The 72,089-nt window shown below is 44.3% G+C and overlaps 2 protein-coding genes and 1 long non-coding RNA gene across 4 annotated transcripts; 1 reads left to right on the top strand and 2 right to left on the bottom strand.

Annotated features, from left to right (window-relative positions):
* The first annotated feature begins 15,195 nt into the window (after positions 1-15,195).
* On the top strand, positions 15,196-18,499 carry dct (dopachrome tautomerase). Its single transcript, XM_003961883.3, has 8 exons — positions 15,196-15,716; positions 15,774-16,073; positions 16,179-16,279; positions 16,704-16,870; positions 16,946-17,125; positions 17,202-17,337; positions 17,439-17,640; positions 18,252-18,499. The coding sequence occupies exons 1-8, from the start codon at positions 15,428-15,430 to the stop codon at positions 18,425-18,427; spliced, it is 1,551 nt and encodes a 516-aa protein (XP_003961932.1). The 5' UTR covers positions 15,196-15,427; the 3' UTR covers positions 18,428-18,499.
* Positions 18,500-18,646: 147 nt separating this feature from the next.
* Positions 18,647-70,404, bottom strand: LOC101077158 (glypican-6-like). Of its 2 annotated transcripts, XM_003961882.3 has the most exons (10): positions 69,909-70,404; positions 57,487-57,645; positions 51,233-51,624; positions 49,911-50,076; positions 36,499-36,629; positions 35,821-35,964; positions 34,896-34,925; positions 21,989-22,125; positions 20,928-21,103; positions 18,647-20,784 (listed from the first exon to the last, which is right to left on the bottom strand). In XM_003961882.3, the coding sequence occupies exons 1-10, from the start codon at positions 70,057-70,059 to the stop codon at positions 20,573-20,575; spliced, it is 1,698 nt and encodes a 565-aa protein (XP_003961931.2). In that variant the 5' UTR covers positions 70,060-70,404; the 3' UTR covers positions 18,647-20,572. The 2 variants fall into 2 exon arrangements, with proteins under 2 accessions (XP_003961931.2, XP_029702770.1); XM_029846910.1 differs by lacking the exon at positions 34,896-34,925.
* Positions 59,942-60,883, bottom strand: LOC115252298 (uncharacterized). Its single transcript, XR_003890700.1, has 3 exons — positions 60,791-60,883; positions 60,338-60,440; positions 59,942-60,251 (listed from the first exon to the last, which is right to left on the bottom strand). It is a non-coding gene; the product is annotated as an uncharacterized lncRNA (long non-coding RNA).
* Positions 70,405-72,089: the final 1,685 nt, after the last annotated feature.

The raw sequence follows: 72,089 nt of genomic DNA, 5'->3' as shown, positions 1-72,089 counted from the left end.
ATTAGATCTGTGACGTGTGCTGCCTGCCGTTTCTGCCCCCTTTCTTGGGTTACACTGAAAAATTAATTCATAAGGGTCTGAGCGATTATGCAAAACTAATTTGGACAGTCCAGGGATAATTATCTCCGTCACGGTTAATTAAATCCTTTCACCGCGATGTTCCCCATTGTTACACTCTTCTTCTCGGCAGAACGTCTTTCATGGCTCGAAAATAACGCGCAAGTGACCTTGTGTTTCTGAAGGCGAAGAAAAAACGCGCAGATCTGTCAGGATATTTCAGTAAAAGGCTTAATCCTATATTTGAGAAGAAATGGCTCTGAGCTCTCGAGTTTGAGCATTTTATGCTTTCTTTTAGCTAATCATGTTTAAAGCTGCAAATCTGATTTCTTTTAAAAATACCAACTTTTTATTGTTTTTTTTTTATGATTTACATTTTAAAAAGCATTCATTATGAGTCCAGTTTTCACGTTTTTTCCCTTTCTTTGGGCTTTATTTTTAAAATTATATTTTCCTTTCTTGGGGTAAAAAAGTGGGAAGAAAGCTGAAGGAACTTTTTTTTCCCCCCTCCAAACTCTGGGAGCGTTTAGGCGGTCGAGGGGGTTTTGTCTGGGAACAAAACGTGGGTTGGGAGGTTTTGTGAGAGTGTTGTTTGTTGAAGTGGAGCTCAGCAAAAGCGGCTGCTTTCCTTCATTGTGATGAAAGCAATCAGTGGTATTTGGAAAACTGTTAGCATTGTGCACTTCTTCTGTGTCCGTTGTGGAGGATTTCTTTTCACAAGGTTTTTTCAGGCGATCCAGCTGGCCGGAGTGAATAGCACTGCAATGTGTACACGCTTTGTCCCTCCAAGCCCTTCAAGTAGCCCACACTGAATAGAGTGAGTTGACACTGCATGACAGTGAAACAACATAATAAAAAATACATGAGCGCATGAATAGAAGCAGGCGCATAAATAAATAAAATGGGTGGCCAAAACTGGATAAACTGAATGACAAAACGGTGAAAGGGGAACAAAAAGATATTTAACACGCTAGATTAGCATTAGAATGCAATCTACAAGCCAGAACAATTGATGAATGGGTTTACCGGCCAAGAAAGAAATGGACTAAATGCCTTTTGAATAGATCTGCCTGTGTTTTTTCTGTCTGAGATGGGGAGTGAATGCAAAAGGTGGAGATGCAACCATGGAGAAAAAGAAAACTTTTTCTTATGAATTCTCTTTTCCTTTTTCTTTTCTTTTCTTTTTTTTTTTTTTTTTAAAAAGATTCCAGCGTCATCAGGTAATCTGGGGAGGGGGGGCATTTGGTTCCCAGGATCAGACTGAATGTCTTCTTTTCATTGAATCATAAATCTGACGCAGCTATTTGAAATAAGTGAAAATAATTATAATCAAATACGACTTTATGTCCAATAAAGCATATCATTTAGATTGGTGCGTTTTAATAGGTCATAATTACATCATGCTGAATGTGACAATTAAAAAAATAAACACAGAATGAAATAAGATCCAAAGTCCAGGTTTCTTTCATTTTGACATATTTTTAAAATTAAAGAAATGTGTTAACAGTTTTTGATCACAGTGATTTCTGGTTTTAGGTGAACGTGCGGATGCTTTGAATCAAATTATTAAACAGTTAGACCAAGAGTGTTAGGTGCACATTTTATTTAAAAAATCTGACATAATGTTGCTTCTCAATGAACCAAATTCACATCTGATGATAAAAATATCTGAGAAATTCTATGAATTGAAACCCTCAAAGATACTATTATTTAGTTCATTTTAGTTTAAAAGACAACAATGCTGACAACAAATCTATTGTTTAACTTAACTGACAGCTGATCCAAAGGTTTCTAAAGATTTGGAGCTGCTGCCTCATATCTTCATACCCCCCCGATGCCCTGATATCATTATGTCTTAGTGTTAAACCCTTTATGTGCCTGTAAGACATTTGTAGAAGTGAGATTAGGCAAATGAACATACATATGTATCACCAGTTCACTCATGTTGACCTCAGAGGGATGTACAATGGCTTCCTCATCCCTCTCTGGCCCAGGGCCGCCCTGCGAGCATGTGGATTATCAGCTGGCTTCAATGGCTTTAGATGGATCATTTTAGTAGGTTTATTTCCCCCTCTGACATGAATAAAACATCAACATCATCTCTTTGAGGATATTTTCCCCCATTTGTTTGCAGGAGTCTGCTTCTTGCTCACCTGGTTGTCACAGTGTGTGTATGTGTGCACGTGCAAGTGTGTGTGCATGTATGTGTCTGAGAGATATACAGCCACCGCTGGCTCCTCTGTGAAGAACCTCAAAGAGTCTGATCACTGACTTCTCCATCTCATTTTAGGCAAATCAAAGTGTGAAAAGTCTCACCTGAAGCAATATCTCCATCATCAGGTTGGGTCAAGAATGTTTATGAAGGCTGTGTGTCATATTACCTGTAATCTCTGCAAGATGAACTGCTATTTCTTATTTCTGTATGCTCCCAGGAGGGGAAAAAATGCCAAAATTATCTTGCATTGCACCTTTGCTGCAACACCCCGACGTGGTGAATCAGAGCCTGAACGTGGTCCATGTCGCTGTGCCCAAGGTCACTGGGAGAAATGAGAAATCTGTGTGTGGTGTACAGTCCATCCATAAACACCCCACACACCCTCTGAAGTCTGACTCCGCTTTAAAGGAGTCCAACTTTGTTAAACAGCACATAATGCGTGGAGCGGGGGGTGGGGGGGTGCTGGGATCGAGAGGCCGTGGAGCTGCTCGGCATCCCCCTCCAACACCTGAGAACGCCATCTTTTGCTAAAGATCAGGCTGATGTTTCATACAAAACACACCATTAGTACCCTCTCGTAATACACATAAGCAGAGCTTTGGGTCCAGGTGCTGGACTCTTTACATCAAGGATCTAAATCACAAACACCTATAATAAACATACAAAGATCGGTACTGTCATAATGCACAAACTACCACTCAAAAGGAAAGCTAGTGGCTTTGAATGTGCACACTTTGTTGTGTACATGTATTCTCTTGTGTGAAGTATCTCTGAGAATGCCACACACACATTATGATCAATGGCTACAATAGGAGGAATAATAGAATGGATTTGAATTGTCCTCATTAAATAATCTGTATTGTTACTGAACACAGAAGAGCAATACAGTGAGCAATAAAGAGTATCCTGAGTGTGTGTGTGTGTGTGTGTGTGTGCGTGTGTGTGACACTAAAGCTCCCACTGCTGTCTAAATGAACTCACTGCACTTCTTCTCCAGTCCGGGTGAATAATTCAAACAGCAGCAAATGTTTGCAGCGTCGATTGTGTTGACTTGATCAGAGTTTCTCCAAAGATCCAGTAGCTTCCAGGTAAAGTCTCTACGTTAATAACCCCCCAGAACACGAGGCGTCGGATTACTCCATGAATCCATCAATAAATTAGGATAATGCCAGCGAGCAGCCTTCCAAAAGTGTTCTTTAAACCGACGTGACATTTTTTGTTCCATTTCCAAATGACCGCTGGCAAAGATTGTTGGCTCTCCTATTAATTCCCAGGTTTCCAAGGGAGGGGAAAAATATATCTATCATAAGTAGAAATAATGAAGTTGAAGAGCTGATGCCCTGGGGAGCAGTGGCAGAGAATTCTATCTTTCTCCAACACGGGACACAGGCGGAAGATAAGTACCTGTCGGCTGGCACACTTCCTGCCACGTGTCCATCAATAAAAGAGATTATTTCCTCCAGTTATTACAACAAAGATCTCAAAAAATTGAACCTTTAATGAGAAGCAATGATTTCCTCCTGCGCGCTCACAATCACACTTGAGGTGAGTGAGCTGTAATGTCACCCCCACACACCAGCACCAGCACCCCCGCCCCTTGCCTCTCCATTCTGCACCAACTTATTAAAATGACACATTTGCCAACATTAATTTACAGGCGTTATTTATTACATTTTAATGGGATTACTATGCGCAGGAAGGTTGATTTGGGACTCGCACCCAACACAAAAATCCACACTCCTGTTGTCACTTCCAGTAGCCCATGTTACTCTGGATGGAGAGCGCGTTGTCATTCTACGCGCATGTTTATATGTTTATTTATTTATTTCGCTAAAGAGATTGAAATTGCAAAAGGCATTTTCCACAGCAGCGTGCGCGTTGCTGGATTCTATAGCATCAGGTGCTGCGGTGTTTAATAGAGCTGACAATGCTGCCATGCCTGCAGCTGTCAGATTTGTTTCCCCTTCGCATCGGCTTCCTGCAGCCGCGCTGGAACGCGCTGCAACAGCCATACAGATGCCTCCGCGGTGACAATGTGAAGAATGCGCGTCCGCGCACCTCGATGACAGCAAAGCGGTAATTTGCGCAGAGACCTTATCGTGTTCAGCAGAAAATCCAGCACTTGAACAAGCCGTCTTTAATCTCGGGTCGTGACTGCTGCTGAAACGTGCCATTAGTTATACTGATGAAGGAGCATAACTTCATACCTTAATTGTGAAGCAACGCGAAGGTCCTCAGAACAAATCTATTATGAATGGTCCTCATACACAAGACATGCGGGGGTCTCCGCTGCTGTCAGGCCCTGGCCGGTTATATTGTGCACTGGAATTTATCTGTTCTTTTTTGCCACAAAAAAGGGTTACAGTGAATGGAATGGCTTTTCAACATTGTATTTACACTTGCTTTGTTTGCTTGTGTGTAGGATGAAAGGGGATAAAGGACGTGGAACACGGAACGCAATCAAAAGTCTGGCCTTCACTCGCACTGTGCCGCGAACAAAAAACCGTACAAGGCTAGGAGCTGCTGAAGTACCTGCAGACACGCTCGCACGCACGCACACAAACACACACAGGCGCGCGCGCACACACAAACACACACCCATCTCTACCCATCTCTCGAGCGCACAGAGGTCCTCTGCTCTGTGCTTTCCTTCACATTGTGGATGCAGGTTTCGTGGTTTTACTCCAGTCCCTTCTTCAGATCTCTCTGTGTAAGTTACAGTTGCAATTAAACGTGTGCGTGAAGCGTAATTAAAGAAGGAAGCCGACAAAGACTGCAGACTGACTTCGAACTGTCAAATGTGACGGCTCTGCAGCAGATGACGGAACTTTCCCCTTTGAATGGGGGACGCTGGAGTTGTTTGCATACTGGAAATAAAATGGGTCGAGTGGGATATTGCTCCCTGACAGTCCTTTTCAACATATGATGAAACCTTCGAACAGAGGTTTTTTTTTAACCAGCAAAAAGGTGACATCCATACAAACTTCCCCAAGACACACAAATGAACTTGAATATCTTAAAAGTCAACAGCTGCCCTTTGATACCAGCGCAGACAGGTGTATAAATATATATACATACCCAACACTGGCGCAATAATTAGAGATTTATGTATGTAGGGCGCAAAAGACATGCAGAGCCTTTGTCTGGTGCTGTCAGGTTGGCTTTCCTGTTGCGTCATTCACCACACCAGTGCACTATGCAGCCAAATATGGCAGAATACTCTTTCTCATGGCGTGCGCATCACAAGCTCTTGTCAGCCGAGCAGATGTCTGAGCAGCGTGAATGTGCTGTGGATGTTTGTATGTGTAGGCCTTTGGAGGAAATGAGTAAACAGGTTGAAATATTTCCCCTCTTAATTTGATGCACAATGCTTCTTGACAGCCAGTTGAATCCGCGCAGATTCGGGAGCCGGTGTCACATGTCAGGTCCTTTTTGCTCTCATAAATAAACCGGCTTAGGAAGAGCCAGCTGCTGACTCCACACTGTCCCCTAATGGCACAATTCGCAGTCAGGTACCACCCAGTGGGCAGAATCTCAGGTCAAATCAGTCTGGAGGTGGTCATGACCGAGTCCGAGTGCAGGTTAGCATCAAAACCATTAAAATGAGAGTCCTGGTTGAGTCAGAGCCATGACAAGTGTTTATTCATGTGCTCCGAATCATTGCTCATCAAAAACAAAGTATTTTGTTTAGGAGTAGAAAACTGCACTTTGCTAAATATTTTAAAACCTGTCATTTATTTTTGAATGATTTACAATGACAACTTAGACCATCATAGGAAAAGTGAGTAATAGATTGTCTTCAGAATCAGCAATTATTGCAGGCGTCTGTTGACATTAAAGGCTGACACAGTCTATTCTACTATTTTGGAAGTTGGATGTGTCTGACATTCAAATTTGAGTTCATGTGCTCTTGTTTTTATTCACACTTTGAGCCTTGTATGTATATTTCCTCACTGCTCTGACCTGCACCAGTCCGCAGCTTTTACCCAGATCACATGCAAGCACACATTCAGATGTAGCAGTAGCTTCGGCCAGCTTTTGGAGGTCTCAAACGCTCCCCTCCAAGGAAAGGACACTTGTAAAACCAGGACACAGAACCGTTTCCCACGTGTCCTGAAATATCATCGCCTTGTTCTGTACTCATCTAACCTTTGCCCCAATAACCAGTGCACAGGGAGAGGATAAATGCTCGTGAGTGAATGCAGTGTGTGTAATGTTGCAGCCAGCAGCTATTACAGAGGTGAAAGGAATGCCTGGATGTAACACTGAGACGGAGCTTTTTGTGTCTCTCAAATTGGTGGACGGCCCCAGGGCAGACATTTAAAACATAATATCACCAAACAAAAACACATTAAAACAGAATAGCCGAGCAGAGGCTTAAAGCAAAACCTGAAATTCAAGTTTTGGCGACGGCAACTGACCCAAATTTCCTGCCCCCTTTTTGTCCTTAACATGCTTCTGCAAGCCTGGGCCCCGGGGTGACGTATCCCTTACACAGGGATTGCCTGTGCATTTACATAGCACGGTTAATGAAAGATCAACACCAGCAAAGCGCCTTGAATATAAAGCTTTCTTGTAAAAATAATGAGCGAGCGATTGATCCATACTCAAACAAGCCGGTTTGCTGAGTTAATACCACAGGCAGATTATTGCCAGTGCCAAAAGTGCCCTGGCGTGCGACGCCTTTTGCTTAGAGGGTCCCCAAACTTGTCATCACATTAGCACATGGTCAAGGAGTACATCCTGCCTCTCTCATAATCTGCTTTCCTGCACAATTAGCCTTCTATAATAAGGCAGCTGCCTGACAGCCGGCAGGGAGAAAAGAGGGAAATCACTGAGTTTCTCACAGGATGAACGGATCATTTAGTGCCAGTGAAATTCAGACGCCGAGGTGGCTTTCTCTCCAAGTCATCGCGTACTGCTGGTCCTCACTTTAGCCCTGAACATTGAGACTCGATCTGCTTTATTGTGCCAAGCATCTTTTGCACTTTGATGAAGATGGACAAAGGGGGAGAGAGAGAGACAGAGACATAGAGACCGGGAGGACCCACGGCCAGTGTGGTTGCATTTTTAACTCAGAGACTCTTAGAGAATCGCATGTTGGAGAAGGCAGAATGGCAGGAGAAGGCACATTTTCAGAGTAAAATAATAGATAATTGTACTCCAACAAAAAGGAGGAAAGTATGGGCAAGAGAACTGAAGAGCAGGAGGAGATGGGGAAGGAAAGGGCTCTGAAAAGAATAAGAAGAATTCGGTGCTGCTTCTTGCAAGGCAACAGAAAAAAAAACATTGATGACACCCGGTTCCATTCTTCCGCTCTCCCCTTTCTCTGCTCCTCGCCTCGCAGCACGGCGGGCTAAGCTGGGAGCTGTAATGTCATTAAATTGCAAATGCTTTTTTTTCATTTCCGACACACACTGTTTACTTATCTGGCAAAAACATATGTTGGAAGGAATCCGTTAAATTCTGCCCATTGCCTTGGGTGAAAGTGCAATAGAAACGGGCCCACTGAGCTCCTTCTGTCGTCTCCTTTTAGCACTTTGCCTTATCTACAAGGCTGCTTAGCAGCAAACTGGCGAGTTCAATGAAAAATGAAGATACAGTGCAAGATTAGGGAAGAACAGTGAGGGGAGAAATGCTTGGAGAGAGGGTCATCCCATTGCAAATGATTTCACTCCTCTCCATCTGCATAAATGACTATTTTTAAGGCATCTCCAGCGTCTGTATATTTTTCTCACTCTGCCACACATTTAATTTCACGCCCCGTGTTCTGAATATGCTTAAATGCATATCTCTGATGCACCTTTAAGCCAGAGGAAAGAGGATGGGGGGGAGAGACTGGGGAGGGTACGAAAGCAAAATTAAAGATAAAACGGTGTGATTTGCACTACAAGTCTATTACTTTATGGCATTTACATATAGTTTACCTCTGCAATTCCAAGATTTTTTTTTCTAGCACCTTCCTATCAGTGTTTGGGCATGTATAAATATGTATAAATCTTTGTTGAGAAAAATAGAATTCCTAGCACCGCTCTGGAAAGTTTGACGGCTGCACTTTCTTGCTCCAACTTATTCTTCTGCCCACATGAGACTGTCAGCCTGTCTGCTGGGGGTGTTCTCTCCCAACACGGCCCAACAAAGGTGCACCCTGCCCCCCCCCCCCCGCCCCGATCCGCTCCCCGTGGTGGAGGAGGGCTGAGGGAGGGAGCCTGGGTCACAGCTCGGCCATGGCTGCAGAGGACGGGGCCACTGGAGGTGACGAGTGGCGTGCTTGTCAAACAAGTGGGTGAACACCTCTGAGTCAGGGGAAATGTCAGGAAGATTGTCAGGAGTCTCTGGACGCCCACGCAGATCTCCCACAGTGACGCCATGAATGGCGACCGCGTGCGTGCCACCGCCGCGCGATCAGGTGGATATGTTGTTCTACAGTGGTGAAGAAGTTTGAGTCGTGAGGAGAAAGCCCGTCCCTCACAGAAGAAAGAGAATTGGCCGGGGAATGAAAGAAGAGAGAGAGGGAGGGAGAGAGAGGCTATTCAGAGCATGATTCCTTTCCTTCATTGTCTGCCTGCTTAGATTTGAATACGCTCTCTCACAGCAGATGAGAAAAATGCCTCAGACCCTCACATTGTTGGCCTCCTCTCTCTTCTTTTCTATTTGCAATTAAATGCATTTCAAATGGAACAACTGTACAGGGAGCATTTCTGATAAGACAGAATTCCATTGCCTTTAACCTGCTTTTGTTATGGCTTTGCAATTTTTGAGGGCTCCTATTATGAGGAAGGCACAGTCAAAACATATCTCTGAATAGGAAATGCCGTGCACTTAAGCATTGCTTCATTGAAAATTAAATTGCATTTAAAATAACAGTTTTAGTTCCTCTGTGTTCCTCGGCTCTGGGGGCCAATTTCGGGCTCCCTGTTTTGTGTGCAACAGTGGGTCTTGACAGGACCCTTGTGTCCTGAGCAGTATCACACACGCTGGTCCTAAAGCATGGGATGGGATCAGTCAATTAGAATTAATGTCATCTGGTCATTTACAGCTAAACACCCTCCAAACCTATTGTGTTTGCTTTGTGTGCAGAGCATCGGCTGAAAAACCAATCTCATCCGCCAGACATGAATTTTTGAAGGATTTGAAAGCTGTAAATAACTCCAAGCCCTCTCTTACGAGGTTTACCCCTGGAGCACTTTGTAACTTATCAGGGCTGCCTTGTGCCTCCTCTAATGCCGGCATTATGCTTGAATGTAAATCGCTGAGAGCTGCCAGAGAGGTGGGCGGGAATCGCTGAAGAAAGAATCAGGCAGGGGCTAGCCAATATTCTGATTGGGGCATGGTGAAATAAACAGTATAGTTTGTTTTTGAAAAGAAGACTGTATCACACTCACTGCTCCTCATGAACCACATGTCTTATAGATTACACACATCCAGGTATAAAGTGATTTCAGGTAATTAACAGTGAGACCTCTTGTCCTTTCACTTTCCTTTCACCCCCCATCCAAAATGCCAAAAACTAGTTTTAACACAAACTCTAATAAATTCTTGGTGAATGACGCCCAGGGCTCAGTCTTGTAGTTTTAATTTCCATCTCTAATGGTACAAGAGACTGATTAGTAATTAGGACAGACTAATTTCAACGCATGTAATGAGCATTATAGGTTTCCCATATAATGTGCACTTCATACTGATGAAACTGGATCAATTTGAATGCATGTTGACCTTTAATGGTAATTAATCTACAACAGAGTTCTTCATGCAGCTTGTCCTTGAATTGGCTTTATACTGTAATGAGTATATCACTGGAATCTTCCAAATAATTGACCTGGAGCATGTTTCCCAGCATCACTATTAATCTGATTTTCCAGTGAATAATTTAATCCATGTGGCAGAGAAGTGGGTTAAACTGAAGGGAAAAAACTAGTGCACGTGCACACGTGGCCTCTAAATATAAATTTGGAGATGGAAAGAAGCCTTAAAGAGGATTAAAATCTATACAGGAGTCATTTCATTCGACTGCATACCGGCCATCCCACTGTACCGACAGCCTGGCATGGTTGAGATGTGAAATGGTGACACTTAAAGTACAAAGATGGCCAATCCCAGACTATTTCATGGCATATTTCTTGCAGCATCCTGAAGGAAATGCAAACATTTATAGTCGCACTGGTTCAAGTCCACCGAGGCCAACAGGAACAGCAACACTGCCCCCTATCAATGTTCGCCGGCACTGCACCTGCCTCCCTACCGTCAGCCTTTCTTTCAAAACCCCGAAAGGAACTAAAAAAAAACCCCAGCAGTCTTATTACTGTTAATGTCTTGCACACTCGCTTTATATGTTTTAGTGGAGGACTTTCTTTCTTTCTTTGCTCAAGCTTAAATGCAAAAATCCTCTTCCGGAGCATTTTTGAAATCAAACAGGTCCCCTCCCCCCACCCCCACGCGCGAATCATTAATTTTAATATGTGCTGTTTTAAAGCATCAAACGTCAGCGAATGAAAATCCATGATTATTCTGTTGTTTTAAAACACTTTCCACCTAAGAAAAGACTCAACCAGCATTCATTCATCGGACCATCTTTCCCCACTCAACATCCTTTAAAACTATTGTTTAGGGTCGAGGGACACAAATATGTATAGTCTGCGTAATGTGTGCTCAATAAACAGACACGAAGATGGAGGAGGAACCCAGAAAGCCCACCAGTGGCTGTAGAGTGGCCCTTCTTATTACCCGTCATTACTGACATAATAGCAGGCTACTTAATACAGGCATAATAAGCATATGGCCTGTTTGCAGCAGTTTCTATGACACTCGGCTTCCTTCTCTGAAAATGTCTCTAGAGTGTCTTTAATTCACATCTTAAAAGGTCTTGCATTGTTGTGACAACACTTATTTCTGCAGAACATATGCGGAGCCGGTTGTGCCTCTGAATGCGCACACAAAGCGTCATTTCTGCATCCACTGGGTAATAAACAGATAGTAAAGCATGAATAATCACCTCCATCTTTGAATGAAGCACCATTAACAGAATGGGCTAATTTGTCCCCCTCCAGAGATGCTCTTTACACGCGCACCTGAGTAAAGACTAAAGATGACGCAGTTCAGTGGTCAGTGTGAAACGCACAGGAAAATCCTGCCACTCTGCCAACTTCTTAGATTTGTTAAAAAAAAAGAATAAAAATCAAAATATATGAAATCGCTAAATATTTGACTGAACTCTGCAAACAGAACAGAGTTCTCCTCGCCCCTTCATCCTGCGGTCCGTGCAGATGCGTGTGGTGGTGGCGTTGAGCTGCAGCTCTCTGGCACCATCCTGTGTTTCAGCATCGATTCAGTGTGTTTTAACACACGATGGAGCAGAGGAGCCTCCCTGTCACAACTAATGCAAAGAAAAGAAACGTCTGCCTCCAAACCGAGAGGTCAGTTTCACGCCAGAATATCAGCAGAGTCTTTACAGTCCCCATTCAGTTTAAATATAATAATATATAATTTATTTGGAGGCTGATTATGATATTATATCCTATGATCATGTGCTGCCCAGTTACTTTTGTCAGTACCGTACTACAAATTACAGAATAGATGTGTGTGTGTGTGTGTGTGTGTTCGTTCACATGTACATTAAAGAGTATAAAAAATACAAATAAAAATCTCTAGATTCAGTGCAGCAAATTGAATAAGTGAAAGGTCATGATAAAATCTACAATCATTAGTGTTGGAAGTATGTTATGTTCTTCATAAAGACGTCACGTCTCCTTATGTCACCATGGCGTCGGCTACTGAGGACGTCTTGGGTTCTGTGTCTGTATCTGTGCTGGATGACAGCCGGGTAGTGGACATTGTCAACATTCTGTTTTCTATATTATAAAGCAGTGTAGAAATCTTAAAAATAAACATTAAAATAATAAAAAGTAGGTGCAAAGGTTGTAACTTTAAAAAAAAAAAAGCCAGATTTTCACTGATGAAAGAGAGTCAGCAGTGGTGTCAGTGCTTTGTACAGAGCGTCCACACACGTCCGGTTTATTCACATGACGAGCCACCTCTGTGATCAATAATAAAGAGGTTTTGGTCATTCAGAGAATCACCAGAGTCACATTTTTCAGTCATTCCAAAGACATTTACAGATTTAGTTTTCCCTGAGATAAGTGTTAAATATTTCCCTCTGAAATGTTTCCAGTGGAATATTTCCAGGAATTCTTCTCCTTTAATCCTGCTGAGTGCACTGAACCTCACAGTGAGTGTGTGTATGTGTGTGTGTGTGTTAAAGACTTTTCTCATGTTTGTGTCCGGCCTATATTTTGATACATCCTATGTTTTGATTACAGCCCCCTGTGTGTTCTTAACAGCCAAACCTGTATTTCTTTGATCAGCTACATATTTTTTCTATCTATTTTGAACTTTTTCACTTTTAAATCATCATGATTAAAATTAAATAATAAAGCTATGACTGAAGTGTGGAAATAAAGCTTTAAAGTGAGTGATTATTCTTGTACAACATTTGGATGAGCTTACAGTGATGAAAACACGGCCGTGATCCTCTCTGGAGATGTGTGATCCCATCACTGCTGGAGTTTTCTTTAGTTTCTGCTGGTTTGTGAGTCTTTCTCTCTTCAGCTTTGTCTTTTTTATGTATTACTTTAGGTTGAGAGTCAGCGGCTGACCTGAAGAATCTACCGTTCCTTTACTTAGAGTCAAATTCTTTAGAACTGTCGACTGCGTCTGCGATCACGATCTCAGCATTAAACACCAGTAGGCTCGTTACGTTCACGGTCATACGGTCTCAAAGTATGAATGTTTGAGACTGACTATAAAACCAGAACACAAACAGGGCTGCTTGTTGATAAAGACTGTATATGCATAGCATTGTTAGTGGGAATATAAGGGGTGACCGCGATGACCCTCAGAGTCACATGGCAGCCCAGAGGAATGCTTCAAGGCCCCACATGGCCATCAGGAGTTTCTCCCATCTGAAAGCCTCTTTGATGAATGCCGGGATCCCGCTGGGGAGCAGATCTGGGTCATTTACAGAGAGCAGCGTCAGTGAAATCAAATGAATCAAATGCGTCTTCATGAATGAAAAACAAAACATTCCAATTGGTTTCGAGGAAAACGTTGATTGCATTTCCAGTCTCTCGTCTTGCCTGCTGTGGAAATCTAAACAAATCCGAAATGTGCAAGAGGCGGATGTGATGAAACATCGGCTGTTGAAAACGTAGTTAGGACAAGGATACTTACAGAAATGCAATTAACTATCTCACTGAGAAACATTTTAACAGCATCAGCAACTGTTTTCTAACCTCACGTTATTTATTTCATTTCTTTTTAATATGACATTGACATATATTTTAAATACTGGTTTTAATAACAGCAACATTAATAACAGCAGCAACAACAACAACAACAATATGAATAATAAAAGTAATAATAATAATTTTATTATTTAAAAGATAACAATACAAACACTGAGAGAAACAATAATAATAATCCTCCAGGAAAAAAAGTCTTGTTAAAAGATTTACACATGGAAATAGAACAATTAATGAGCTAGATGTCAACTAAGGCAATGAGGAGCAGACGGGGCCTTTCTTCTGTATGATGAAGGATCCTACAGCTGTTCACATGCACAGCTTCGTGCGTCAGCTGAGATCACCACCACCCCATCTTCTGAAGATGACCGCACCACAATAGAGTGCCTCTTTCAGCTACACACCCTCTTAAACATGGTGCTTCCCCTTTTACATAGTTATTTTGTTGTGCTGGAACATGCACCACTGAGTTTGCGGTGATATCCCCTCTAAAGACTTTCTTGTGTCTCAGAACCTTTGGTGGGTTGCTGTGTCCTCCATCACTAATGCAAAGGGCTGAGGGTGGGAGAACCACGGCTCCAGTTCTTCTGTGCAGAGATTCTAGAACCTCAGCTGTTGAAGGGTCACAGGTGACTTGGTGGCCTTCCCCAATAGACTCCCTGGAAACCAGAGACTTTGGAGATGCAGAGTTATAGATGAGCCATGTGAGGGTGAAGTTTTGATCACCCGCGCTGTTCGTTCACTAGACTGAGATCAACCACGCAAACAACTGGAGTTCCTTGCAAGGGAGAGTCGAGCAGCAGTTCAAGCTTCCTCTGTCAACTCTGCTCGTCTGCTGCTCGCTCGCCTCTTTTATTGGTGCAAACAGAATGTGTGTCCAAACAGGATCTCCTAACTCATTGTCTTCTGACATCTTCTCCCATCTTAACGAACTTCTCTAATCTTGACCAACAGGATACATCTGGGTGCTGGGCTTGGTTAGAAGCAGCTTCAGCACTTTTACGAAACACTCTCATGTTCTTCTTTTCTTGTCAACATTCCTCAAACACTCAAAATCTACATACAATAGCATTTAATGATAATACTAATAACAACAATAACAATAATTCTTCTCACAGCCACGAGATCTTTATACTTCTGAAGAGCAGGTGGATGCTGGCACATTTCTTTGCTTTTTTTTCCCACTTTCCTACAACCTCTTGTTGCCTTCAGTGTCCTTTCTTCTTTATGTTCTATAAATGTCAGTAGAAGGAAAAATGAAACCTTCATCAAATCGAGAGTTATAATTTCTGAGGACCTTAGAGAAAGTTTTTTTTTGTCCTACTTTAAAAGTGAATGCCTTTATATTCTTTAATATCACCCTGATCCTCATTTGAAAGTTGATTAAATCAACAGGTCATTTCATTGACATTTGTCTGACGTGATCAGCATAAACCACCATGATTGTAAAGCTGTATTATTGTCTATCTGGGATAAATCGCAGGCACGAGCAGCCGATCCTGGTAGTTGCTTCTGGCAGTCTCTGCCTGTTTATCCAGACTTTACTTCGGCTCGCTGCTCTGCTGTCAGGTGATCATCACAAGACCAGAAGCTTAATCCTCCTCTTTCCTACAAAAGCAAGAGCAGCATTTAGCCGCCTTCTCAATGTGCATGAAACCAAGTGGAACACAGCATGATTCGGCTGTAAAAGTTGTTTTTCCACGTATGTTTCAACTATCACTGAATCTAATTGGAAGGCACGCGACTGGGAGCCAGAGAAGGCTGAGATTCCACACTCATTCGGGGGAACTAATCAACCATTTTATGACCGATACTTGACGATTTCTTGCTGCTGAAACACCGACTGAAGGAAACAAACATGTGGACTGCGTTGGGCTTGTATTTTCTTTTTCTGCTCGTCTGGCCAAAGGCTACAGAAGCCCAGTTTCCTCGTGTGTGCTGCACTGTGGAGGGAATCCTGTCCAAGCAGTGCTGCCCGGCTCTGGGCTCAGATCCTGCCAACATCTGTGGCTCTCTGACTGGGAGAGGAGGCTGCGTGTCTGTTCGAGTGGACAACAAGCCATGGGGAGGACCCTACAGCCTGAGGAACGTTGACGACAGAGAGAGGTGGCCCACTAAGTTCTTCAATCAGACCTGCAGGTGTACTGGTGAGTGATGATTTTTATAGTTTTTTTTTTTGGTTTAATATTTTGACTGTTTTTCAGGCAACTTTGCGGGTTACAACTGCGGACAATGCAAATTTGGATGGACCGGACCCAACTGCGACCAGAGGAAGGCCCCTGTGGTGCGTAAGAACATCCACTCTCTGACCCCTGTGGAGCTCCAGGAGTTCCTTGATGTTCTGGAACTGGCCAAGAACACCATCCACCCCGACTATGTGATAGCCACGCAGCACTGGCTGGGACTGCTGGGGCCCAATGGAACCGAGCCACAGGTCACCGACATCTCTATCTACGACTTCTTTGTATGGCAGCATTACTACTCAGTTCGAGACACTCTGCTGGGTAAACGTCACACTTCATACACGCTGATCAAACATCAATGAAGTGATTGCAGATCATCTCAGTTTATTGTCAAATGAGGACTGGAAGAATTACCTCTTTGTTTAGGTCCCGGTCGTCCTTTCAGAGCCATCGATTTCTCGCATAAAGGACCAGCTTTCATCACCTGGCACCGTTATCACCTGCTGAGCCTGGAGAGAGAGCTGCAGGTAGATCAAAATATCAGTTCACTGATTAGTTGATGAACAGCCTCAAATTGCATCACTAAACACATTCAGTCAACTTTGATTTGTATCAGTTCACCAACACAACCCAGGTTAGTAGTTAATTCACTGTTGAATTCAAGGATAGTGCTGTTGAATCTGAATATATCTCCTTTGTATGATTGCTTGTTTTTAACATTGAGAGATGATCTAGACTCAGTTATTGACTTTTAAAAGCTTTATTTAATGTCAAAATCAGCAATCAAATGTAACCAAGTGAATCTCTGAACCAGTTAAGTTTACATTTGTATACATTTACACTTTTTACTTGACATTTCTTTCTTTAGAGCCACTTAAGTCAAGTGGCAGTTTGCAGTTATTGTTCTAAGACAGAAGTTTTACTATAATTGTAATATCATTTTCCATGTAGAGACTGACTGGCAACGAGAACTTTGCCATCCCTTACTGGAACTTTGCCACAGGCCAGAGAGAGTGCGACGTCTGTACTGACTCGATGCTCGGAGGCCGAAATCCCGACAACCCCTCCCTCATCAGCAGCCAGTCCAGGTTCTCCAGATGGGGGGTGGTCTGCAACAGGTCAGCGTTATTAATCCATCAATGATTTGCAAAGTGAAGCCACGGTTGTGACGTTGGAACCGTTGCCTGCTCCAGTTTGGATGACTACAACCGTCTGGTGACTCTCTGTAATGGCACCAATGAGGGCGTCATCCAGAGGGGCATCATGGAGGCCGAGAACATCTCTCTGCCCAACATGAGTGATGTCAGGAGCTGCCTTGGAATCAGAGACTTTGACAGCCCTCCGTATTTCACCAACTCCTCCTTTAGTTTCAGGTGCATCTCAGCTTCACCACAAAATGAATCCTAAAGTTTCATTGGGATTTCTGAACTATGTTATTTTAAATGACAGAAATGCGTTGGAAGGCTATGAGAAGCCAGACGGAGAACTGGATGAGTCTGTTACTAACCTCCACAACCTTGTGCACTCCTTCCTGAATGGGACCAGCGCCCTGGCCCATTCTGCGGCCAATGACCCCATCTTTGTGGTGGGACACTGACTTCCTGCATATGGTTTAGTCCACAACATCACATTGGAGGCCGTGTTGAGTTCAAAGACCACCCTGTTTTACTGCTGTTTCTCCTGCAGGTGCTCCACGCCTTCACTGATGCCATTTTTGACGAGTGGATGAGACGGTTTTCTCCGTCCAACGCCACTTTTCCGGATGAAATGGCTCCCATCGGTCACAACAGGGACTACAACATGGTCCCCTTCTTCCCGCCAATCACCAACGAAGAGATTTACGTAACCTCGGAGCAGCTGGGATACGCATATGCTGTTGACCTGGACGGTGAGCCAGTGTGCAAAGAAAATCACCACGTTGGGGAATTTGCTAATATGCCGTTTTCTTCTTCAAGTCTACAGTAAATAGCCCACATTATGGGCTAGAACAAGCCTAGCATAGCTTGTAGCATGAAGAAAGGATATGTGAGAAAGGCTGCCTGAGTCTGAAAGTACTAATCTACACAGTATAAGCCTCTTGAACTAGTTTTGGTTATTTTGTTTGCTATTTTGATGAGTCAAGAATGTAATCTAACTGTATTTAAAGTTTTGTGGTTAGTGCATTTCATGTGACCCTGAATCATTTACGTTTATAGATTTACTAAATTCTGCACTAATCCTTAAGAAAATAAGCAAATTTTATTCCACCGTTATTCCATTGATTCCCAAATGCCCCCGGATAAGAAAACACTTGGGCAAAAAACAAAAATGACGGACAATGACTTGCCTCATTATTTGCTTCTCATGTAAGATTGAATCAGGATTTGTTCTGCTGATCTCGTAGCAGATTAGGAGCAAGTCGGCGAGGAATGCTGGTTCGACCATCTGATTCAGTAATGACCGAGGGTTCTTTCCTTTCAGCCCTTTTCTAATCGCCTCTCCTCTCCTTCATCCCTGCAGACGCAGCCGGCGGGCCCCCGGTGCTGGTGCTGGGCTCCACTCTGGGCGGAGTCTTCATCGGTCTTCTGGTGCTCCTCCTTATCTTTGTGCTCTACATGCGCCAGCGGAGAAACACAGGCTTCGAACCTCTGATAAAAGCTGACTTCTCAAATAGGAAGTACACAGAGGAGGCTTAGATTCCACGAATGCGAAACTGCTCTTCAGCGTTCTGCGGGACGTGAATGAAGAATAAAGTTAATTAGACATGACCATGATGTAAATCACGATTTATTCTTTAAAGACTATTAGTCCTAAATGTCACAAACTGAGTTTCTGGAATGAGTCAGAATACAACGCAGGTACACAGGAAGTGGTTTTCCAACATTATTTTACAAGCGCATTTCTCCCTCGATGGCTTTAAAAGAATAACCCGAAACACAAAACTCTGTTAGAGGTTTTTTTATTTAATAAATATTTATTCTCAAGAACAGTAACAAAAACACAAATGTAATTGTAATTGCACTGGGAAACAATAAGGCATATTCGCTCGCTAAGTGCCTCAGATCACTCAGATGAACTGAAATTAGATGCTCCAAACAGACAGTTTGACGTTCTATACTGAATTAATAATACTGAACTGAAAAAGGACTTGTCCTATTTTTCTGCTCATTCCAATTTTAATTGGCATTTTTTTCCTCCATAATTTTATTGCAAAAATATTATCAGCTCAGTGATACAAAACATAAAAACATCCTTTAAAGGTCAGTATTTATAGAATTAAAAAAAAGTTCCTTTTGAATGAACAAGACCACATTTATGTGGCTGCAGATGCAACGTCAATGTAAAGCTGGACACTGGTGTAGCGCTGAAGGGGTTTATTCCCTGGATCTGTCCTGTAAGCTGAGCTGTCCGGGTGGTAATGGAGCTGAGGGGGCTCTCAGAGAACAGTGGACGCACATCCAGGCTGGTTTTGTCCGCCCCCTCCTGCAGTGGCAGGCCTCTCACATTCTCTGTAAGTACGCTCTACTGAGGAGCGCCGCCGAAGCGTTCAGCCCTGTCCGGTCTCTGCAGATTCTCATTTCACAGGTGACTGTGGTCGGCTTCCAGCCTGTCTGTGCTGCAGACATAACCATTCAGGCTTCACAGATAAATTTGGCCACCCTTTCTTTGCATTTCCTGTAACTGCCGTGTGCCGTTTGGCCCTTCTCTCAACAAATCCTCCATTCTTTACATAACGCCCCAGCTCAGACAATGCAAGTCCCAAACCATTTAACTGCAACATTAAAAAGCAATTAAAGGTGTAAAAACAAGAGACAAACAGTTTTTGAATGGCTGTTTAACAGCGTTCTAAACTGTCTAACAGTGACATTTGGGCCCCGTTAACAGCAGACCACCGATGGCAAAAGGGTTGAGAAGAGGAGGTGAGGACCAGGACCTAGAGCGGTAGCTCTCTACTCTCTCTCTCTCTGTGCTGCAGCATTTATCCACATCCACTAGCTTTTTATTAGTATTAATACAGGGTGGTGGTAGCTTGGTCTGTAGGGTTAGGGTTAGGGTTAGAATTTTGATTAGCTGTTTTACACCCTAACCCCCAAATGCTCACTGAGGCACCTGCTATGAACCAGCACCCTTCCCATGACCCCGAAAGGGAAAAGCAAAAGATATGTAAAAAATAAAAAACATGTATATGAAATGTTTTTTTTTTTTTCATTGAACAAAATCTGAATCCTAGATCAGGGTGGCTGCTGGGGTCACAAAAGCAAAGCAGATGGAGGATGATGAGATGTTCCTGTGCGACATGAAATGAAACTAAATGATTCAGTGGCACATTTGAATGGTTCAAATTTTTTAAGCGGAGCATTATTTACCAATAACAGGAGGATTTGTTGGAGATGTAGGTGGGAACCATGTTGCTGGTCACCGTCATCCCCTCGTGTTCATTCCAGATAACGCATCGCACTCGCTGTGCCTCTCCAGCACACAAACACATTCTCCACAGTTTTCGCAAAAGAAAAAAAAAAAATCAAAAGGCTCAAAGTGCGTGTTTATATTTTCCCACATAGAGACCTACATTAATACCTGTCCTATGTGGAAGAAATCTCTGAAGTAGAGTTTGTTGTGACGCCGCAAATCACGTCAAAGCGCGGCACCGCTCGATCTTTGGGAGATGATAAACACGGCTGCTCTCCTCCCGAGAGCTCCTCCTTGAGGGGAGGGGGGGCTGCACGACTATACCGTTAATCTGCTGCAATACAGAAGAAAAATGCAGAAAAAAAATAAATTGCAAAAACAAACAAACAAAAAAAGGGAAAGCAACTGGTGTCCGTGTTGCGTTTCTGGCATTATCTCCACTGTCGGGAGAGTGCCAGGACTGACAGGGCCAGCGTGAGGAGCAGGGCTGCAGGGGGGGCGCTCGGCAGCTCGGAGCCGTCCACAGGACCCCCCCGGTCAGCTTCCACCACCGGGGCTTCGGTCGTGAGATCCTCGGCGTCCGCGTCCGTGGGGCAGACGTCTGTGCAGCCGCTGCCGCTGCCGGAGCCGCTGCCCTCATCGCCTGCAACGTCAGGACAGAGAGAAGCCCGGCTGATCAGCGGCCCACCCGATCACATGATCAACCCCATCAGCATGACCAGGATGCATTTCTGCGTGTTTTCCTCGCACGCCTGCACGTGCACCGGAATGTGTCGAAGTGCTCACTTGAGTCTTGGAAGTAGATATCGTTGCCGTTGTAGGCGTTCCTCAGCTTGTTGGTCATCACCCTCAGAGCCATGATCTGCTGTCTGATGAGCGTGTCCGGCCGCGTGATGTCCACCCCCACCTCTGGGTTATTCAGCTGGTTGGTCAGGCCGTCCTTCTGAACTTCAGGGAAGTACCTGAGCAGTCAGATGAAATCCAGGAGCAAAGGTCAAAGGTTTGTTCCAATTTGTCATTCCGTGAAACGACGGGTGCCCCTGCAACACTTAAGCACAAACTCTGCTCATGTGGTCCAGTAACAGCAGGTTTAAAAACCGTTTCCGCCACCAGGCTCAGATGAAGCCACCAAAACGGTGACACACTCACGATTAAGTAACGCTGTTGTGTAACAGTCAGCATTTTTAAAAACTTTAAAGCGCCTTTAGAATTTTGATTAGCTGTTTTACACCCAGATAAAAAAAACCACTTAGTTACTTTATTAATATGGATACATTTGACAGTTTTTAGCAGCAGGATTGAAAAACCAGAACAAAGTCCTGCTTTTAATAGCAAAACCCTTTTTTCTGCATTCCTGCTTGATGAATAAGCTGCCGACACCACGTGAGGGCATTCCATACCTCCCCATCACCTCAGCTCACTCAGCTTTAGCAGCACCTCTGACCCGTTTCATCAATTTTCCCAATACCCTTTTCATTTTACACAGCGGCAGCCTGCACTCACACACACACACACACACACACACACACACTGCTAATATACAAAGCTACTTTTTAGGTTTGAAGGATGTATGAAGAATTCAATATGTCAGAGCTGAATATCTTTTGATCCCACAGTTGATGTTATGAATGAAGGCAGCACTAAGGAGACCGTGACCTCGGCCACGGCTGGAGGCGTCTGCAGAGCGCCTGCCAAGATTTGCCTTGAGAAAAAGAAAATTCTGATTAAGTGGTCCAGTTAAAATGAGAGCGTGAACATGACTTAAAATAACAGACTGATACTGTTGGCATCATAATCCTTAATTCCCAGCTCAGCCAGTAAACTAAGGTCACGGCAGGGCCACCTACCTGCCCCTCGTGTGCCCGTTCCAGCAGTCATCATCGCTGGTATTTCCTGCCGTCACTCTTTCCTCCACACATAACACATCTGGCAAGTTCGACCAGAATTTCTTTGACATCTTCAGCTTTTCTTTAATGTCAATCACCTAAAGAAAAGATGGAGGTGTTCAGAAAGACAGAAAGCTAAAGATTGTAAGTCATGAATCCTAGAGCCTTGATCTATCGTTACTTTAACAGGAAAAGGAAAGCGCTTCCAAAGCAAACCGGTCTATCATAGTGCACAATGATTTGTGAAGCACATTTTTACAGTCACAATTACAGCTTATATATATATATATATATATATATATATATAAATATGTCTGCGTCCCTGGGTCTGTGTGTGTGTGTGTGTGTGTGGTCTATAGCCCCTGTAGAACACATAAAAACGCACAAAAATCAGATTTTACAAAAATGAAAAAGACATTAAAGTACAAAAGAGCACTGTGAGTTGACACCAGCCTTCCCACATCTATATTCATGCTGCTGATCCTGGGGCTTCATAAGAAAAGCTCTTTTTACATGTTCTTGTAAAACCATTGGAGGGAAGGTTCCACCACTGAAAGCGTTACTTCCCGATTATGCTCCAGACTCGTATTGATATTTTTTCTCTTTTAAATACTCCATTATCATTTTACTTCATCAGAAACTTATAAACAGTGGGGTTTCCCCCCCTTCAACTTTTAAATAGTTACATCAACCCATCCTGCAGGACTGCAGCAGTAATTCCAGAGTCATTGCACCCCGGCCAGTGACGCAGTCCAGAAACCCTTTTTGAACATGAACTCCAATCTTTCATCAAACACAGAATTTGTAATATTTCAGTGAAGCCGAGAGGAGGCCTGATAGCAGCAGGTTGGCCCCATTATCTTTTTTTTCTGTCTGACTTGCTGTTGGCTTACGTGAAATTGTGGTGAACCTGAGCAGAACATGAAAGGTGCTGTACGGAGTGTGTGACGCCGCTGTAGGCCCTGACTTCCCTTTTGATGTGTTAATCCTGTCACACTGATGCTGGAGCACTCGAGCGGCCGTGATACTGGCCAGAGGGCCAATGCTGAACTTCATGTGAGGCAGAAGGGCAACGTTTGAGTAAAACTCAGACATTAACTTTAGTTTAAGCGAGAGACTTTAGACCTACAGAGGTCTCGGCAGTGCTTTATCCTCCACTAGGTGACTGATTACTGCAGTATTGTGTATCATGTGAGATTTAAAAAAAACAATAAATACATTTACACAATACATTTACAATAAATACATTTAGATTAAATGTTTGGCGGGCAGCAGAGAGCAGCTTAAAAAGCAGAGGGCTCAACTGTTTTGGTGGGAAAACTCTGCTTCACTGCACATCTGTGTGAATAAATAACCGTCGCACTTATTGTGTAGGTAGCCGAAGTGGACGCTAGGTGGCAGTATGTCTCTGAAGAATGAGCAGAGCAGCCTCCCAGTCAAATGCTGCTATCTAATTAGTCTCCTTTCTAATCAACGTTGCACAGACACACATAATATACCCTGTGCGATTGTAGTAATTTACGGTGTGTGTAAATAGAGAGCTGCATATTTAATAAAGGTCCATGTTAGTGCAGCGTGCAGCCGAGATCCTCATTACAATCAGCCGCCTGTTACCGACGCTGACAACGTTCTCATTAAAAATCTCCATGAGGGCAGTGGATGAACACTTCCACCCGCTCCACGCGTCAGGATATTAAACTGGTATTGTATCCAGCCGCAGCCTGATGGATTACGATTATCAGGAAGTGTGATAGCCTTTTCAAACCCTGATCACATTAAAGGACTTTTCTAATGCGAGTGATGCCTTCAGCTCTGCAGCGAGGCCCGTTCGGACCTGTAGTTCCTCAGGGCCGCAAAACACCTTCTCAAGGTGTCAATGTCTGAAGAAGACATTAAAAACAACATAAAAACGCTGCTTCAGGTGCTGCCTAATCAGACACTTCGGGGTTAAATGCTTAAAGCAATGTAGGGGGAAAAGGACATTGTAATTTAGGAATCCTGGTAAATATGCAGCGTTAGCACTGAGATTCTCTGCTAAAGGAGAGAAGAATGGGGCAGCCTCTCCACTTCTCCGACTCATCCTTCCCGTATGGCCTTGCTCTCTGTTTTATGCATCACAACATCTATATTCAATTTGTCTTCAAGGCGCGATGTACAGCACAAAGTTGCCGACTATTTTGCAAAAACGCACGCCTATGGCTAAAGACGTTGGTGGAACGAGCTGTAATCGAATGTTATGAGTCACAATCAGGACTATAAACCTTCCGACTGCTACATTTACGACTCTGCTATTTTTTCCTTGTGGGGTGACAAAAATTTACTCCTTCAAGTGTCCATTTATTTCTAACTGCATCTGCAGATTTGAAGGTTTCATCGTATAAAGATTTGTTCACCTGACGTGCAGCATAGCGTCTAGAGGAGCGCCGGCATGTCGGAGCAGACTGGGCTGTTGCTGGGAGCACTGCTGAGGAATTACGGCTGGATCATACAGTGAACCTGTTTTATTGTAATACAGGTGCACATCAGTACAGCCGCACAGATGCATTTTTAATAGATTTTGGGCAGTGAGGGAGTCACAGAGGAACATAGGGAGCTGAATATTATTGAAATTAGGTTGGAAATGATCTCACTGCTGCTAAAGTGACAAAACAACAGCTGATCTGTATTTTTAAATTGCCTCGCAGCATCAAGCCGGCTCATCCTTCCCTCCGTTTCTTTCATCCTCTGCATCCCTGATTCCTGTCCCAGGGCATATATGACTTCATTGTGTCTCTCCCTCCCTCCCTTTGGCCGCTCTCTCTCTCTTTGACCACAGCCTTAAGTGAAAGTGAAGGTTTGGTAGCTGACCCGCGATCTCAAACCACTGCTCCTATTCTGAGGCGCTTTGTGAATAATGTCTCTGCTTTCTCCATCAGCTGCGGTCCAGCGGTGCCAGCTCAGTCATCTCGGGGCAGTATAGAACCTCCCACACTTCCTTCACGGCCACCTTGATGGAAACGGGCCGCTGACAGTAAGTGCTCTTAATTTCTCTGCCACTTCTTACAGTTACACTTTTTAATACATATTAATTCAACCCTGAATGAAACTTAATCCCCCCCCCCCCACACACACACACACACACTTCTGGGGGGTTATTTCTGTCTCCTCCTGCCTAACAAGGCAGTTTATCAAGCAGCTAAACCACGACACAGAAGATTATTTCAGCAGCGCGCAGCAATGAGGAGCAGCCCTGTAAGGCGCAGCAGCTCCCCCAACTTAGCATAACCCAAACACGGGCTCACCTTTAAACCCGCTCTGTTCCTCGCCACAAATCCAAACGAACACACAGGCCAGTGTTGACTCGCTGTAAAGAGTAAGCGGGCGGCTCGCAAAGACAAACACGGGAGAGATGTTTGCACATAAAATTACATCCAAAAACAACAGCGAGAGTCAATGAGACGAGAGCTCGCCGGGATCCTGCCAGGCCGACCGTCCCTGCTGCTTTCCTGCGTGTGACAGGGTGGCACCGGCAGGCTGTAGCCACGGTGTTGTTAGGTGTCCTTGGCTATTGTTAGACGGAAAACTGGGCTGTGTCTAGGTTTGAAGCCCAGCCACTGGGGCCTCTCCTCTCTGATGTGGCTGTGGGACATCGCTCAGACCTGCTATCTGAGGAGTCCCATCAACTTTCATTCTCGTGTCTGTGCCGTGTTCAGCGTCTCCTCTCAGAAACAAAAACCATAAGGGAAGCTTGTCCGACAACGTGCTAATAAAAGCCCCCGCTATCTTGTTAAATTAGCAAGCCTCTTGTTTTTCATACAGCTATCTGGAGATGTCATCGCAACTTGACACGGAGCATATCAGCGAGTCTGGGCTAAATTAGTGCGTGTCCAATCTAATCATAGACCCGGCGGCGGGACTCGCCACCAAACCACGAGGGGCGGATGTCTCCAAGATCAACGTATTTTCCCTGGCAACTGCTCCTCGGCTCGGCGTTAAAATAGTTTTACATTTGATATGAATGCAGTTTTCCGGGCCTGCATCTCGATTACAGAGGTCAGCGAGTGGGTTCTGCTCATACCAGAGACACTGGCCGTGGCAGGAGGCTCTGCCCCGAGCCAGCGACCGCCGAGAGGTCGGGCCGAAGCCCTTTCTCACAGGCAGGACGGTCCTCAGTAAGAATAACTCTGCCTCTTCATCACATTTTTCATCAAAGTCTTGTCGCAGAGCGAGCCAGCCGCTGATCTTCATGATGAACTGGTGGATCAGCCAGCCAACGGGTCGGGCATCAGAGCGCCGAGGCCCTGCTGGAGCTTGTCCGTAGACATGGCTACTTAATCTGGTGTCACGTTATAAATTCTTGTTCACTGGCTCGGGTCCGACCATAAACAACGACCCCTCTGAACTGAGAACTGCCTTCTGGCTCCGCAGCATTAAAACTCAGCAGAGTAAAACTAATACCGGCCCAACCCCAGATCCATGGGGGAACAACCTCTGCCTGGTCGTCTCCTTCGTCCTTGGCTAGCACTGCTAAAAGCAAATAACCGCCAGGACGTGTGCAGATGTGAGGTTGTTTTCATCTGATCAGCATCCATGAACAGGGACGAGACTGCGAGGACTCGGCCCAGCTGTTTATCTCGCTCCGCTCACACAGATGGGAGCGATAACCCGCCAGACGAACCGTGTCTACGGAGCAGCGCCACCACGAGCAGACTCAAATGAGGCTGGACGTGACAGTGCAGCTGTGGTTTGGGCCCATCACTGCCGGGCTGCGTGTCAGACCGGCTCAAAAAACTGGTTTTGTTAGCATGCTCCTGCAGCCATCGGCTTTTTATTCTGCTCTCTGGTACCACCTCCCTTGTTTCCCGTGATTGTGAGCGATTATGCCCCGACATAAAGCTGCCACAGCCGAACACTTCACCATGATTTAACTTGGATGTCGCAACAGCCGGGGGGACGCATGTAGGTCTTTCTTTTAAATCTCCCGGTGACAGGGCTGTCAATGCAGGCACCACAACATTGTTAATATGCCGCCGACCCAGAATAGACACCTGACATACCGTGAAAGGCATCGTTATTCAGCAGTGGAGATTATTTGCATTTGTCTTGATTGTGAAATACAGGACATTCTGTGAGATCTATCCTAATCCTGCTTCTCACAGGAGTAATGAATATTTATCACTTATTATAACACAATAAACTGCCCCAAATCTACTGCAATCTTAGACTTCTAGGATTGCACCTCACTGAATTTCCTCTCATTACGTCTGAATACTGTAGATTAACTTTAATCGCTTAGTTCTGGAACACTCGGCTGCAACTTTCCAGAAATCCTCCATTAATCTTTATGTCTTTGCTTTCTCATGACAAAATGCTCAAAACCCGCTAAAAACATTAACATTTTATGGACACATGAAGCTAGGCAGTGGCTGAAGGGATGCTTCAGGAGTCAGAAATGTCAGATATCGTTTGGTGCGGTACTGACGGCGTACAAAATGGTGCGTTGAGTGGCCCATTTAACACAACGCCGCCTGAAACCACCTGCTCCCTCCCGTGGTATTTACATAGTTAGCCAACGCGGTGTATCATAGTGAGCGAAATGTATCACACGGTGATCCCACGGTGAGAAAATATGACAGAATATTGATGAAGCAGGGGCGAGTTTGCGAGCGTGATTGGCCCGAGGCTACGGGGGGATGGGGGGGGGGGGGGGGTTGAAAAAGGCAGATGATTAAAGGGAAGCTGCACGGTGGAGAACAACGCAATCACCGAGGCCCCCTCGCTGCTCCCCCGAGAGGACGGCCGGCCCGGAGAGCAATGGGGCCAACGTGTCTCATTAATGTATCGACAGATATGAAGCGCTGCAGAGCACTTTATGGCGGCAGCATTAGTCACCGAGGAGGAAGGGACACAGAGTAAATGATTCAAATGAGACCAACGAGCTTTCCAAGAGAGTAAATGATGGTGCGCTTTAATCATTGCTGCCGGACAACTGCCAGCATGTTGACAGCTAACCCAGTGTTGGCAATAAAAGTTATTCCTACAATTTATTTATCATCAGTGACAGGGGGTGTTAAAACCTATGGCATGTGTAAAGCGTAGATTTTCTGATTCAGACTTCTACGATTACTGCAGGCTACTTTACATGCAAGCTAAAGCACACTAAAAATTATTTTAATGGGAATGCTTTGCACGTACAATTTCTAGAACAAGCTGATTTAAGAGGTTATGATGAAACTCAAACAATATAGAATAAAGCACCTGTGAGTTAAGACAAAAGGAAATTCTGTAGATCTCTCGTTGGGCGAGAAGCACAGCAGGCAGGATTAAAGTTATGAGATTTTTCTTTTCCCTCCATGACGTATTACATCAGGTTAAGCTTTTTTCTGATCCAAAATGTACCTTCTACCAGACTGGAGACTGTAGGAGGAGCAGCAGCAGAGGATTCCTCTCTTTTTTTTTTGCCTAAAGTGTGCAAAGGGTCACCTGTACACGTGGCCTCTTCTTAGAGCCCCTGACGGCTCCTGAATCTCATATCAATCCTGCAGTTCTGAGCAGAGCCTGAGCCCAGTTTTAGCAGTCTGAAGGACACCAAACTCAGACATGCAGTAACCCAATAAGAGAGGCGACACAGCCTCCATCTATATCCCATCTACCATACATTTGTTTTGAAAAATTCTCTATAATAAAATATATACCGTAATAGCATTACAAGACAGTGTTGCCCTCTGAACAGGATGCTGCTGCTGCTACATTATAAATGATGCCGCTGAATGATGGCTAATAAGTATTCCATTGTTACACCTTCTGGCTTGAAACAGCATTTGTGATGTCTTTATCTCCTGACAGGACCAAGGTCAAGAGGCATCATGAGCGACATCCCCTCAGAAGGCTTAATGTCTCCTCATCGGACGGGAGGCGTCGCGCCTGTAATGAGGATGGGTGCGATTGGACCCCAGTGAGCGCATAATATCCAGCAGGACATCCTCCAGAATCTTAACAGTAGTTTAAACTTTAATGGAGCCAAAGTCTGGCTCTGCTTACAGATCCCATCAGAAACACTGCTGGTGGATCAGCGGGGATGACCCGCTCCACAGACGCTGGCCTCTGTAGAGGACACGGCAACACCGAGATTAAAGAAGTCTGCAGGGAGGGGAATCAGTGGGGGCCGCAGCCTGGCAGAGTTGAGAAAAACTCACATGAAATGCAAAAGTAAGAGGGACAAATAGGCCGATGGTAACGTGCACACAACCAGCTCAAACGAGCCTTTAGCGTACACCCGATAGGACCACACAGATCTTTAAAATGGCTTATATGGTTTTATATATATCTGTGAAATTGAACTCTATAGTTACCATTTTATTGTCTTAGCCATTCTTCCTATTTCTAACTCGTGATTTTATTTTACGTCACTGTATTGTAAGGCACAGTAAAGCACTGTGCTGCATGTTTCATAGGCAGGAGGCTAATTCTTATATTAGGAGGCAGGGTCCACCCTCCAATGAGTTCCCAGTTCATTGCTGGGCTGTATGTGAGTATTTGGGGGTTTGGTACCTTGCTCAAGGATACTTCAGCAGTGCTGTCACTACTATCAGAACACCTTCCTTGTTTCATACGCACCGAGATTTGAACTGAGAACCTTCTGTTTCTCACTCCAGTACAGACTGAGAGATCTCTGCCCCCTGTTATAATTATAATTAATATTATTATCATAAGCGTACTTTGATGATGTCATGGGTGCTTTGGGAAGCTCTTCATTAACACATAACACTGACTATAAAACCTAAAATAATCAGAATTTCTATTTCCTCTCAAAATAAATAATTAAATGTAGTATATTTTGAATTTACAGGTTAATCATTACAAAGAAGTCAAATATTTATGCTCGAGTGCTCTCAGAGGCAACATTTACGGCCCAAAAGTAGCCGCTCGGATGCCACATGTGCACTTCCACTCTATTTATTTTGCCTGGTCTGAGAGAGAATGTTTGGAATCTCCATAATTGCAGAGTTTGGGCAAGAGTCTGCAGATACAGGAGCTGAGAGAATGGAGCTGTGGACAGGCCTACCTTACATCCATTAGGCTGTATCCAAAACAAGAAGGTTTCAGCGGCTCGACATGTTCCTGCTCCGCAAAAAATAATGCCAGGGTCGAGGTTTTGGGAAGGGAGTGGTTGTGCTTTTTCCTGACAGCTGACTTCACCAACCGCAAAATGAATGTTTTACTTAGAGTTTCCTGGTGTTCGTGTAAAAGAATAAGAGAGAAAAATGGAAAGTTTGTGTTCGCGAATATTAAACTTCAGTCGTTAAACACATTATGAAAGAGCTGTGATGATGAATCATTTACGCTAGCATAAAAAGCGCCCGGGAGAGCAATCAAAGTTTAATTTAAAGCCCGCGTACTTCGAGAAAAAGCCAATATGCGTTTTGCTTTGTTCCACTTCAGCTCCAGCTCTGACGCTGACCTCTGTTGTCATGAAAAGGTAGGAGATGTAATAACAGCAAAGAAATGGAACAGGAAATATTTGGTTTGTTGCAGATGCTAAAAAAAACATCAAAAAATACACCGGAGGAAGGGCTGCACAGTTCTCTGGACTGTTGACTGGAAACATTATCAGGACAGAGTCTAGACATCCATAAGAGGAACTGAGAATAGAGTGCCTGTACACTGGTGGGCCAACAGCATATAAAGGAGAGGGAGCCTTAAAAAAGGTTCTTCATTCTTGTGGGGGAAATAATCCTGAAAAAAGAAACCTGGTTTATCCTTTTTATGGTCAAATACGCAGAAACCAACGAATGGACAAGAAACAGAGGTAAAATAAAGGCACAGATCTCCTATAGAACAGGGATCATAAACGTCTATATGCCACACACACGCGTCAGTATCACAGCCCAGCTGTCGTCTACATTGAACCATTATGGTTCAATTCCTGATTCGGTTTCTTCCTGCCTGCAGTTCAGCTGTGACGAGTCCTCGACTGTAATGTGGAACTGAGAAGTTCTTCTGGACAGAGGGCAGGCTGAGATGGGATTTTGCTGTGCATGACCACGTGCACTATATCAGGTACTGACTTTTGCGTGACCAGGCTTCACACTTCCTACAGGCAGCCGAACACATCCAGGAAAAGAATGCTACGGGCTTATTGCTGGAGGGAGTTCTGCGGGAGGGAGCTCATATTCCTCTAACTACATCCTCCAACCTCTTGTTTACTCTTTACTCCGGCCATAACTCGGTTTGAGCCAAACAACAACGCTGTAAACACGTGCACTGGAACACACCAAGAACACAACAGCAGAAAAAAACATCTACAGGTGAAAGAGGCTCTTACAAACTACAGTAATATTCCTCAGGTAAAAGCTGACGACTGTTCGCGTGATGATTTCCATCTTTCCTTCAGCTGTTACCTGCTGCTATCTCCATGGCAACCGTCTGGTTTCATTCCTTCTACTGGGATCCGATGATGCCTCTGAAAGGCTTTACATTAAACCGAGCAACACGCCCGCAGACACAAACCTCGAGCTGCCCCTCACTGACCTCAGATCTGTCCTGGTCTGCAGAGCTTCACACTGTAAATATCAGGTGTTGAAGCACGAGCTGCAGTTCTGCTCAGCACTTTGTGTTTGCAGGAGGTGGCGCTGGGTTGAGCGGATTACAGACTGAAGCTGGTCACCTTTCAAAACGAACCCACAGAAACCAAACTTTTGTTTTCTAAAGCAAACACAAGTCATGTCGTCATCTCCTTACTCCAAAAAATAGAACAAAACTGGAAAACAAATGAAAGAATGATCATGAAGGAACACTGAGCCACGTGCACGAGGGACCAAAACAAACACTCGGGGCAAAAATCCCCCAACTGTTAGGCTGGATTGCAGACGATGGCGGTTTTCCGATGCAGACGGAGACCAAGCCGCTATAATACACTAAAAACACGTTTCGGGAGCGTAAAGAAACCTGTGAGGCTTCAGGTGATGGAGACTGACTCATAGCAGGAGAGATACTTCCCCTTGTATCTGAGGGATGGTGTTTTCTCCTTTAAAGTTGAGCCTGTTGCTCAAACATGAAGTGAAGGTTATTAACAGATGGTGAAGTGCAAATGGAAATCTACTTGGAGAGATCTTTTCATAACAATACCAACAAAACGACTTTATTAACATCGTGTTTTTGTGGAGCTGGTAAAAGGTCGAAGCGGCAATCTGACTTAGCACTGCTGCTTCGCTTCCTCCTGATTCCCTCCAAATGAGTATTTATTCATCTCCAGTGGGAAATAAAACTTTAACATTTTTCCAAATACCCCAAACGCAGTGAGTGTGTCTGCGTGTGTGTGTTTGGGGGGTCACATGAGATCACCATCAGTTTCTCCTCTGGATGCACTATTGCAGGATGGTTTGACTTGTTACAATATAAGGGTTAATTCCAATAACCATGTCATTGACTGTGATGGCCCTGTTGTTAAATAAAGATCTGAAAGTAATTCAACAATCTTTTTACTTGATTTGCCTTGTCTGAGTCTTTTTTCTAATCGTTTACAGGAAAAATAAAGTAAACTTGTGCACCAAATTCATCTTGAAGCTGGTCACAAATGTCAAATTAGAAACCCCCTCCCTTATCTAGAATGCACCTGGGAGCCTGATAGCCTGTGGTGCCTTTATCCCCTCTGAACGTTCAAATGTCTATTTCTTGCAGAGCGGCGTGGACACGTGCTCTGACAGAATGTCAGGCAATTAAACAGTCACGGCTCATTGAGCCAGAGGTGGGCCCGCTCCTCCAGACTTCACTATAGGCAACAGAACAAATGAACGCAGTCCTGCCGCGCATTCCTCCACTCGCGAGCTGAGCTGTTAAGCCAGACGAAGGAGGACTTATGAGAGGATGTTAAACAGCTGTGAACTTCCACCAGACTGAGCCGTGTCACTGTCGCAGCCAATTATCCTGCAGCACGATGTAAAGGAGGAGAACGGGTTTGATGACAGAATGGCGCTCCTAGAGTTCCCAGTCATGTCCCCCTCTGCAGGATAAACACACAACGGCCGACACACTAATGACAGCATAATGCCGCGTAAAAGCACACCACTTTCTAAGCAAAGAATTCCCTAAAGTGCTTGTTTTTGCTTTTCACTACCTGGAATTTAGCACAAATAAAGAATCAAATCAAACGCATGAAGTCGAGGCCAACATCCCGCAGAGTTCCCTGGTTGCTCCCTGGGCCGAGGCCTAAAATCGCTCACACTTATGAGCTACGAAGTGGCAACAATTAAAAGAAATAACAGGTTTTGGGATTGTAGAAGGAAGTCTGAGCACCAGGAGGAAACCGCAGGGATGAGGTGGAGAACATGCAAGGTCCACATAAACCCCCAGTTACTAATCAAACCAAGAACCATCATGCTGTGAGGATGGAGGGCTCACCGCCGTGCTGCCGAGCCTCAACATATGGAAGAAGAGTTAATAAAGTTTGATTGTGAACCTCCCACTGACCACCTGTCCAGCTTCCGCTCTGTGGAGGAGCCGCTACAGCAGGAGGAGGGATTATACCTGCAGCAGATTCCACAGAACAGGGAACAAACAGTACACATGTCTGCATGTTAAACCAGCAGAGACACACAAATACATCCCATCCAGGCTAATGAGCAGGTATAGAGACCAGCCTCCTCCACTCCTGGATCACCTCGGTGAACTCGCTGTAGGGTTCACGGATTAAACTGCTGACAAACAAGACATGTGGGGGAGCAGCATCTCCAAGGACCAATGAATATGTATTGATGTTCTTTGATGCTTTACTGGTCACCAGTTGGTCCATGGCAAGAATTTCCATAAAACATTAGCCCTTTTCCAACCACAATTCCCAGGAAATCAATCTCCAGGAGTTTATGTACCCAGGCTAAAAAAAACCAACAGTACACTGCTCCTCAGAATTCCTGGATCTCATTGTCATCTCATTGTCCATCTACCTCCTGTCTTTTGCTCCATTTTAATGACCAAAACACAAACTTTTAGAGATTAAAAAAGTGTGTTTTCCACCAAGCATTCTCAGCAGACAGCCCCACCCCTCAAGGATTCAGTAGAAACTGAAACCCCCATAATTCGTACTATTTAGGGAACGTTTGGGGTGGGAGATAAGTTTTTCCCCTGCATAGTTTTGCCGGAACAGCAACGAGGTTTTTCAGCATCCTTGGTGAAAACAATTCCTGTGGTGCTACACAAACACATAGAGCTGGCAGCGGCTTGTTCCCAGCAGACACAACCTCATCTTATCTTTTCCAGGCTGCATTAACCTTATCTGCCCCTGAACCCAACAACACTCAATCTTTTGACTTTACACAATTGGCTTTACAGCTTCTGCAACAGGCAGATATTTTTTTTAACCAAATCCTGATTCAGCGCCTGTCCAGCGACAGCCAGAAGATGAATTCGACACGCAGCAGGCGAGTGTAGCTCACCGTGTCTGACCGACCTCCATGAATTGAAATGTAGGTATTCTGCACAGGTTCACACTTGTAGTGGCAGCTGTCGCTCACTGATGCATCCGTTTCCTTGACTGTTTGCTAAGAAACTGATGATTTCAGACACTGAGATCCAGGATGACAAACGTTCGTGCTGGATCTCCCGGGACAAATGCTGACAAAGTGAGAACACGTGGACAACCCCCGTTAGACCCTTTATAGGAGGCTAGATTAACACTCCCGTGAGGTGAGAACTGTGCTGTGACTGACGCTTGGCATAACACGAGCTGCATGCTGCTGGGACCTGCAGGCCACAGAGCTTGTTTAATGTAAACCCCTCATGTCTGGAGCACAATCCTCCACACACACAGTATAATTAAAAAGCATTGTTGCATCCAAGGCACTTGTACACAAATGACCCACCACAGAAAAAGGTATAAAATCTTGAACCTTACACTGTGTTGCATCGCATTCCAGACAATCCTCTGGTTTGCAGCATAAAGGCAGGGAAACAGAAAGGCTTAATTAATGCAGTGTAGGTGGATGAAGCCACCGTTGGACATAGAAAACATTTAAAAAAAGGAAAAAGCAAGCTGTTGCGCAGAATTTCCAAATGTGTGGCCAGAATTAATGAGACTGCAAAGGACACAAATAGAATTGATTTAAAGAAGTCATCAGTGTGGGATCCCAGGAGGCAGAGGGCAGCAGAAGGATGCCAGTTAAATTAGGTTTTGCTCAAGAAATTATCTATTAATGAGTTTTCAGAGTGACATTTGATTTGATTGAGCAATTTAAACAACTAAAAGTGGCGGCAGCTACAGATTTACACACCCATATCACTCTGAAAGAGTTTAGTCTGAATAGATCTAGAGGTTTAAAAAGAAGGATGCACAGGCTGCAAAGGTAATCCAGGAAGAAAACTGTCCCTTAGCTGAATTGGTCTGTCAGCCCCCCGTTAACCTTTACCCCAATGTGGCGCTTTGACTTTCAAGGTTGCTTCAGATGGAGCTCCAGGCTCCGAGGCGCGGTCCGACAAACACGCAGCTAATCTCAGAAAAGAAAAATGCGCTTTTAGAACCAACAGTTGATATGGCCACCTCTACAAAATCTGTCCATCAATTCTTACACCCCCCCCTTATCTGTTTGCTCAGTACATGAGATGAGAAGGGCACCAGACACCTGCCGCCGCCCTCGTGGGTTAAAGCCGTTGATTTGTTAACAGACACAGATCAATACAGGGACTTGCATGGCTTAATTTCTGCCTCCAGGGTTTTACTACAGCCAAGCTTTAAGCAACGGATTCAAGTCAAAAAGACAAACGATGTTTACACTGAGCCATTCTTTTGCCTGAAAACAGCCTCGCTGGCTCTGTTTCCTTACCAGTCTGTCCAGGCTGGTGCCAGCCGCGGTGGTGGGCCGCTCCTCTGGGCTGTACGGCCTGAAGCGAGCGTTGAACACATCCGAAACACCACGAGTGGACCTCGTCATTCCTGCGGGTTTGGGCTGACCGCAGCCTTGAAAGACCTGCAATTACAGCAAACACGGGCACCCGGTCGTCATGGATTTAAATGGTTTTGGGTGCAGAAAGCGGAGGAAACATGCTGTTTTGTTAAGGTTATATGAATCAGTCACCCTGCATTACCAGCATGACTGCGCGCTTCGTCAGTCCGAAGTGACCATGTTGAAAGGTGATTCAACAAAGAGCTATGACCAGCGCTATTTATGATGACAGTAACGTTTTTATGGGCTTCTGGGCAAATACCACATATAATTAAACCATAAACAAAACTGCGTTGCTTGCATGGGACATACAAAACTGTGTAGGCTGAAACCATCTTTCGCAGCTAAACAAGCCTCTTTTTTCACTCCTCTGTGGGCAAAGAAAAAATGTAGTACGGGACAGTAAACACACCGCCAACTGTTAGCGGAGCTAAGATTACCCCACCAAGATGGAACATATAATTTAACCTACCTTCAGACATACAGTAAGCTCACCTTGTGCCATAACAGAAGCTCTATCAGTGATGTGAGGTGTGCACGTGGAGCTCTGTCACATACCCTGTAGGAAACCTCCGCACTGTTGTCCTGCATATTCATGATGGCCTCTGAAATCTTGACGTCGATAGGCTCCATGACAGATTCGATGTTGAAAGGTCCCTCGAGCCTCTGAGCCACCAGCAGCATGGCGTCTGTCAAAACAGTGGGACAAAAAGTCCAGGAGTTGCAGAGGGGGGCAAGGAGAGGCGTGAAAGAAAGTTCATTTAAAAAAACAAAAGCCCAAAGCTGACATCTTAGATATCATAATGCTGCAGTGGATCATGGCTGCATTCAGTTCTGAATACAATAACAAGTATGTCCACACACGGTAGTTCAAGGACCTGTTTCCATTGTGCTGAGCAGAGCACTCGTGTTTCTGACTGAAACCCTTTCACATGTGTGGTGACTATCATCTTAACAAGAGCTGGATTTAGTTGTGCTGGCTGGCACATGCTTGAGGAGTGTAAAACCTCCCAGAGCAGCGTTCAGGGCAGTGAGTGGGTGTGTTGATGACTGATGCATAGGTGAAAATACAACAGTCTCAGACAAAAGGAGCAGAGATATAAAACACAAATAAATACGTTCCAACTACAAGTTCTGGGTAGCTTCTCTGCCAGATCCAAGAGGCAATGGTCCATGTGGTCAAATATAAGCACGTCTCACCAACCCAACTGTCTCTGAGCCGTTAGCAACGATTAGCTCAGGGAGTCTGTTTACATGAAGAAACCGCTAATTAATTATCAAAGCTATCATAACATTAGATGGCTTTCAGTGAAAATGGATAGATTTCCATCCATCCATCCATCCATCCATCCATCCATCCATCCATCCATCCATCCATCCATCCATCCAACCAATGTTAACATTTCATTTATATTCAGGGTCATGTGGGGGCTGGAATGTAACCTACCCATTCACTGGGTGAGAATAATCTCACACACACACACACACACTGAGGGGCCACAATCAAGCAATCAACCTACTGTGGAGGTTTTTGGACCGACATGACTGCAGATTCTCTGGTCAAAATGACACCTGCACATCACAAGCACGAGTGTGACACCAAGAAAACAGATTGCGACATAAAATGTGTGTCGCCCATGTTACTGCTGTTGCCGTCGACCTGTGTGAGAATCCCAATTGGTTTCAGATTAAACGTGAGGATTTTCTCAGCTTTCTCTGATTTGCATCGTTGTAGACACAGAATAATTAGTGTGTGTGTGTGTGTGTGTGTGTGTGTGTGTGTGTGTGTGTGTAGGGGGATTTAAACACTGCCAGGTTTAAAAAGACAAAAAAAACAAAAAACAAGCCAAAGCCTGTGAAAAACACTGGACAGCATTTTCCATTACTCACTCTAAAATATGAATCTTCAGGGGAAATTTCATTTGTATGCAGATTCACACGTAGATCTGCCCAATCATGTTAGCTAAATTTGGTTACGCTACAAAAAACTGATGACATGTCATTCATTTAATAGAGCACATTTATTTACAGCCACTGCAGAGAATAAATGAGAGCGGGTGCTCATTAATAACGTAGTGTGGACACAGGCCAGAAGGCCTTGATGAACATGAGGCACTAACCGTGATCACTCCCAGTTTATTTGCTTCCATTACTTTCAATTAACGCCTCTGATCAAATCACAAGATCATTTTGAATATTTCCCATGAAAAGTGCTGCAGATTTCCTGACTTGTAACAGATGTTGCCCTCTCAGAGGTTAAATGAGTTAATTGATATTGCGAGCTTCAGTACTCTGAGACCTCATTTGTCTCCAGCGGTGGTTCAGTGTTTGACCGGTGGTCCTCCTTGAGATGGACATCACCAAACCACTAACTCAGAAGCAATTCCCAGATCTGGAGACAGTACTTAGGGAGGGCTGAAAGGAGAGATTCCTGCATCCACAGACCTCCCAGGACAAGACCTCACTGGCAGGAGGCTGTCATAATGATGCCTTACTAAATAAAGTCCTCCTGTCATTCAGTGGGCAAAGAAACGATTCCTGCACGTGGCTGCCACCACATATTTATTAAAGTGGATATTTTGGCTTGTGCTGTCCACCAACACCATCAACATGTGATTAGCGAACGCTTTCATTCATTTTATATGCTGTGAGAACAAGATATCATAGAATGGCGTGGCGTCATTGGTATCAACTGTTACTGCATTCCTTCCTCACTGGTGATGGATCTGTGCACTGTCTCACACACACACACACACACACACAACCACCAATCAGGCAGTCACACCTAGGACCTAAGTGGCATAATTTCATTGCAACACGTCAGATATCCGTCACTTGAACCTTGTGGTGTGGCGGTAGCTGTAAGGTTATGCTGCTCTGCTGATCTGCAGTTGTTGGAGATGACACACACGCCATTATTGTCTCATTTAATGAGCCTTCATGAGAGAGAAGAGCAACAACAGAATTAACATTGTCTGTCTGCACACCTTAATGCTCCACAACGCCTCAGTCAGCGCTTAGCTGCAGCCCTGCATGTCCTAAAGGGGAAACACAAAGATCGGATCTTGTTCCCATCAGCGATATGCAGTATGTCACCACCTGCTGGAGCGGCACGTTGTTCATCCTGCTGTTTAATGCCTGCTCCAGTGTGTGTGTGTGTGTGTGTGTGTGTGTGTGTGTGTGTGTGTGTGTGTTTATTATTAAAAAAGCGCAACACTAGCATATTCCAATTACTTTGGGTGCAGCTATCAATGATGCATGCATGCTGAGATGGGCCGCCGTCTCCAAGGCGGACCAGATTGCAGCTTCTTTAGCTGCAGGGGCGCTGCGGCGTTTGATGACTCGGGCACCTGTGTGGACCTGCTGTTTAGTGCGCAGTTTGGATGCACGTATGAACCTGAGACTTCCACTTTCCGAACCTTAGAACAGATACCACCACCGCCAGCCTAATGTCACGGTGCAGCTAATCAGCTTTTCAAACAGAAGCTCTGTACTCATTTGAATGTTCATTTCAGTTTGGACTCTATAGAGAAAATGTTGAATTATACTGCGCAGCACTGACGGCGAGCCAAAGAGAAGCATAAGGTCAGCTGCGCCTCCACTTCCTTTCTATTAGGGTCAAAATCAGAATTCATCAATTCCAAACAGAACCATGAAAATAATGATAAAGTCCTCTTGCTACTTTTATAGCAGTCTACATGATTACTTATTATGCAGCATTTCACACTTGACACTGTACAGCCTGATATTTAATCCTTTTAAGATGATAATTCATTCAGTAGCCGGAGGAAGGTTTCCTTTCTTCATGACAAACATAAAAATATATTAAGTCCTATGAATGCTAAAAAAAAGAAAAATCTCACTTTAAATTTGGGTCAGGGAAATCAGCTGGGAGGAAATCATATTTCACCACAGGAGAGCCTCCAGCATCAAGTGTGACACTTATCAGATGGCAGTTTGGCTGCTTATGGAAGGAAGAAAGGAAGGAGGACACGAAGGAAGAGTGAAGGAGAGTCTTCTGCAGCAGGCGGGAAGGTCTGGCCTCGCTGTAAGTAAATGGTTCTCATTTATGTGCTATTCATGGAGTCCACGCCGCTGTGGCGTAGCTGGCACAAACCTCTCCGCCATGATGTTTGCAGCTGCAGCAGCGAGTGACGACTGAACGGCCCGAGGAAGACTTTTTATCTTCATGAAACAGCCACTCCTGAGCAAAAAGACCTTAAAGACCCAGATGCTTCACTGGTCAACGTGCCACACAGCTATAAAATAAGCTTAATGATGGACATTAATGTTTTAGTTTATCACATGAAAAATGCCACCTGCAGCGTCTCCATAAAGGAAAATAAACAAATAAATGAAAATTCAGAGTTAATGAGACTCTGCGCTCTTTATCGGGATTGATGTCCACTTAAATTCGGGCTATGTCAGCCTGCAGCAACCTCCAGGAGACAAGGACAAATAAGCCAAATGAGCAGGCCAAGCCTCGGCTCTTAGTCGTGAAGAGCGCCACAGAATGAAAAACAGCTCTGGTTTATTGTGGATTCCATAAAGCACAGCTCACCTGTAGTTCAGCCATTCAGCGCGTTGAAAGGTATGAAAGTAGAAAAAGGGGGGGGGGGGGGGGGGGGGAGGCATGTTCTTCCCAGCAAAGATCAATCAAATTAATTAAAAAGGGGAATAAAACTCTCAACTGACGCAGAAAAATGGTGTCGAGACGCGACCTTAGAATTTGTGAATGGAATGTTGAGAGAGGTTCAATCTCAGATTCCAATTTAGACTCATGCATTTGTGCATTTTACACATCAAGCTCTAATATTTCACAGCAAATATAAAGATGTACATCAGCGCTGCCGTGGAGTCTTCTTCTATGTCACTCTATGGGTCATAACGCCGCAGGTGAGTGACGAAACCACCAGGGTGACAGGACAGATGTTACACATGTTTCTCTCTCAAATGGCTTTGCTTCATTTCACACAAAACATGATTTTCTATAGAGGCAGAACCAACACATTCGAAAGAGCCATAAAAAGGACAAGCTAATATCAGCTACAAGGCCGCCTGTTTCTCTGGTTTACTGGCTTAGTTCTGGCCTGTGATGGCTCCTGCTTTGGGCTTTTAGAGGATATGAAGCAGCAACAATGAACTCAATCCACATTTCATCCAACTGCAAAAGAAATAAAACTTCTTAAAGCAGGGGGGCATTAAAGTGCACGCAGCAGTCTAATCAAAGACCAAAAGAAGAGAGTCGAGCACCAGTGCAGCAGGTCAAAAGGAGCGTCATCAGCTTTGAGGCGTACAGCAGCCAGTGATTGTTCACAGCGCAGATGTGATCGTCAGGTGGGATTCTGATGAGAAAGGGGCGGATGATCTACGTGGCTTCAGGCACGTTCAGCTGATCGACACATGCACGCAACGTTGTTACAGGCTCAATAGGCAGCCAGCACGGTTTAACACACTTACTGACACACACGAGAGCACATGAAATGGCCACGCACGTGGCAGGAACCTCTGCTCACTCATTCCCATGCAGATGTTCTGTTTGGTGCAGGTTACTGTGGGTTCAGGGTGCAGACCCACAGACAGGGCGTCATATGTCTGGTGTCCAACCTAAACTGTATCCCTGACCCGTCCAGGCTTCACTGGAGGACAAGTTAGGTTAAAATAAACTCATCTCTGTAAACAGGAGGAATTTCAAATTCATTTCCATTCTAGTGAATTCAGTATTAAGCACAAATTAATGTTTTATTCTATAAAACCTCTTTAGCAGTCAGTTTACCACTAAATATAATCTTCCTTCATCCAAGAGAAACCTTGTACCACAGTTGTGCTGTCTGGGACTGATTGTCCATCCAATAAAGGAGCGGGACATAAAAGCCTCCACTCTTAAGGTTTTTACCGTAGCAAAACACAGGCAGCCCACCAGAAACCTTCTCAACCAGCCTTAAAAGTATTTCTAATTGAGAGAACTCAGTCCCGCAGACCTTCAGCACCAGAAGAAAATGCGTTAAGACAAATAAATCTGGCCTCCCTGAGTGACGCCGCTCTCCTAACCCGGCCGCCCACTCCAGTCAAGAACTCTGGAGGATTTTTAGATGAGAACACACGTGTGTTATAGTTCACCTAAAGAAATCATTGTGTCTTTTTCCATCAACGTCAACTCCCACAAATGTCCATCACATGATCATTCCATGCAGATTTTCATGCTTATCCTCTCTGCTTTTCCTCCTTGGCCTGATAATTTCTCAGGAAATGAAAACCTCTCCCAGTCGCTGAAGGTGTGAGTGACCGGTCTGCGTCTGCCGTGATGGACATGTGACCCGTCCCTCCTGTATTCCCGCCTCTCAGTGACTGCCAAGCTACTATGTGCACCATTTTAAAACTAGAGTTCTTAGCATATCACCAACACCCATTTCTGTCAGAGCAGGTTTTTAATGGGGAGTTATGACTGATGTCAAAATAAAAGGGGCCGCGCAGATGCCGTGCTACGCTGCTAATGAAACTAAGGCAGATAATCCAATACCGAGGCATTCAGAAACAGATCATGTTACTAATGGGCTTGGATATAAAATGGAGATTCCATCTAAGGAGGCCGACAGGAGCATTGCTGACAGGTATTTATGACTCACAAATGCAACGTGAGGAATACATCATTCACTGCAGGAGAGTCCTGGTTTGCATTTTATTAAAGCAACACCTTAAACTCCAACGGGAGTCGAAACCGGAGCGAAAATAGAGCAGCTCCGAGCTAAAACAGTGACAGGCTGTGGTGCTCATAAAGATGCCGGAGCGAATCATCTAACTTTGAAAAAAAAATAAAAAATCTCGACGTTTTCTGTGGATCCGTAACTGCGCCCGTACGAAATGGATGTGTAATTAGATCACGCGACCTCGTCTCCACGTAGCTGTGAGTGATTATGAGATGCAGGGGGCTATAAAACAAAAGGGAAATTAATGTCATCACTCCAGAGGTGTTTTGCTTGGCACATATGAGAGCGAGTGCAGCGATCACCCAGAGCTGCCACATTATGTTCTACAAGCTCCGTCTGACTCTTGAAGGGGGGGGGCAGGCCGTGCTGCAGAACCGCCGTGTGGAGGGTAGATGATGCTGTATAATTACCTTCATTTGATCCTGAAGTTCTGTGACAGCGGTTTGGTTTATTGATCCGACAAGATCACGCAGAGGGAACAAAAAGGCAGGAACATGTTCCCCTGCAGGACTTGTTAACCGACTGCTGTAATTTGAGATATTAAAGGAAAAGCTCTGAAACATCCAACTTCATGAAAGATAAATCAGGTGAACAACGTCGTGTGCTGCATCTTCCAGGATAAAATCCTCCCATCACCAGAGTCCCACAACATCATCTGAACTTAAAGGGATAATTAGGTGTTTTGGGAAATATGTTTCTTTGATTTCTGGTGGAAAGCTTCTGGAGAAAATAAACACCCCAACTGGAGGCCGTGAGCGGATTCAGCTCAGCGCAGAGACGCAAAGCTGTTTCCTGACGCTAACGATTATAAACGCTGCCTTACATCAGATATGTATATTAATATTGTAAATTATAAATATTGTATCATGTATTAGCATGTCAACACCATCGCTTTGCAGAATGCAGTTGCCAGGCAACCAGTGGCGGCCATAAAGTTGTCCCCATCTTTCACAGGGAGGCTTAATAAGAACAGGAACCAATGAGCAGAGAGAATCTTCAGCATCTTTCACAATTCTAGCGACCTGAAATCAGCTCAGAAGGACATTATTTCTTTTTAAAACAGGCCAATGTGGAAATGTCTCCAGTTTAGTTCCAGCGTCCATGCTTTCATCAAACACTGTTTTTGGTTTTTGCTGACAAATATGTCAATTGGATCAGACGGTATCTGCCTCTGTTTGTAGTCAGGTGAGGCACTAAACTGGGTTTTTACTCTTTAGAGCATCATTTTTCAAACCAGAACATTTAATTTCATTCGTCATGTGATTCTACTTTTACACAAGTTGGAAAAACTGTCCAAAGGGTAAAAGAAACCATTCACAAAAGAGTTTCTGAAAGTTTTTTCTGCACTTCTGGTGTTTCTTATTTTCTTATTCAAAGGAATTTTGTAGATTTTGGGAAAGAAAAGCTTATTGAAAATTCTGCTTTTATTTCTTTAAACCTCAGCTTTGGTCCATATCTGATTTGATTTTGTTCTCTGCCCCTGAGGGAGGAAACAAGCCACATGGATTATAGGATCATAACACCAATTGTCTTTCATTATTTTGAGTGACGGCGATGATGCCCTTTATTTTAAAAACTCCCAGAATTCTCCGCAGTTTCGCCATTAACTGGCGTAACTCTGCCTTTCCAAAATGCCATCTAACTAAATATAAAGACCCGCCGCTGAATGTGAGGGTTCAAGCTCCCTGATTTCAAATCCGCTTTGTCTCTGATTGCGCAATCAGAGGTGAAAAGCAAGAGGACGGTTGCATTGCCTCAACTCAAAAATGAGCATTTTTTGGCAAACAAAGCCAGCAATCAGCATCTCCATGTTTCAAGTCCTGCATACGTGCAGGCAGAAGTGTGACTGACTCTTGACTCAAAAACACGTTTCTGCTACCTTCACCATCTCAGGGCAGCTGTTATTCGACTAATTTTTACTGTAAATGTAGAAATAAATCACCTTGCTAACAGAACTAATAATATATGGAGAAAAAGTGTCTAACCTGAGGAAAGAAAGTAACCCCCCCTCCAGAGGAGCGCTCTTAGACTCTAAGACTTAGAGTAAATGGTGCCTGCCAGTTTTTGAAGTCCTTCTAACCACTCAAGGTTATTTTTCAGCGTTCACTCGTTGGTTACTGCGTTTCGTGCGCTCACATATTCCATGAGGAAATTGGGCTTTTGCTCCTCGTGCACAAGCAGAGTCTGCAGTCCCACTTTAAAGGATTTAAAGGTCTTTCAGTCCACTTACAGACTTTACAGACAAGCTTTCTTTATTAATATCGACTATCAGAAAATCCAATCCGTGCATGTTACACATTGATATCGGTGGATCGGATCACACTTACAAAGAGTGTCTGGAAATGTGAGCAATGAAGGATCCCGTTCAGATGCAAACACCTCTGAGTACGGGGATTCTGTAAGATGTAAAGATGTGAGTGCGGACAATTCATTCTGATAAGGGCGCCATCTCAAAAAGCACTCACACGGCCTCCGTGCGGCCCCTCTCCACCACCCTCCTCTCCTCCAGATTTTATTCATAAGAATTTTTTTCTCTCCTCAAATAAAAGGACATTGCTATCTTGTATTTTCATAAAGAGTCCAGGTTGTGGCCAGCTCCTGTTACCAAGTGAAACAAATCACATAATTAAAAAGAAATGAGCTGACAGAATCAATGCGAGCCACTTCAAACGTGGTGATACGCCTCTCCTGAGAGAACAACAGCAGCCTGTAAACAAGGCTGCAACGAGTTTGCAATGCAGACGGTGGGAAGCTAATGGATCACTGAAAAGAACCAAGAATATTGTAGCTGCAGATATTGTGATGAAGGTGAAAAATCTCTATTAGAGGTCTTAAGGGTTGAAAACCCCCCCGCTAATCTCAAATAGATTACAATGGCCAACATTCATCACGTCACCAACGGTTCAAATCAGCGAGCTTGAGAACATTCGTCATTAAGAAAACGGCGATCTCTTGGAGAACACAATGAGAGCTGCTTGTGCGTCCCTGAGGATTCACACGTGAGGTCTGATTGTGTTTCCATCCTCAGGTAAACAGACTGGCAGCTGTTCATCAGTCATGTCAGGCTGCATCTCATTGCTCTAATTAAAATCTAATCGCACCCTTAATCATATCCAAACACGTGCGGCTTTCTGGAATCTATGTAATGTCAGCTAGAGAGTCACTAGTGAGCCATGGTGACAGAACACACACACACACACACACACACACACACACACACACGCACGCACGCACACACACACACACACACGCACACACACAAACCCTCACATTCCTATGTTTGTGGGGACATAACCCCTTACCCAGCTCCTTACGCTAACAGTGACCATCTCAACCATCCTCTTACCCTCGCCTAACCTCAACCTTCACACCGCGTCCTGAACTCGCAAACAGTCCTCTGAAGCTGTGGGGCCCAGCAAAATGGCCCCGCTTTGCAAGTAGAACGGATGTAATAAATGTGAGGACACCAACACACACGCTTGTAAACTGAATATTGAAAGTGTATAAAACTTAAGTGTGTAGGCAAAAGCAAATTTATAAAACTACATACAAGAAAAAAAATCCTCATTCAAAAAGCCTCATTCACTAATGGGGCTCTTTTCAAAACCCATGGAACATTTTTTATTATTTTACAGCTTAATTAAAGCATTATGAATAATTAGTTTCTGAATTCAGTTCCTTATTTGTAATTACTTTATAGAAGAAGAGAAAATAACTGACAGTTTAAAGCGTATAATTAGAATATTCTTCAAAATAAACAACAAACCTCCCGGTTGAAAGCACAATGAGGAAAGGGCAGCGAGAATTTATTAAAATGCAGATATTGTTTATTTTAGTGCCTCTGAGATGACTCATATGAGCTACAGCAGGAATAATTCAAGCCTCACATCAATATTAATCATGAGATGAGGTGAATAAACATATAAGTTCTGAGGGCATTTGGTCAAGGAACACGGAAATCTCTGTTCATCTCTATATATCAGTGTGTGTATGTGTGTGTGTGTAACTGGAAAACAAGGTAATTATTTTTTATGCCACAGAATTGTCAAATTGGGTGGATAAGGGAAATCAAGGACTTTCGCTGTGTGGCTAGATTAACGTGGACCTCCAAGCCTGCAGTAAAGCAGGGACGTGATGCCGCTCTGACTGGATCTGTCATGACACCTCTGCTTCATTTGGGCTTAGAACGGCCATTGACTCATATGGTTCATATAATATACCAGTCTTGTGCACTCTCAGTGCCGATGCATCTGTCTCGAAGAGGAAAAATAGCACGAAGAGACAAAGTAGAAACGTTGCGACAGCTGATTGTAGCCATGCACGATTCACTTCTCCTTCTTCTTCTACATACGGCTCTTCCCCTCAGCGCTCGCTGATTCTCTGCTTCCTCTTCCCAAGGAATAAGGAATAAATACAACTTCCAAAGCATAAGATGAAGGACTGGAAATGTAGGAAATTGCAATTGTTCGTTGAGCATTTAGCTGATATCCGGTGCTGAACATGGTTGCAGAAGCTTATGCTCCCTGTATTATATTCTTCTCTCCTTCAAACCCAGGATTTCCTGCAGAGAAAAGTTTATTTTCCTGGTGCTGTTGACAGCATCACTGTACACTGGATCACCTAGGTTACCAGTTTCCTCAGTGAACGCATTTGTCTACCTGGTCGGACAGGAAACCCTGATGGACCGTCGGTCTTGTAGGACTGGGTTACTAAATAAGTCAAATGCCGGTGGCCTGCAGCGTGCACCATTCTCCCGATATAACATACAGAATCCCAGTTGGAAGGAAGTGGGTATATTTATTTGAACCTGAGGTGGATGCAGAGGAAATCCATTAAACCCGCCTGTTTACTGTTTATGCCGCATCCTTGCCCACTAAATCCATAAAAACTGCCCTGTGCCGGGCCTGATTCAGCCAGCACGGACACAAGCACAAATTCAACACCCTCCTCTCACTCACAGCTCAGGGAAGCACGGCTCTGTGGGGGAAAAGCCACTTGTGTCCGCAATTAAACCTCTACAGCAAATGAGCATTATAATGAGCATTAATGTCATCACCTAAAGATTTACAGTCGGCATTTAGTTTATACAGAAAAACTGTCACATGACCGATGGGAGTCTCTGCAGGAGAATAAATGTTGCTGAATGGCTGAAATACAGAAATTCAGCTGAAATTAAGTTGTTGTTTTTTTTCGTTTTTTTTAAAGAGAATTAATTTAAAATGACCCACAGTAAAAAATAGCGAATCATTTCAGCAAAGGTAACCAGTAGGTGGACTTGGCCCCCCCATTCATGTGTGGGATCCTTGCGCTCCTCAAAAAAAAAAAAAAAAATCCCAGCTGAGGTGAAGCGATGACCCGTAAATGTCCGTGGGTGTAAATCTGAGAACTGAGAGAAAGCTGGAGATCTCACTGAACTCGGGGCGTCCCCTCCTGCAGCCCAAACGCCTCTAAACAGACAGGATTTCTACATGAGTCCATCAGAAGTGAAGCAGACTGATGGGCTAACTCAGCCAATTGGATTGATGGATGAATATTGTCACCCCGGTCAGTATCCAGTCACAGGAGTGTGGTCAGTGCTGGTGTAAGTGTCGGAGTTCTAGTTATCATAGTTGACAGGTGACATTTTTCTGCCTTTTACCAGATGTTATAACAAGAACAAGAAGTTATAACAAATACCAGCATCAGCGCTGACGCCTCTGGAAGGTTGACATTTTCTAGTTAACGTAGCGACGAGATGATGCGACTCTCCACTTCACACACTCAAAATTTATTACAAAACAGCAACAATCTGAGACTTGAGACAAAAAGAAATGCAACTTTCCTTCTAGCACAGACTCAGAACATGCACGTAGAGCATCCAGGCTAGCTGGCACGCCCAGCTGGAATGTCCTTGCCCTTCCTTTTTCGGGGGGGGATAAGGGTAACGCATTTCTCAATATGTCCCACGACAGACACACTGCAACTGAGGCGTCCTGGGCTTGTTGAACATAAGCACGGGGGAAGTGAGGCCACCGAGGCATTCAGGTCACCATAAATCATCTGTGAATCTGATCTGCTCCCACATAAACATCAGGGAATGCATGTGTCCATGCCAACACCGTAAAGCTCTCCCCTACTCTCCTGCCTCTGCACGCAGACTGTGGACCAGACAGGATCATCTTGGTGTCCTCTATCATTGTGATTAGTTTCACATCTTTTTTTGGATGTTGCAGGAGAAGTTTAAAGTAATCAGGGAATTATGGGCCTTGTGCATCCACTGCTGCTTGTTGTTGTGGTTTACTGGTCCCAGCAGTTTCTTCCAGTCATACCAGAGTGTTAAATTTAGCTGGTTGTGTCAAAGTGCCAAATAAACTGAAATGCTGATGAAGAGGGGAGACTAAGAAGTCAAGCACACCAAGTTTAGTTTAGACTATCAAACTTTTGTCGGCTTTTTTCCCCCTTTTTTTAATCAAATTGTAATTGCTACTCTTGAACACAGGCCCTACGTCAATGCTTTCCTGAACTGAGTTTCCACTGCTTTACTCTTTGCTCTCCCCAATATGGAGTTTTCCCTATATTATTAATCTCAGTGTAGACCAACAGGAGCGCAGAATTCTGCAAAATTATCTATCTTTAATGCAGAACAGTGCTAATACAAGAAAAAGAGACAGGTTCTGGTCGAAGGTTCTGCTTAAAGTGACTGGAACTGAGGTCAAAACACGATGCAACATAACAACTGATGCAACCTCTGAAAAGGTTCATGTCATGATGCATGTGCACCATATTTGGACCCAAATCTATCCAGGTTATTTAGCATGATAATGTAGGTTTAATCCATGATCCTTCTGTTGTGAACTGGAGTTATTGGGCACTATTCTGTGAACCTCTGGAGTGAACATAGGTTTAACTTTGTTCCGGACCTTCACTGGTGCAACATTCCCAGCCCAGGATACTGTTGCCACAGGAACTGGACAGTGTGGATTTCCAACAACCCTTGACAGCTACATGGTTAGCCCAAAACAAAGCAAAACTCTCCCGACCCACATTTAGAACTGACTTGGGAGCAAAAATAAACATAATTACAGCTTAAAGAGAGAGAGAGAGAGAGAGAGAGAGAGAGAGAGAGAGAGAGAGAGAGAGAGAGAGAGAGAGAGAGAGACGGTTTAGCTCCCTGGAGGGGAAGTGATTTCAGTCCCTTGGTCAAAACATTTTCCCCGACTTTGTTTGCCGCTGACGAACTGATGATGATTGGAAATAGAACGTCTGGATTTGTGTGTGACGCACCGATGTAGAGGTTCCACTCCGGATCCAGATCGGCTTGATTTGCCAGGCAGCCCTTCATGACATTCAGGCAGTAGTTCTTACAGGCTTTAACGGCCGGCATGCCCTGACAGAACGGGCAGTACATCATCTTGGTCAATGCTCGGATACACGCTGGTGTGCTGCTGACCTGCAGGGATAAAAGCGGAACAACAAGCATGAGCAGCTAAACTGTCATTTCCCCTTTACTTTTTCACACAAGTGCAACTAATTATTTAAAACCCAAGTGTTCTAAGCTAAGTGGCTTCATCTGAATAGATTTTAGCACCCAATTTAACGTGATCATTTAATCATTTCAACGATACCAGGAGTGACATTTCTGCTTCCACCAGGTTTTACACGCGGCCTCTTAAGCCGCAATAATGAGCATGGCTGTCACCTACAGCTCGGTGTCTTATTTCATAGCTTTTGCGTCCGATCCCCCTCCGATGATGAGTGGACACCCAGGAGCTGGAAGGGCTGCATTCTCAGACGCATGACCCAGATCTCAGGAGACACTGAAATGTCAGGAGGTGCAGCTGAGACAGGTCGGCTCGTAAGAAGCTACAAGTGTAACTCAGTAAAGCTCCTGGGTGGCCGCCTTTAAACCACCACCCCGCCTCGTTCGGGCTGGTGGGATACGTTGACCGAGTGCACTGTAACTCACCAGAACCACAGTTCCATTGTCTTCTGCTTATATACTTTGTCGCCAACCCAGTCGAGGTTATATCAATATATCAAGTGGGGAAAAGAAGCTGTTGTCTTGTGAGTTCCTCAGCCCTGTTTTACCTCCTGCTCCTCCATGCAGCACCGTTGTTGCTGAGTGTGTCTAACCCTGAGCCTTCGCCTTAGTACTTCTCCTTTAATCTTACCAGATCAAACCTAACACGCACTCCCAGGGTAGTCAGATATACAGCAGGAGCATCACATAGAATGCTAAGGATACAGCCTGATTAATGGCTTCACTAGTCTACAGTAGGTGAGCTAATATTAGTGGTGTAGATGGAGTAATAAACACCTAAGGGAGACTCTTTTTCTTTCTCTCTGTTTTCGTTGTCAGAGATTTTCTCTGGCTCAACCCACATATCATTTGACACTGTTTTCTAGACAGACCCAAACTTCCCGAGGTCACGTAGCAAAGAGAGAACACATTAGTCAGAAAAGCATCTGGGAGGAACTTGTTTGCAGGCGAAGATACGTACACGCTGCCGAAACAATAGACAAGACCTCTGGCTCCTGCGTCTCTGCGTGGGGAGAAGGCGGGGAGGGAGCCAATAAATCTTTATTTTATCATATTGACCACATACCTTGGACACTCTCTGAGCCACCTCGCGGCCTACAGACAGCCCCTGGACGAATGTGCGTGCGGCGATGAACGCTCGGGTAACCTGAGACTTCAGCTTCTTGGGCACGTCTCCAAAAGGCTTGAGCTGGTCGGTGTACTTACTGATACACTCCAGATAGTCCTCAGTGATGACATACTGGGAGTTGAGCAGCGTGAACATACGCTCCAGCAGCCGCGACCAAAAGTCATTAAGCATTTCCTCCAGGTTAACGTTCCCTCCTGTGTAATAGCGTTTCAGCTCGGCAAACAGGTTCTCAAAGACCTCAGAGTTCTGCATGTAAGGTTTGCCATAAGTCCTCACAAACATCTCGTTTAGGGACCGCTCTGTGTTCTCCAGTAACTCCAGGAAGAATTCTGGAGGAGGAAAGAAAGAAAGAAGGAAGCATCATTTCTGGTTATTTGTTTTTTTTCTCTGCATTTGTTCTGTTTTGTTTTGCACTTGGCTCCTCCATATGGCCGTCATATTCAAAACACTAATTAATCCTTCAATAAATTTTTGAAGCAAAAATATATTTCCTCGGTTTGCCATGTGGCTAGTCTGCAAGGCGCCTTCTGTTTGATTAATGATGCTCAAGAAAGGCCGCGCGTGTGTGTGTGTGCTGTGATGGACCGCTGACCTGTCCCAATGTGACTGCTGGGACAGACTCTGGCACCTGTGACCCTGATTGGGCGTCAACAGAAAATGGATGGACGGTGACATTTTCCTCGAAATATCGGACAAAAGGAACCACGGGTACTGGAGAGGGTCCTGAGGTGTTCCTCGGGGTGTCTGGAGTTGTTTTCCACCCAGCTGCCAACACCCGTGTGACAGTGGGTGTGGTCTGATGCGCTCTGACTGCAGTTTATGCTGATGTGGGCAAAGGGGGCTCATATAAACCTCCTCCTGCAGCCTACAGCAAGCTTATGTTAATCAGTCCGAGGTGTTTGACACGCAGGTCCAATGCAATATGAAGACTGCTGATGGTGCAGCGCACCCCGAAAACCTGTGAAACCAACTCCAACACTCATTGCTGGTATCATTTCACTCTTTCATTGAGTGAAACAAAAACACCCCTGCTGCTGCTGTCACACTCTATTCTTCTAAAATAACACACACTGTCTGGAGTGTATTTCCATGTGCTGCTTGCTGTGGCTGCATATGCAACACTTGACAGCCCCCTGTGAACAGCCTTTGTTGGAGTCTCTGAATAAACATTGTACTGATTATTGATTAATGTGGATCCAGCAATAGTCAGAATATACGATCGTAGATGTAGCTGGTTGCCATCATCGAATCTGTTGCAAAGTAATTCGCAGGAATCTTCATTGGCTCCTGTTTGATTGGCACATGTTTAATCACTTCATATATCTGAATTTAAATAACAGATCAGTTAATATGCTGGGATTCTCAAACTCATCTCACACGGCAGCATGTGGGCACCTGCTGCATGACGGCTGGGTAATAGCAGCAGGGAGGGGGCTCCACTCGCCAGCCGATCACAGATTACCATGAGATCTGTCGCTGCTGAACACTAATGTGATGGTAAAATATAACAAATATGCTTCAGGAAAGGCAGCATTAAACCCCTGCAGGAAGAATTATTCCACCCTCAGATATTATATTTCATAATTCTCCCAGAATGACACAGGGGGGCAAAGGCCACACATTCAATAGAAAAAAATGCTTCTTTTACTGATTCAGATGAATGTCATGTTTCAGGCTTGTCCTTTTATTCTATTAAACATAATTGATCCCTCATTCAGGCATTCTAGGTGAGGATTGCCAGGAAACGCTTCTGTGTAAGCAGCTCTGTGAAGCCCAAGTGTTGATGAAGGATTCCGTTTCACAGACACATCTTAACACAGGTCTGAGCAAAGATCAGCTGCTGATTGGCTTATTAGCTGTAATATTTTTATATTCTTAATTGTGTGGTGACCAATCTTTTGGAGCGGTGACAACGAAGGCCTTCAGAAAATTCAGTAACGAAAAGAAAAAACGCCTTCATCTAATAATGAAAAATCACAAGGGGGAAGATCATTAAGAACAGCAGAATGTGCTAGTGTGAGGATAAAAATAAAAAAGTTTCTTCCTCCATTAAAAGCAAATATGTTTTTCCTGCTTCCACAAAGCTACTGACAGATGCACGCCTCCGTGTCAGAGATGTCCAAACCTCAGGCGCTAATGCAGCTGATTGAACTGTCTCAACATATAAAATCTCCCTCTACGTGCTTACGTATGGAACGTGCGGGGTCACTCAGGTCATCTTCCTGACTGACCAGTCAGGCTGCATTAACCTACACGCTGTGTTAATGAGCTTCAGCATTTTATCATTTGAACTCAGCTCAGCCTGAAAAGCAGAAACGTCTGGCTGCAGTTATTTTTGTCTAACATTGTTTATGTTCTGATAGTGACATCGGCATCTCAATGTGCACATTACACTCGCTCCATACTGCCCGTTCATATCCGACATGGGCTTCTTCATGATATATCTGTAAGCCCATATGGCCCAGTCTCGATGATGACCCCCCCCCTCCCGCTGGGGGTGGCAAAATCAGTACAATAATAACACAATCTGGCCAAAATACATCATCGCAATGTTTACATTGCTGGTTTGTTCTAGTGCTGCCACTGAACGTGAAACCAAACACAAAAGAAGATGCAAACCTTTATTGGTCAGGTGACCCTTTTATCTCGCTACCCCCCCCACATATACATCAAACGATCAACAGGCCCCTGTTTTGCCCATGAGGATGAATCCCAGAGAGCAGTGGTGGATGCAGTGAGACGCCTGAGGTGAGTCTGTCTTTGAATGTGAATATATTGCGCAAACCAGCGTGCGGCGCACAGGAGTGTGCACCTTCGCTGACACCACATAACTGTTCAGGGAGTCGGCCACGTGGGTGACAGGTGTTGTGAAACAGGGGAAGATGGGGAAATGTTTGGCGCGTGGTGTGTATGTGTGCATCGCTGTGCCCACCTCCCCCCACATACCCTATATAGTGTACTCAGTCGTGAGTGTCTGAATGTTAAGTGAGGATGGCTGTACCCGAAAGTGCACACAATGCACCGTGAAAAGTAGTCGACAACCGATGCTCCCTAACCAAGCAACATGTCCCATCATCCCTTGCGAGAAGCTAGACATAATGCTTATTATTATTGAATGAACAAATGTTAATGACATTATAGTACCTGAATAAACCTGCTTTGAATCAGTGTTTTACATTTATTAATCAGAGGAAAAAAGAAAATGATTCGACTGGTGATCTGGTATGTCTTTATTATTATTTAACCCAATTAAAGCACGATGGCTCGAGCGGCATTTCACTGAGTAGTGCACTAACTAGTTCACTCAAGCCAAGTCCCCATTAAGTGAGTGGTGAACAGGGAGTGAGTGCGAAATTTCAGATGCAGCCTATGTCTGTTGGTGCACGTGCTGCCCGCGCTCAGCGTTGCTCTGTCACGTCTACCTGTAAAAGCCATCTAAACCAAGCTGCAGCTCCCCCTGTTGGCCAGGATGCCATTGTTCATACAAGAGCTAAAGTGTTTTTCATTGTAAAGAATAAAAATAAAAGTAACAGAGGTCAAAAACAAATATTAAGAGAAAGTAAAACAACATTGAAACACTAGCAAAGGTTAAAAATAGATTTTGCAGCTGCATGCATGTGACCGTTTGATTGATTTTGCTCATCCCTACAGCGGTCCATTCATGCCAGAGCGTAGCGACCTTATGGCACTTCAATCCCAAACCGCCTGCAGCCCAAATGATGTCTGTTAGGACTTCACAGGACAAGAAAAGTACTTTTGCTGTACAAGGCAGCCCTCTTCAGCAGCGTCCTGAGGACTGAGGTATTATTGACAATCCGCTTCATGGGTGAGGCCCGGTTGTCATGTCTGATTTACAATGATGAAAACATGACAGATCATTAACTGCACCACCAGTCTTGCGGATATTTCTGCCTTTTTTATCTTTCCTCTGCGCTCGTGTTTCATCCCTCTCACGCTGCACTCACACCAAAAGGGACCTCGGCTCGCGTAGCTGGGCGTCTGGGACGGCGGCGAGCGATGCGGCGAGAGCGATTTGAGCAGCAACTTGAAGCTGAGAGAAGCCTAACTCCACGCAAACGAGCAGCGGTGGCAGCCAGTTGCGGGCTCTCTGACACAGGCCGCGGTGTCAGGCGTGCGTGGGCGAGCCGGCTATTGTCGTCAGGAGTAGCCCTCACAACGACCCCCTGCAAACAGAGTGGAGGCCAAACCCAGGCAGCATTTAGCAGCCATCTCTGCTAAACCAAGCCCCACTACATTGGAAAATGCAAACACTCATTCTACCAATTGATGCATCTCCAGACAGCAGAGGGCTGAGGAAATAATGGCGAGTTGCAGCAACCCCCAAGAGGAAAGCAAGGGATTACTGACGTGCATTCCAGCACCGCTGGACCAGAGTCCTGCCAGTGACATTCATCGCTGTGACAGCAGCTGATCAAAATAACACTTATTTATTCATGCATGCTTCCAGGAATGACCAAGAGCTAAAGAAGCATATTCCAGGAAAAAAGAGACAGACTTCATCCCATCAGTGTGACATTGAGTTTCTGGGTAATGCGCATTCATCCCGCTGTAACCAAATCATCCTCGTTTCATACAATATGGTGGATGGTTTTAAAAAAGGAAGAGCCTAGAAAGACACAACGTTGACGCATGAATATCACATTCCAATATTTTCCACTCAAACACAATTTAGTCCTGGACACTGGATATTTGGTTGAACAGCTCAATATGAAAATCAATTCTTCTACTTTCAAGACTCCTTATAAATTGATCTATATGGAGTTTCTGGGGTTATTTACAGGCAGCCTTGCGATCTAATTGGAGGAGATTCATGTTGCCAAAACCATCTATTGATTCAAACACACACAAAAAATGAAAGATGTGGATGGTGATGTTAAAAGAGACATCTGTGCTGGTTTTTACCTTTTCAATGCCAATTTTCCCCAATTAATCTGAGGCCCTGTGCCAGCGCTTCACTGGTGTCGCTGCTGCATGGGTGGCACAGTTCTGAAGTCAGATTCAAAATTTCACGGCTCATTGTCTCGCTCGTGCTCACAGAGCTGTTTTTGTTTTATATTTTAGGGCAAACACAAAGTAAATTAAAATGAAGTGCGGAACGGTGTGAGCAGCCACGGATTATAACATTTATGAACACATACAAACTGGAGGGTTCAGAAGATGAGTCAGTGATCATGAAAAAGTGGATTCATTCCAAGAGAAACAGCTACCATTTCATTTTATTTCAAACCAAAGCATCATTCTGCCACTGAACCTTTAGCGCACCTCCATTAAAACTTATAGCTCACGGTTAAAGTGACCGTCTGACCGTCAGCTTACTGATGCCATAGAAATGTTCAAACTGCTTCTCCTTGCCTTCGTGAATAAGCCTTTCTGTAGAAATGCCATTGCACTATTTAGTCACTATGGCTAATTAGCTTTGAAACCTGGTGCTGTCTCTGGGTGCTTAGCAGTCACTTTAGTAGCCTGCTAGACAATGTGGCCGTGGCTAATACACACGTCAGATCCCATTGGGTGTCCTCCAATGGGTGTCCTCTGTGCCCCTGGCCAGCTTTTGGCTGGCTGACCGTCAAGTGCTGAACATCAGCCACACTCCTGCGCTCCACCTGGTCCCGACGACACGACGCTCTGCAAATTCTAAATCCACACATTTTTATTTGCCGCAGCTGAATGCGGCTCTCAAATCTATTTTCTTTATTCTCCATTTGAAAAAAATGACTATGGTGCTACCAGCAAAGCATTTAAAGGCTTTCAGACCTCTGAGAAATGTCACTGAAAAGATGAGGATATTTGTTCCTTTACCAGCTAAAATGCTCCTTCCTCTACACCATAATGTCAGGATAATGCTGTTAGTTATTTTCTCACTACAGGAAGCTGACTCCAGACAAAGAAGGAAAAGTGGAACGTTTTGTGCAGAACTGAATCCACTTCTGCCATTTGAAAGTGGTCAACGAGAAGTCAAATCCAGCATGAGGGCTTTGCACTCAAAGGCATATTCACAAGATTTCCTAGTCTTGCCTCCTCTTGCAGGAGAGCAGCAGAACTGTAAACAGGCCTAAATTCAAATCATGCAGAAATAATCCCTTCAATCTGAATGCAGTGTTTTGTTCTCCCGTAGCCATTAAAACACCAGCAGGAGGCCAGAATAGTGGAAAAGAGAATGAAACACTTACCATCAAACCTTTTATGTCTGGAAACAAAAGTGCTTCTCAATAAGTGACTCATTTCATCAACAAGATTCTCTAAATCTTGTTTACTCTGCTGCCCAAATTTATCCTCCATTTCTTGGGTGCAGCATGTGTTTCCCTGAGGACAGACCCGGAGGGTTTCACCTGCAAATAAAAGAACATCAGCATTAGATCTTTACAAAACGCAAATTAATACTACTGTCTTATGAACATTTACAAGAATAAACCCCGCTCCTCTCGTTTCCTGTGTTTAAAAGTTGGGGTGCGGAAATAGTGCGGCACCGTAATGATTTCTCTGATTTTGATTGGTGGGTGAGAATTCAGGAGAAAATGGGGCGCTTACTCAACAATTTAGAAAACCTTTAAAATCAGTGTGTCTCATTTTGGGAAGACCATAAATTTGGGTTCATTGCAGCAATTAACCTGAATGCTCACCCATGTAATGCTCAGGAAATGTGACTGGGGTTGCGAAATGTCAGCTCTGCTCTTAATTAGCAACCGCACATTAAAATTGATGTTTAGCGAACTCATCTGCATTTCTCTTTCTGCAGAAAACTGCTGCGCTTCCCATGTGAACTTGGTTTCGGACGTAATCATTAATAAAATAAGATGTTCAAATTAAAACTCTCCTAGCCTGGTACATGCTAGTTAGCTTGTTTTAAATGCCGTGCAACAATGCGTTTCCAATCTGCATTTGTGCACGTTTTCCAGCTGATGCTAACAGGCTAATGACACATTAAAAGCCCTGTCTTGCTTCATTTTATCTTAACACCGGTCTATTGCCAACATTCGAAGAATATTATGGACCTTAATTGGATTCCTCTGTTAGGGTCTTGAATGCTTCACCGCACAGAGACAACCCTGGTGAAAGTTACAAATGAGACACTAATGGCGCCAGATGAGGAGTTTTTCTCTGTTCCTGTTCCTCAGCATTGCCTGACCTTTATTATCTAATGATGTGGTTACTCCCAGCCACATTTCCATCAAGTTATATTGATCAGGATCTCTCTTTGATCTCCCACTTTAAACAAATCTGATAGACCGGCCTTATTCTTTCTTAGAAAATCTTACAAAACAGTTTCACACAATGTGACTCAGAATAATAAGCAGGGGGGGGGGGGTACTCCCTTTCGCTCCATGCAGGCTGAAAGGGAGTACTGCGTTAAACATCACTACCTAACTTCCACAGACTGGATTCTTTGCGCTGGCTATCTGTCAAAAGCAGGAAGGAACTGAAAATCCTCACTCCCAAAGCTCTCAAAGACCCTGGTCCATCACATCTTTAAGACCAGCTAGGATCCCATTGCATCACTAGATCTCTTTGTCACCAAACAGGGTGGTCACAACAAGACTGGGAGCCAGAGTCTTCAATTATCAAGGCCATCTCAGGTAAAACCATCCTCCAATCTCAGCCCAGGAGGTGAGATTATCCTATTTTACCCCCCCCCCCCCCCCCCCCCCCCCCCTCTCCATGTTCCACATAGCTGTAGGCTCCCCATCATCCCCTGGCCTCACAATTTTTCATCATTATTTGTTCTTGATGTGAACTATTTATCCATCATTTCACCACCTAATGTTGACATTTAAAGTTAACAACTATGATTACACCCCCCCCCCCCCCCCCCCCATCAATATCCAGCACAACACCACCGCTTGAAATATGATCCAGATAATGACTCCGCAAATGTGGCGGATTTAACTGGAACATCTTTACAGGGTTGTTTCCATTATACGCAATGTTACGCAGACACTACATTTGATTCCATTGTTCCACCTCGTGTCTTTCATGCTCTACGATGGCCAACTGCCCGTTTGCTGCGTCTTCCTCTGGCCTTTCTTCTCCCGTCCTGGTTTAAAGCTCTTCCCACTGCTGATTCTTCAGTTTCACCATAAATTGTTCCACCTATATCTGGTATTCCCACTCTTCCTGATATATGCAACGTGCACACTTAATCCATGTGTCCTACTCATGGCTCTGAGCTTCGGCTCTCTGGACCAGGTTTCTGTTTTTGTCGTTGCTGCTTTAGGCTCCGGAGCCGTGACCCTCTCCTCTCTTTCCATGCTGTATATTTTCGAGCTTCGTAGTAGAAACAAATCTAATTTAGGTGAACCTCCGCTGCCTCTAGCACATTTGATCCCAAACCGGGTCTCTGGAGTTCCCGACACACAATCTTAACAGATTTAATGGCTTTGGAAATAACTATGGTACTGCCATCATCATGTGACTGCAGTAAAGAGGAACAATCTCTCCAACCCTCTTTTCTTTACTCAGTGGTTCTGAAAAAAAAGCTGCCCTTTAGTTAAAATATTCAGCGATGGAGAGATGATGGAACTCAAAGTGGTACTAACAATGATTTAATGGAAGGGTCTACAGGTAAGGTGGGTCACCTGTTGGGATTTAAAACTGACCTGAGATCTGGATCACAGCCAAAACCAGACATCAGTTCAGCTTCACACACAGGCGACAAGGCAAAGCCGGTCGCAACGTTTGGATTCATGGTAACACAGAACCACACTCAACCCAACTGTCATCCATCATGTTCAGACGAGGAGATACCAGCCACAGAGGCGTCCCATCTGATCCGAGTGCAGCCTCACGTCAGCACGTCAACAGAAGCAAATCTGTCCTGAAACGCCAAGGCAACAGCCCCCAGAGCCACTCTGCTGTATTCCCATGTAGGGGAGGACGCTTCCACTGACTTCACCGGGCAGAAATGTCACATGACATTATTAAAACAGCACAGTTGCACCTGTGGATTAAGAAAAGGTATCGCCACAGGTTTAGATGTCTAAACAAACAGTGAACGAACAGAGTTCTGATGCTGACCCCTCGTACCAGCTGAAGAAAATAGTCCTGCGAATGTGGGACCCAAACGGGGGGGACGTCTGTGGCTGCCAGGGACGTTCATATCAACAAGGCCCAGAATGCGTCTGTCCCCCTGGAGGGACATTTGGACATGCTAGTGGAATTTAGATAAAACACAGTTGAGTGGGCTGTTTGAATAAACCCACCAGCTACAAAAAAAGGGATTTTCAGCATTAATGGATTTGCTGTAATGCAGTAGTTTTCATGGGGGGGGGCAGTCTAACGGGAGAGACACGTGTGCACATGACGAAGCTTCAGTTTGAAACAGAACTACGGTCGTATTTGGCAAGAGTGCGACTAAAGGAGTCAGATATTTATTTACGTGTGTGTGTGGAGAGCTGGAGACCAGAGTGTAACCAATGGTTGACAATAATTACAGCGAGCTCTGCGTCTGGGTGCGGAAATGAAAAATCTAAAATTTACCGGTTCGACACAGACACAGAGAATCAGAGCGAGACGCAACATAACTGGGCGGAGGAGTGAAGCAGGAGAAGGTGACGTTTGTTTGGTCTGTTTCAGAATACAGAAGAGTTATTTTTCTTTTTTTTATTTCATCCAAATGCATTTTAGTGCTGCTCAAAAGGATCCAACTTCCTTTGATGTTCAAACACCTGTGGCCGGTTAAAAGGATGGTTGTTATTCAAGAGAGAACTCTGTTTAATTATAATCATTTACATTTATTGTACAATAAAGCTGTCACCTCATACTAGTGCACATATGGTACACTAATACTAGTACACTAATAATGCATCCTCCCCTGTTATAGATGTGATTTAAACAACCTGCCTGCATCACGCTGGGTTATTAGGATGACGCCTGCTTCAGAGAGCAGCCTGGATGCTTCTTATCATTCAAATGCCCACAAAACTGAAAAAAGGACACTTTTGCTCTAAAAAGTAGCTACAAAACTGTGTGACGGTCATATTCTCTACTCAAGCCTGGGTTGATGCTGCTGGAGCCCGTTCCACTGTTGTTTTTATTATTGTTTTACTGTGATTGTCCTGAATGTGGTTTCTGCCCGAGGCTGCGTCTGATCCTGAGCTGAACTTCAGAAACTGAGGGGAGTTGTGGCCTTGTACCAAAGCTGGCCGGCCTGTGGCCACTCATTCACAATTAAGAGCAGTGTGGATGCGAATATGGCGCCGTTCCCTGTCTGTAGTTACCGCGCTATTTCCTCTGACCTCATAAGGATAGCAATACTGAGAACACACTACAGTAAATATTACAATACAGCCGCCTGGCTTAAGTCGAAATCCATATTTATAGTCATCGCTTTTATTATAATGCAAAGCCACAATCAAATCCAGAACTTTGGGCTTTGATGCCACGAGGTGACTGGTTTATCATCTCATTAACTGGTTTAACACACAGACCAGCTGCTGCCAGGACATACTGATGTCAAATCAATTAAATCAATGTACCTGGAACTAAATGAGGTCTCCACCTGGCTTATTTTCAGTGAGGATCGTCACTGAATTGCGATTTAAAACGTCTTTCCATTTTTTGTTGAATTGACGTTGACCTTCTCTTTCTTTTTATCCTGCTGTGCATTCAAGGAACACCTGAACACAACACCTGAAAGCATCTAAGAAATAAAGATAAACATAAAAGTGTTTTTTGGAAGAGTAAACCAGTTGATGCAACCGTGCCTTTGAAACCGACCTTTCAGAAAGTCACGGGAGTCATTTTCAGGTCCGCATCAGCGCATTTTGTCACACATCTCTTCCCACCTTTGCTGGAGTATGCTCAGAGAATTAGGCGCGGGAGATGTTGCGTAACAGCAAAGATAGGTCAGTTCTCAGAAGAATTCATCAGTGTACCTGGCCAAAGAGACCCGCAGCATATGCACTCCGCCATCTGCTCTGTCCCGCACTTCCCCCTGACAAACACTTAATGGGTTCACACAGCGATGCCACTGTCAGCCCTCATAAGATCAACGTTATAAATGTCACTTCTTTATGACAGCGTTTCACCACCAAAAGCCAGCCGCCCTCTTTCTCTGTAGTCACCTAAAGAGCGTCTATCAGACATATCTACCTAATTTTCACATTGTTACTTTCAAATTTTTAATAACATTCACTGACATTAGTTGCATTAAGGCTGCGCATGAAGTAAAAACAAACATGCACACAGCTCCTCCTGCTAAGTAGCGTCGCTTAAATCTGGTGCATTTTAAACACGAAGAAGAACAAATAATCTAAATTCTGCATTATTTTTGTAGGATTATTAGAGCTGGGCTGTAAAAAAAAAATCTTCAAGCAAATGTTGAAATTAGATCAAATTTTTGGGGAAATGCAGGAAAACATCAATAACAAAACTAATATTTAGACTATGGAACGCCTCATTGAAATGCTTTGAGTGGCTGAAGGGGTGAAACTGCACCTCACAGCTGGTTTTGGCCAACCAGAAATGATTTCTGTTTTAGCTGGCAACCACGGTGGGATCGCCAGCATCTGGAGACTGAACACAACTGTGCTGAAAATTGCAAATGAAAGAATGAAAAATCACACAAGCCTGAGGTGATGTTGGGATACGACACCTGTTACTATAAATGCATCCGAGGTGGTGGCGTAACTGTGCAGCGCTCATGCTGCGGGGGGGGTGTTGTTTCAGTCACTGTTTGCTGCGATGCAATGACCGATTAATGTCCATATATGATACTTTAGGAAGAGTATTTCCAGCTAGACCTTTGTGAAAATGAAGCTTTCTCATCCACGAGCACGCCTACTCTTTGTGGCTGCTTCATCCATGTTGTTGTCTGCCTGTCGTTTGTGTTGCGGCGAACTCGTCTTTCTAACTGTTATAATAAACTGCAGTAAACAGCCAAGTCAAAACAAGTAGAGGGAAGAACTAGAAGAAGAGACAGGTTGGCATCCTCCAGTCGCCACCAGTGTCTGAGCTGATAAGCAGCAGGCATCTGTTGAGCATCTCGAGCTGAACACTTTTAAGAGAAGCGGCATCTGTCTTCCCGTCCTGCCTGTGAAAAGGAGGAAAATCGAGAGAGAATCTTCAGCGCGCTGCCTGGAAACCAACTTTGAGATGTGCTTGGTTTCATACAGGCAGCCTTAATAGAACTTCTTCAAAGCGGCCTTTAAGTTCAGAGTGGAAGTTTTCTTTTCCCTGATAAAAAAAATATGTGTTTTGCAGATTTATGCAGCTTTTCATGTGACTAAGGTTATCTTGGCAATAAGCAATGATTCAGACGAGGGCCTGGGAGCTAAATGCAAAACGGTGCACTTTTAAACACTATTTTAGGAGAGCTGATGCAAATGAACTTTGATAACTCAAGCTCCATTGCTAAAAATGCACTAACTAATGACATCCATGCAGGGAGGGAGTGGACACATATATGCGAACATTCCCCCTATATCTACAATTTACCCTCAGCAAGAAAGCACTTACAGTGACCACTGAAGTGACATTTACGTCCTCATTTGAGGTGATCCACTTGTCATATTGACTCAGTTTCACACATTTCTAGACATCCTTACACTCCTACACTGTGACTGAAGGATAATTACATGCCGACGAGAGGAAGGAAAAAAACCATCACAGCGCATGAGAATAAAGTTCAACATATATCAGCATCAGCCTGGATAGAGATCTCTAATGATATCTCTGGTGGGCTGTTTGTACAGCCTTGCCAAGTTTCTAGCTCAAGTTAGAACTTACATCAATCAAACTTAAATCACGTTATATGGTATTTTGGGTCATGCCAGAAGTCATTATCAAAGGCAAAAAGGCCTGCAAGTGTTTTAAATAACCAGGGGGTGTTGATACAATGGCGCGTGCGTCCTTGGGCGAATGAGGACAGGTTCAAGAGGAAACAAATTTTCACTGACATAAAAGAGTCTCCGATAAAAGCAGCACAGCACAACAGCGTGGTGGTAGCCCACGTTCTCGTGAGAATCATTGGGTGGGGGGGCACAGGAGAGATGTTTTTTGTATATTTCAAGATATTTTACTGCTGGGAGGAGCATGCAAGGCTGTGTGCATAATTAGGCACTGGGGCTATGACTCACAGCTATGATCTTTCATGCTAAAATAGTACTCATATTGGTGAGTGTATTTTGGCCCTCAGACTATTACGAATACATTGGGGAATATTTCTGACCGTCTTCTGCTTCCGTTCAGCGATGTCTTCCTGTCTGCAGATGCAAAGTCCTTCAAGCAGCTACAATTCGCCACTTGTTACCCATGAAGTTATTTTAGGGGCAGAAATGTTCTGTTGTCTGAGGCATGAAATTTATTGTCTGCTCTTTCAGCATGCAAATGAGCTGGCGCCTATTTCAGGTCGTGTTACGAACCCGAGGCCTGCATACAGCTGAAGCCTAAATACAGGACACAATAGGCTGCTGTACAAACACGTGAGGGGGCTCTTTTTTGATGGAAAGTCTGAATAACTCAAAATAAAAGCAATAAATTGCCCCTTTGAATTCATTCAGCAACTGTATGTAATGGCACAGCCAACACTCTGGGCACTTATTCTGTTGGATTTTTTTATGCTCCTAAATCACATATTCATCTCATTTGAAAACACTTTTTAAAAAAAAATGCAAATATTATATCTAACCTTGTCACCACAACACCCTGAAACAGGTACCTTTATAACACATCTGGTTTGCTAACTCTTAATTGGTTGTAGCATGTTGCAGACTGATGTATGCACAAAGGCGTAAGCACCCATTGGCAGAATCCAGGATAAAATCTTGTGAATGTGCCACCAGCGAAACCCTTGTTTACGTGGAATTAATGACTTCTATGATAAGAGAATGTACCGACAGTAAATAACACAAGTGACAACTTAACAACGTGGCAGCTGAGTGTTCAGGGAAGCGAACGTCTTTCTTTTAGCCAGAATCTTTGTCAGGATGTCATTAAGCGCAGAGATGCACAAGTGCACATTCTAATAACTCTACTAACAAACTTTTGTTTTCGAAGAAAAAAAAACACCCACTATGTCCTTGCATAAATATATGCCAAGTAGATAAATAAACAACAAACATACAATATGTGTGACCTTGAGGCTGGAAGTTGCAGAATATTCATGTACAGCACCCTTAAGAAAGGTATAGCAGCATCATTATGGCTCAGATTAATGTATGAAATTCTTGAACACCATGTGCAGCACATTTATTTAACAGCATGTGCAGCAAAATCAGCATATTTCACAGCATGGCTTTGGTATTTATTATATTTATTTAAGAGAATATAATGAAAAATGTAGTGAGTAGACAGCTAGCCCACCGTGGATATTTGATCCACATGGGCAGGCGGCCCAGAAGCCCATGAGAATCCCGCAGGACACACAAGACACTCGCTTTCACCTCAAGTCACTAAGTGGTTCATGGCGGAAGAGTACAGCCCTCAGACCTCTGCTGATCATTACCCTTCATTCAACATTTACGGGTTAGTTTACAGACGTCGCTCATTAGCATGCCTGAAACCTCTTTGGAGCTCACTGTAGTCAACAGACAGCTAAACAGAGGGGAAGGACACGCGGCGTACTGAGACACATCGCGGCATCCTGAGGAGCGGCACAAAGGCAAACATCCGCTCCAGTTGCACATCAAGTCTAGTCAGACATTGTCAACAAGACGCGAGTGGTGGATATGCAGCTAAAGATAGATTCAATGATGGCAACAAGGCATTTTAGTGGTGGGGAGCTTTGTTTCGCTGTACTAGGAATTGACAGGCAGGTGGAGTGTCGGGGAAAAAGCACCAGCAATATGCTGCAGCCTAAAGTCAAAACCCAATATCCATATCAATCTGCTCTGAAGGTCAAGACGAAAAAAATAAACATACCTGGGTTAATTGAACAATAATTAAAGAACATGCATTTTGGATGGTGCAGTTGTGATCTGCAGATGAGTCTTGATGCATGTATGAGACTGAGAGGGGTTCTGTAAAAGACGTTTCTGATCAAATCTACAGCAAAGGCAGAAATGGTAGCGGCAATAAGAGGATTGAGGTATTTTAATACACAGCTGCCAAATCCAAGATTGGTGGTAACAGCTGTGAAATGAGTCTTTTCCTATTCTCTGATATAAATCTGCTCATAAAATAAACCCATCCCTCAAATTCTTAATGGCAAAATGGAGTACAAAAGAAAGATGGCAGCCAAGCAAATGACCATGGCAGCCGACGGACGGCCCTGTTCTTATTATAGAACGATTACCAAACCGCCACAACCCTTAATGGACAAGGAAAACATTTCTGAACAAAAAATGATCCACCTTTTGACTTCAGGGATTTAAAAAAGAAATGAATGCCCAGACTAGATCGATGTCGTCAGTATAGAGCTGAACATGACTCTCCTGAAGAAGAGCCTTGAAGAACCATCTGACTATTCCAAGAGAAGCTCACTGACACCAGAGGCTCCACATAGAAAAGGAAACAATTTTTTAAGGATGACCACAGATGCCAGGAGAACATTTTTCTTTTCTTTTTTCTTTAAAAATGTGCAAACATTTGGAAAAAACAAATTTAAAATAATGTCCACTGAGAATGAAAGTGAACAACTTGCAATGAGAATCTCCCATGAGGTCATCTTGTTATTGGCGAACATGATCGATGACACGGAGGCAGGGGTCCAGAAATTCCCTCTGCTGCAGGGAGACAAGTCACTAATTGTCCGTGTTCCTCCCCTTGGACAATGCCACCATTGTTGGGTCTGCACGGAGCACACGGTGCTGCTGTGTACCAACTAATCAAGACCTCTCCATTACAACGCCAAACATCTGCCAACCCACGCTTGCAAAAAAAGGGGGATGCAACAGCAGAACCAAAACCATGCCCTGCTCGGGGTATTTCAGTCCAAGATCCAACTCCACGTGTGACTGACAGCAAGGTCACAATGATCTGACAGTACATCACAGTGGAACTGGCGTCTGCTGCTGGGGCCTGCAGTCACCTGGCCCTCCTCTCAGAAGGCACTCCCATTTAGCCCTTTTAATCCTCTCCATCCCATTACATGACAGCGGAGACCCTGTGCACATTACACGCCTCAGCAGAGATCATTCACCTCGCTGTCTCAGTATCACATATAACATCATCACAGTTATTTCTGTCCCATCTTCCTCTGATGGAAGGGAGCGAATACAGCTGGACGGGAGACGGGAGCGCAGAACAGGACATTCTAGCAGGTCTCCCTTCAGTCCGCACATTCGAGCACTTCACGTTTTTGTCATAAACACAGAGAAGGAAAAACCTTCAGATTTTAGCGGGGATATTTTCATGACAACAGCGTTCTAAATAAAGTTTGCTATGGAGACCGCTCAATTTTAGAGCAAACACTGAGACGGTTGGACTTGCTGTTTCCTTGGTTTCCCCGCATTGACAGTCTCCAGCCTGGTCTGGCCAGCGGGCATCACCTTAGTCTTTCTGAATTACCTCTCCAGCCGAGCCTTTGGGCTCGAGATTACAACAACACTTCTGTCAACATCATGACTGTGACGCTGTCATTCCACCTGACCTGGTTTCTTCTGTTTGACCAAACACAACAGCATAAATCTGGCCTGCACCACCGCAGCGCCTCAGTGGTCCTGGACACTGAGCCGCAACGAGAAAAAAAAACCCAAACCTGCATGTTTCTCTCTGTCGATGCTTTTTTAGATTGACAGCTGTGAAGAGTTACGACATATCCGCAGATATTTAAAGATATCCAAGAGAAAACAGCCGTCATCCAACATCTGTGCTAGGGGCAGCGTCATTTGTGGACCGCTGGAGTTAATAGAGTGTGATGGGAATATTTAAGAGCCCTTCCATGAGGACCATCTACCTATCCGTCTGTCCGTCCGTCCATCCGTCCGTCTGTCCATCCATCCATCCATCCATACCCACCTATCTATCTATCTATCTATCTATCTATCTATCTATCTATCTATCTATCTATCTATCTATCTATCTATCTATCTATCTATCTATCTATCTATCTATCTATCTATCTATCTATCTATCTATCTATCTATCTATCTATCTATCTATCTGCCCAAGTAAATAAATCTGTTTTCGATTCATCACATTCCTGCGAGTTTCTCGGGTTCGCTACAAACGAGGGAGTTGCTACGTGCAGAGCGACGCTGCAGTAAAACACACAGAAGCCTGAGTGTTCAAACACATTTCACACCACAAAGGACACGCGGATGGCAGCTGAGGCACAAAGAATACGGACAAAACAAATAACTGTTTTGGACCCTGCTGCATCCTCAAGCTTCCAGCCATATGGATTCATTTAGGGCTTAATGTTATATGATGTGCTGTTATTTGTGTTAGGGCTCCACTGAGACTTAGCGGCTTTGCATTATGATTCTAGCCACCATAGGGTCTATTTTGATACAATTTTAGGCTCTCATTTTTGTATTTAGAGGACACTTTTCTGGTGGAAAAACTCATATCAAAGTGTCCGCAAACTCCCTGAGGGACCGGCGTTTATTTTAAACCTGTCATAGATCGAATGTTGCATGCGTGAGAGGCAGTATGTTAGGGCTTGAAGGGCATGCCCATTACTGTGGGAATTTGCTGAGCTGCTGATGAGGCACTGTCTCTGCAGAAGACATGTAAGGTTAGGACCAGATCAAAAGCCATTTATTCAGGGTGACATCATCAGGACACCGGGGAGATTGAATTTCTCACTCGGCCTAGGAGACAGGCTTTGACGCCAGAGGAATGAATCAGGTAGTGTCTGATCCAGCCATCTCTGACCAGGTGTGCCTGTCATTAAATACGCAGCTTTTTAATTGTGCCAGATTTCCTGCTTTATTGGACTTGCAGACAGATAAAGTAAAAAAAAAAAAAAAGAAAGAAAGAAAGAAAGAATTTTCTTTCTGTATTGTGTGACATCAGAGAACTGTTCAAACTGGGTATATAGTTCTGTTTGGAAACATTTATGTCTTATGTAATAGTCTGGAATAATCTAGCACATTAACAACATTGCATTTTTAGCTGTATTTAGGACCGTGACAGACCTGCCGTGGGTTTTCATGCAGTGATATAATAACCCTCCTGTGTGGCTCATATTAAAGGATGATTCATGGTTACGGGCTGATGCTGCTGGAGCTCTGCAGGAGCCAGCACTTCCACTTCACCTCATCACGATACAAGTTAATATGCCGAGCTGACCATTCATTATCTCTGCTTGGTTAGCACAGAGCAGACCTCCACACGCACGCCACCTCTGGGGACTCTTTACACCTGGCACTGATGCTGGCTGACATGATGTCGTTATTGCAGGTTGACCATCAGCTAAGAAAGCATTACGGCCGCAGTACCCCCACCCCCCCTTCCTCTTTAAATTTCTGAACAGCAAAAGTCTCGGTCACCGCAGGGATGCCAGCTGTAGGGTTTTACACCAGCATCGAGAACGTGCGTTTTAAAAGTTGGTCCACTTCGCTGCAGGGGCGACGCGGTCCTACATTATGACCATGTTGCACTTTGCAAAATGCAACTTTTTCATTGACAGCTTTAAACGCGGAATATACAGCCTAAATAACAAAAAAACTGCCTGGCCGGCGTGATGCCTGATGAGACGGTGCAGCCTTACCTGAGATCTCCTGAAGGGGAACATGCGTGAAGCTGAAACCTTTGGCGACGCAAGCTTCCCTCACCTCGCTGCAGTTCCGCGCCTTGACATCTGCTCTGGCTGCCACGGAGAGCAGTGAAAAAGTATAAATGAAAGTCTGTAATCTGAGCATTGTTGGCTGCTGTGGAGATCCTCTTCCTCTGCAGTATCCCGCTGACTGATAAAGAGTCCCCCCGCAGTAGCTCCGCAAGGACTTGGTGAATAAGCGTTTAATGGCCGCAACTGCAATATTGGGGTTTACCAACACATTCCTCCGCAGGAGGAAAGGCTTCTAACGCAGATGACAACGGCTAAAAGTCCCCTGGCGTTTGGGAACAGAGGACAGGTGCTACATGAATCCAGACAGTGCGCTTCGCGCCGCGCTCGCTCAACTTGTGTGCGCAGAGTGGAGCTCCGGGCGCTGCGCTGGAGTGGAACTGCTGCGTGGAGCAGCGAGCTCTTCCTCCACTCTACAGAGGCTGGCATGGCAAAGAGGGAGACAAAATATGGAGTGGAATCCAGTCTCGCCCTGCAGACTCCAGAGTGAGGGACGCGCGCTTAAATACCTCCGTAGGATAAATCGAGGGTTGCATGAAAGCCTGCGTGTATCTGATAAAGAGAGAAATTGGTCATCTGGAGAAATGAACAGATTCTGAACTAAACTTGCTGAATGAGATGCAAATCTTTACATTACAAATAATTAATTGGTTTAATCGCCATATTATTATTGCTGTTGTTGTTTTTCTTGTTATTTTAAATCCCTATTGATAATATATGCATAATTCTGTACGCTTTTCTTTCCCAACTGAAAATGATAAAGCACAACTTTGCTGATGCTAAATTAGAAAATGACACAGTGGCAAACACATTTTTATACAATGAGTTGTCCTGTCTCTTTGTTCGGCCACGTCGATTCATTTCACATTTCTTTGCCGTCCATGAAATATTCACTTTCATTAAAGTGTTTTCATGCATTAGACATCACAGCTAAACTCCAGCAGCGCACATGAAAGATGTAGTAATGGGTAAGATGAAAAAACTGTGATTTCATGGCTCTATTGATTTTGGAACAGCTTGATCGCAGAGTAGATCAGCAGTGGATTAACACGGCTCCCATCGCAGGGCAAAAGGATCCAACTGGGATGGGATCATCATATTTTGAAAGGCTTGCTTCAGAGGATGGGACTCCTGCTGGATCACATCTTCCTATCCAAAGCCGAAGTTTAAGACTGAAACGGTGCGACAGATTCTCTTGTGTTTCTGCTGTCAGCATTTTTCTCTTTGATAAGATTCATTAAATTCATGTTGCAGCTTGAAGATTTGCTTGAAGTTTCTGTTCCTTCTGGGCTCCAACAACACTTATACCAGCTATTAATGGCTGCATATTGTTTTCATGGATCAATGATGTGGAAACGCCCTGATGAGGAACCTAACAGCACATTCACAGGTAGGAATGAGCCTGATTATAACGCCATAATTGCCAAATACAGGAAGTGTTCTATAACAACACACAGCGACACAAACTTCCCAGTTTTTTGTTTTGTTTGTTTGTTTTTTTGAAGCCATATCATTCAATTTTGGCAAATGTCTCATTATTTGATGAAAGTAGAGTCAGAACAGCCTGGCTCTTTCAGTCACATTTAAATATCTGATGAGCTGAAAAAGAGGACAGATGTGTGGCTGTAATTAGGTGTGAATAGAATATTCCGAGAGGCCCCTCAGTTAGTCCTGCCTTCACTAATGTGTGTGAGAGTCCAGGGCTGGCAGCGTCCAGCTGACTGACGCCTGTATGAACTACCATGAGGTTACCCTTGGCAACAGCACTCAGGGTAATTGTACAACAAACTGTGTCAATGGCAGGACATTGCATTATACACACCGTGCACGCCCCACACACACACAGATAGAACCACAGGGGCTTGGGATGGAACCAGTGTCCTCCATTTCACTAGAGCAACATCTGCACCACATGACCTGCAGCTACAGGACTGAAGGATATGTTGGCCAAACGTAATTCTTCAAAAATATGACCATTGCTGAGATTTATTGTTATTATTTATTGTTCTGATATAATGTGATGCAATGCAAAGTTAATTTTTCATGGACTGGTAAAAGACAACCTTGAACTCATCTGATTTAAAGAAGGGAAGGTTTCCAGATGAC

The sequence above is a fragment of the Takifugu rubripes genome, chromosome 1, assembly GCF_901000725.2.
Source record: "Takifugu rubripes chromosome 1, fTakRub1.2, whole genome shotgun sequence".
In the NCBI taxonomy this organism is placed as follows: Eukaryota; Metazoa; Chordata; class Actinopteri; order Tetraodontiformes; family Tetraodontidae; genus Takifugu; species Takifugu rubripes.
Note: the sequence above shows the minus strand (reverse complement) of the source record. Positions and strands in the feature narration are given on the sequence as shown.

What these genes read in the sequence shown, in the direction of transcription:
- dct (XM_003961883.3), top strand. Translation starts at nt 15,428, where the DNA reads ATGTGGACTGCGTTGGGCTTGTATTTTCTTTTTCTGCTCGTCTGGCCA. An exon ending in GCCTGGAGAGAGAGCTGCAG is followed by an intron (nt 16,280 to 16,703) that starts GTAGATCAAAAT and finishes TTTTCCATGTAG; the next exon opens with AGACTGACTGGCAACGAGAA. An exon ending in TGGGGGGTGGTCTGCAACAG is followed by an intron (nt 16,871 to 16,945) that starts GTCAGCGTTATT and finishes TGCCTGCTCCAG; the next exon opens with TTTGGATGACTACAACCGTC.
- LOC101077158 (XM_003961882.3), bottom strand. Translation starts at nt 70,059, where the DNA reads ATGCTCAGATTACAGACTTTCATTTATACTTTTTCACTGCTCTCCGTG. An exon ending in CAGACATAAAAGGTTTGATG is followed by an intron (nt 51,625 to 57,486) that starts GTAAGTGTTTCA and finishes TTCCTCCTCCAG; the next exon opens with AATTCTTCCTGGAGTTACTG. An exon ending in TATCTACTTCCAAGACTCAA is followed by an intron (nt 20,785 to 20,927) that starts GTGAGCACTTCG and finishes CTGACGTTGCAG; the next exon opens with GCGATGAGGGCAGCGGCTCC.